The sequence below is a fragment of the Rhinoraja longicauda genome, chromosome 26 (assembly GCF_053455715.1).
Source record: "Rhinoraja longicauda isolate Sanriku21f chromosome 26, sRhiLon1.1, whole genome shotgun sequence".
Lineage (NCBI taxonomy): Eukaryota > Metazoa > Chordata > Chondrichthyes > Rajiformes > Arhynchobatidae > Rhinoraja > Rhinoraja longicauda.
The window spans coordinates 26,638,777-26,709,799 of record NC_135978.1 but is presented as its reverse complement, the minus strand read 5'-3'; the positions used below and the strand labels follow the sequence as shown (position 1 = coordinate 26,709,799).

The following is a 71,023-nucleotide window of genomic DNA, read 5'->3' as shown; positions in this document are numbered from 1 at the left end:
ACACTGGTTCTATCCTACACACTAGGGACAATTTACAGACGCCAATTGACCAACAAACCTGTACGTCTTCAGAGTGTGGGAGGAAACCGGAGCACCTGGAGAAAACCACCCAGTCACAGTGAGAACGTGCAAATACCATATAGACAGTACCACATAGTCAGGATCGAACCCAGGTCCCTGACTGTAAGGCAGGAGCTCTGCCACTGCGCCATCGTATTGCCCAAACTTGGCAAACTCCTGACCAAACAAGGCCAGCAGGGACTTTTGGAGTCACCAACTCCCCTAAAGAGGCGGCACGATGGCGCAGCGGTAGAGTTACTGCCTTACAGCGCTTACAACGTCAGATCTTGCCCGGGTTCGATCCTGACCACGGGTGCTGTCTGTACGGAGTTTGTACATACTCTCCATGACCTGCGTGGGATTTCTCCGAGAATTTCAGTTTCCTCCCACACTCCAAAGGCGGGGATTTATGCAGGGATTCTGCCCCTCTACCTCAGGGACCAGGGTTGGAGGGTATTGCACCGAGGAATCCCATGCAAGCTGTTCCTATCCCGGGTCACAGACTCGCCAGCCGCCTGCCACTGTTGCGGGCTGGACGAGTCTGTGTTCCACGTGTACATGGAGTGTGTGAGTCTGTGTACCACGTGTACATGGAGTGTGTGAGTCTGTGTACCACGTGTACATGGAGTGTGTGAGTCTGTGTACCACGTGTACATGGAGTGTGTGCGTCAGTGTACCACGTGTACATGGAGTGTGTGTCTGTGTACCACGTGTACATGGAGTGTGTGGGTCTGTGTACCACATGTACATGGAGTGTGTGAGTCTGTGTACCACGTGTACATGGAGTGTGTGAGTCTGTGTACCACGTGTACATGGAGTGTGTGAGTCAGTGTACCACGTGTACATGGAGTGTGTGAGGTTGCAGCCCCTGTTCCAATACCTGAAGGAGCTGCTCCTTGCCTTCTGGCTGCCCCTCACACCCACCATCCCCATCTTGGGACACCCTTTGCGTTGGGGAGAGGGCAGGGCCGAGGATGTCCTGGTTGGGTTGGGTTGCTCCTGGGCCTGGCCAAGCTGGCCATCCGCGAGTCACGGCGCCAGGCGGAAGAGGGCTCTGCCCGTGCCGGCTGGCTGCCCCTTTTCTGGGGTTACATCCGTGCTCGGGTGGTCTTAGAGAGGGACCACGTGCTGCTGACGGGTGCCCTGGGGAATTTCCGGGACCGCTGGGGGGTGGAAAGCATCCTTAATATCGATTGTGACATAGTTGCTTAATAGTATATTTGATATTGAAGTATATTTGATGTACTTGTTTTATGGCGGTGGGTTTTGTTTTGAATTATTCCATGTTGTATATAGTATTGTAAATACTAGAATTAATTTATTTTTGGTTTAAAACAAAATGGTGGTGGCTTGAGCCGACGTAGGCCCTGCAAGAGCCTGGAGCTCGGGTGGACCAGGCCCCGCTCCAGGAGGCCGAGCGCTGGAAATACTCAGCAGGTCAATGGCGAAGAGAGCAGACAGCATCATTGTCTTCATCGGTCGGGGCATTGAGTGTCAAGAGTCAGAAAGTCATGTTGTAGTGTTATGGGACTTCGGTTAGGTTGCATTTGGAGTACCACGTACAGCTCTGGTCACCCCATTACTGGAAGGATGTCGAAGCATTGCAGAGGTTTATCAGAATGCTGCCTAGATTTGGAGGCATTAACTGCTGGAAGAGAGACACAAAATGGTGGAGTAAGTCAACAGGTCATGCAGCATCCCTGGAGAAAAAGGATGGGTGATGTTTCAGGTCAGGACCCTTCTTCAGAATGAATAATCATACCAAATCATCAGCCAAAACATTATGACCTGATGAGCCAAAACATTACAACCACCTGCCTAATATGCTGTTGGTCCTCCGTGTGCAGCCCCATACACAGCAGGGTGCGATGCACTGTGTATTGTGACACTTTCCTCCCGTGACCACCATTAAAATTTTCTGTGACTTGTGCCACAGTAGACCTTCTGTCAGTTCGGACCAGACGGGATAGCCTTCGTTGCCCTCGCGCATCGATGAGCCTTGGGCGCCCAACACCCTGTCGCCGGTTTGTGGTTTGTCCCTCCTCGGACCACAGTCGGTCGGTACTCACCACTGCTGACCGGGAGCACCCCACAAGCCTTGCCGTTTCAGAGATGCTCTGACCCAGTCGTCTGGCCATAACAATTTGGCCCTTGTCAAAACCGCTCAGGTCTTTACTTCTGCCCATTTCTCCTGCATCCAACACATCAACTTCAAGAACTGACTGTTCACTTGCTGCCTAATATATCCCACCCCTTGACAGGTGCCATTGTAACAAGATAATCAATGTTATTCACTTCACCTGTCAGTGGTCATGATGTTTTGGCTGATCGGTGTGTGCAGAGGGGGCTGGTTGTGGATGGCAGATTTCTTACTCTGAAGAACATTAGACCTTCAGGCAACTGATTCATTCTATCAATAACTCCTGAGCTACTATCTACCTAATTGAAGACCCTCGGAATATCTTTTCTCCAGAGATGCTGCCTGACCCGCTGAGTTATTCCAGCACTTTGTGTCTACCTTCGGTAGATGCCAGCCTCTGCAGTTCCTTTCTACAAATACTGAAAGAAGAGGTTTGATAAACTTGGGATTGTGTTCTCTGAAACGAGAGATGGTTGAAGGGAATATGGATTATGTACAGGCAGAGATGAGTTTGTCTTAGCATCATGTTCTGCACGGGGTTTGGGAACAGCTCCACCCAAGACCGCAAGAAACTGCAGAGAATTGTGGACACAGCCCAGACCATCACACAAACCAACCTCCCTTCCATTGACTCCATTTGTAGCTCACGCTGCCTCGGCAAGGCCAGCAGCATAATCAAGGACGAGTCGCACCGTGACCACTCCCTCTTCTCCCCTCTCCCATCAGGCAAAAGATACAGAAGTGTGAAGGCGCACACCTCCAGATTCAGGGACAGTTTCTTCCCAGCTCTTATCAGGCAACTGAACCAATCCTATCACCTACTAGAACTACTGAACTACTATCTACCACATTGGAGACCCTTGGACTATCTTTGATCAGATTTTAATAGACTTGCACCAAACCTTATTCACGATACCCACTTTAGACAATAGACAATAGGTGCAGGAGTAGGCCATTCGGCCCTTCGATCCAGCACCACCATTCAATGTGATCATGGCTGATCATTTTCAATCAGTACCCCGTTCCTGCCTTCTCCTCATACCCCCTGACTCCGCTATCCTTAAGAGCTCTATCTAGCTCTCTCTTGAATGCATTCAGAGAATTGGCCTCCACTGCCTTCTAAGGCAGAGAATTCCACAGATTTACAACTCTGACTGAAAAAGTTTTTCCTTAGCAAGAATATCCTTCTTCAAATTTGGAGACCAAAACCGCACACAGTACTCCAGGTGCGGTCTCACTAGGGCCCTGTACAACTGCAGAAGGACCTCTTTGCTCCTATACTCAACTCATCTTGTTATGAAGGCCAACATTCCATTGGCTTTCTTCACTGCCTGCTGTACCTGCATGCTTCCTTTCAGTGACTGATGCAGTAGGACACCCAGATCTCGTTGTACGTCCCCTTTGCCTAGCTTGACACCATTCAGATAATAATCTGCCTTCCTATTCTTACCACCAAAGTGGATAACCTCACACTTATCCACATTAAACTGCATCTGCCATGCATCCGCCTACTCACACAACCTGTCCAAGTCACCCTGCAACTCACAGCATCTTCCTCACAGTTCACACTACCACCCAGCTTTGTATCATCTGCAAATTTGCTAATGGTACTTTTAATCCCTTCATCCAAGTCATTAATGTATATTGTAAATAGCTGCGGTCCCAGCACCGAGCCTTGCGGTACCCCACTAGTCACTGCCTGCCATTCTGAAAGGGACCCATTTATCCCCACTCTTTGCTTTCTGTCTGCCAACCAATTTTCTATCCATGTCAGTACCCTACCCCCAATACCATGTGCTCTAATTTTGCCCACTAATCTCCTATGTGGGACCTTGTCGAAGGCTTTCTGAAAGTCAAGGTACACCACATCCACCTGTCATTTTTCCTGGTTACATCCTCAAAAAATTCCAGAAGATTAGTCAAGCATGATTTCCCCTTCGTAAATCCATGCTGACTCGGAATGATCCCGTTACTGCTATCCAAATGCTCAGCAATTTCGTCTTTTATAATTGACTCCAGCATCTTCCCCACCACTGATGTCAGACTAACTGGTCTATAATTACCCGTTTTCTCTCTCCCTCCTTTCTTAAAAAGTGGGATAACATTAGCTACCCTCCAATCCACAGGAACTGATCCTGAATCTATAGAACATTGGAAAATGATCACCAATGTGTCCACAATTTTTAGCGCCACCTCCTTGTACCCTGGGATGCAGACCATCAGGCCCTGGGGATTTATCAGTTTTCAGTCCCATCAGTCTACCCAACACCATTTCCTGCTAAATGTGGATTTCCTCCAGTTCCTCTGTCACCCTAGGATCTCTGGCCACTAGAACATCTGAGAGATTGTTTGTATCCTCCTTAGTGAAGACAGATCCAAAGTACCGGTTCAATTATCATATCATATCATATATATACAGCCGGAAACAGTCCTTTTCGGCCCTCCAAGTCCGTGCCGCCCAGTGATCCCCGTACATTAACACTATCCTACACCCACTAGGGACAATTTTTACATTTACATTTACCCAGCCAATTAACCTACATACCATCTGCCATTTCCTTATTCCCCATAATAAATTCCCCTGCTTCTGTCTGCAAGGGACCCACATTTGCCTTGACTATTTTTTTCCTCTTCACATACCTAAAAAAGCTTTTACTATCTTCCTTTATATTATTGGCTAGCTTACCCTTGTACCTCATCTTTTCTCCCCGTATTGCCTTTTTAGTTATCTTCTGTTGCTCTTTAAAAGAGTCCCAATCCTCTGTCTTCCCACTCTTCTTTGCTATGTTATACTTCTTCTCTTTTATTTTTATGTTGTCCTTGACTTCCCTTGTCAGCCACGGGTGCCTCTTACTCCCCTTAGAATCTTTCCTCCTCTTTGGGATAAATTGATCCTGCAACTTCTGCATTATTCCCAGGAATACCTGCCATTGCTGTTCCACCATCTTCCCTGCTAGGGCCTCCTTCCAGTCAAATCTGGCCAGCTCCTGCCTCATGCCTCTGTAATCCCCTTTGCTATACTGTAATACTGACACTTCCGATTTTTCCTTCTCCCTCTCAATTTGTAGAGTAAAACATCATATTATGATCACTGCATCCTAATGGCTCTTTTACCTCTAGTCCCCTTATCAGATCAAGTTAATTACACACTAAATCCAGAATTACCTTCTTCCTGGTAGGCTCCAGTACAAGCTGTTCTAAGAATCCATCTCGGAGGCACTCCACAAACTCTCTTTCCTGGGGTCCATTACCAACCTGATTTTCCCAGTCTATCTGCACGTTGAAATCTCCCATAACCACCGTAGCATTACATTTGCGACATGCCAATTTTAGCTCTTGATTCAACTTGCGCCCTATGTCGAGGCTACTGTTTGGGGGCCTGTAGATGACTCCCATTAGGGTCTTTTTACCCTTACAATTCCTTATTTCTATCCATACTGATTCTACATCTCCTGATTCTATGTCACCCCTTGCAAGGGAGTGAATATCATTCCTCACCAACAGAGCAACCCCACCCCCTCTGCCCACCTGTCTGTCTTTTCTGTACATTGTGTACCCCTGAATATTCAGTTCCCAGCCCTGGTCCTCTTGTTGCCATGTCTCAGTGATTCCCACAACATCATACTTGCCAATGTCTAACTGAGCCTCAAGCTCATCCACTTTATTTTTTATACTTCGTGCATTTAAATACAACACTTTAACTTCGGTATTTACCTCCCCTCTCACACCGGTCACCATTGGCCCTGACCTTACTTTCTTATCCCATCTAGAACTTTCCTTCCCATTTATTCGAGAGTCCTTTGCAATTTCTCCTGTATTCGCTTCCCCTTTAACTCCATCTTCATATTCCCAGTTTGTCAACCCCCCCCCACTACTTAGTTGAAACCCACACGTGTAGCACAGAATGTTGGTCCCCCTGCTGTTAAGGTGTAACCCGTCCCTTTTGTACAAGTCACCCCTACCCCAGAAGAGATCCCAGTGGTCTAGAAATCTAAATCCCTGTTCCCTGCACCAGCCCCTCAGCCATACATTCATATCCCCGATCTCTCTGTTCCTGCCCTCACCAGCACGAGGTACAGGCAGCAGTCCAGAGATAACCACCCTCGACGTCCTACTTCTCAGTCTTCTTCCTAACTCTCTAAACTCACGTTGCAGTACCTCCTTCCTCTTCCTCCCGACGTCGTTCGTGCCCACGTGAACAACTACTTCCGGTTGATCGCCTTCCCTCGCTAGGATGTTCTGAAGCCGGTCCGTGATGTCTTGAACCCTGGCACCAGGGAGGCAACAGACCATCCTCGAGTCCCGCCTGCCGCCACAGAATCTACTGTCCGTACCTCGGACAATGGAGTCACCCACTACTATGGCTCTTCCTGACTTCGGTCTCCCCGGTCGAGTCTCCTTGCCTGGATTAGAGCCTGTCCGCCGTTGGGACTGGAAGCGTCTTCTGCCCCGACAGTTCCCAAGAGGGTGTACCTGTTTGTAATAGGCACAGCCACCGGGGTCTCCTGTAGTCCACGTTCGCTCCCCCCTGAAACGGTCTCCAACCTTCGCTCGACCTGGACCCTTGGCGTGACAGCCTCACAGTAGGTCCTGTCCAGGAAACTCTCGCATTCCCGGATGGCCCTGAGGTCATCCAGCTGCTTTTCCAACTCCGCCACACGTCCATTCAGGAGCTGCACCTGGACACAGTTCTTGCAGGTGTAGCTCCGAGAAACTCCAGCGGTGTCCCTACCTTCCCACATCTTGCAGGAAACACACTGCACCAACTTGTCCGCCATTACTTTAGAAATCAGGCTCAAAAACAAGCGTATCCTCCTCACCTCAGCCTCTTCGCCGAAGACTCGCAGCCAAAGACTCGCACTTTTATCATGTATCTGTACACTGTGAACGGCTCAATTGTAATCATGTATTGTCTTAGGGGCCACAGTTTAAGAATAAGGGGTAGGCCATTTAGAACTGAGATGAGGAAAAACTTTTTCAGTCAGAGAGTTGTGAATCTGTGGAATTCTCTGCCTCAGAAGGCAGTGGAGGCCAATTCTCTGAATGCATTCAAGAGAGAGCTAGATAGAGCTCTTAAGGATAGCGTAGTCAGGGGTTATGGGGAGAAGGCAGGAACGGGGTACTGATTGAGAATGATCAGCCATGATCACATTGAATGGCGGTGCTGGCTCGAAGGGCCGAATGGCCTCCTCCTGCACCTATTGTCTTTCCGCTGACTGGTTAGCACGCAACAAAAGCTTTTCACTGTACCTCGGTACACGTGACAAGAAACTAGCCAAAAGCCGAAATAAAAACATCCAAAACGGGGCAGAAAATAAGAATAGTGAATAGTTTGTAATTTCTTTTAAACGGCTGGCAATCTTCCTTCCGTTCACACACTGTACACAGGATATTAGATACATTCTGTGGGCAGACAGAATGTCTGGAAGCAGATTAACTGGTGGCATTTAGCCAACTGCACGGATGATTACAGATGAACAAGTCATTACATTGTGGATACTGAAAACCCAAATTAAAAAATAAAATACAATTAATAATCAGCAGGTCAGACTGCTCATGTGAGACCGGAAAACGCGATTCGAAATTTCTTCACCCAGTGAGCAGTGATTTTTTTTGGAATTAGAGACATTCGGCAGGGAATCCGCCCCTTTGGCCCAACTCTTCCACGTCAACCTCATCTAAGCAGGTTCCATTTCAGATCAGTTCAGTTTATTGTCACGTGTACCGAGGTACAGTGAAAAGCTTTTTTTTGTTGGGGGGGTGATAAGGGAATAACATTTTAGTGCAAGGTAAAGCAAGCAAAGTCCGAGCAAGGATAGTCTGAGGGTCATCAAAGTGGTAGACAGTAGTTGAGCACTGTTCCCTGGTGAGCCCATTTAGGGTCGACATCCCACTGAACCTTTCCTATTCATGGATCTTATAGAAACTTACAAAATTCTTAAGGGGTTGGACAGGCCAGATGCAGGAAGATTGTTCCCGATGTTGGGGAAGTCCAGAACAAGGGGTCACAGTTTAAGGATAAGGGGGAAGTCCTTTAGGACCGAGATGAGAAAGTTTTTTTTCACACAGGGAGTGGTGAATCTGTAGAATTCTCTGCCACAGAAGGTAGTTGAGGCCAGAGAATCCAGAGCTTTATTTGTCATTCGGTACCGAGGTACCGAACGAAATTACATTTCCAGCAGTCACACAAAAAAAAAAGAACACAAGACACATGACCCCAACACAAACATCCATCACAGTGACTCCAAACACCCCCTCACTGTGATGGAGGCAACAAAACTTCCACTCTCTTCCCCACGCCCATGGACAGACAGCTCGTCCCAGTTCATTGGCTATATTTAAGAGGGAGTTAGATGTGGCCCTTGTGGCTAAAGGGATCAGGGGGTATGGAGAGAAGGCAGGTACGGGATACTGAGTTGGATGATCAGCCATGATCATATTGAATGGCGGTGCAGGCTCGAAGGGCCGAATGGCCTACTCCTGCACCTATTTTCTATGTTTCTATGTACCTGCCCAAATGTGTTCTGAATGTTATTATTGCACTTGCTTGAACTACCTCTTCTGGCAGCTCGTTCCATATAGCCACCACCCGCAGGTTCCCATTAAATCTGTCCTCTCTCTCACCTTAAACCTGTGCCTAGCCCTATGCTGGAGAAAACTCTGATATTCAGTTACACTCATTATTTTAAGCAACTCTATAAGATCACCCCTCAAGGAATAAAGTCCTCGCCTACCCAACCTCTCCCCATAGCTCAGACTCATGAGGCCTGGCAACACGCTCGTAAATTTTCTCTGGATTCTTTCTCGCTTAAGGGCATCTTTCCGATAAGAAAAAGGAACTGCAGGTGCTGACTTGAACCAAAGATAGACACAAGATGCTGGAGTATCACAGCAGATCGGGAGCATCTATGGAGCAACTGGATATTTAATGTACATTGTTTCACTTATGAACACAGTGACTTAGCCTCCATAACTGCCTTGGATGCCCTTCGGTTAAGCACAAGGACCTCAACAGTGAATGGCAGGGCCCTGGGGAACATTGTGGAGCTGATGGATCCAGGAGTGCAAGGGCAAAGTTCCATGAAGTGGTGTCACGGATACATAGGGTGGTGAGGAAGAGTTTCGGCACACTGGCCTTCATCAGACAAAAAATTAAGCATTGAAGTTGGGACATTATATGACAGTTGTACAAGACAATTGTGAGGCTGCACTTGGGAGTACCTGTGTTCAGTTTCGTAAGAAAATAACTGCAGATGCTGGTACAGATCGAAGGTATTTATTCACAAAATGCTGGAGTAACTCAGCAGGTCAGGCAGCATCTCAGGAGAGAAGGAATGGGCGACGTTTCGGGTCGAGACCCTTCTTCAGACTGAAGAAGGGTCTCGACCCGAAACGTCGCCCATTCCTTCTCTCTTGAGATGCTGCCTGACATGCGGAGTTACTCCAGTATTTTGTGAATAAATGTGTTTAGTTTCAGTCACCCTGCAATAGGAAAGATGCCAAAAGACACAAAACTGCTGGAGTAACTCAGCAGGTCAGGCAGACAGCATCTCTGGAGAAAATGTTTTGGTGATGTTTTGGCTCAGAAATTCTTTAGACTGAATATATGGGGTCAGTAAGGAGTAGGGGGGATGGCTGGAAACAAGGAAAGGCAATTGCATAACTTTAAGGTGATAGCGGGGACAGGGGGTATGGGGAGAAGGCAGGAACGGGGTACTGATTGTGGATGATCAGTCATGATCACACTGAATGGCAGGGCTGGCACAAAGGGCCGAATGGCCTAGTCCAGAAGAGATTGGTTTAACTTGCCCTCGTGTTCGGCATGGACGTTGTGGGCTGAAAGGCCTGTTCCTGTGCTGTACTGTTCCCTACCATCAGCCATGATCTGACCGAATGGCAGAGAGGACACGAGGGGCTGAATGGCCTACTCCTGCTTCTGTAGACAGAAAAAACTGCAGATGCTGGAATCTTGCATAGAACGCAAAATGCTGGAGTAATTCAACAGGTCAATGCAGCATCCCTGGTGAACATGGCACTTTGTGTTCTACTCTTGCTTCTGTTACGTCATAAGAAGTTTGTCTGAAGGAGACTTATAAAAGAAGTGTTAGCCCTTCCGACAACTCAAAGTTTGATTAGTGCGGGTGTCAGAGGTGATGGGGAGAAGGCAGGAGAATGGGGTTGAGAGGGAGAGACAGATCAGCCGTGACTGAACGGCGGAGTAGACTTGATGGGCCGAGTGGCCTAATTCCGCTTCGAAAACTTAAGTGAGAGAGGTGGTAAGAATCAGAGAAGGAAAGGAATTTCTGAGCCTCGTCGGGCGGAGTGGATGACTGTTAGTGTGGATGGGGTGGAGAGCAAGAGATTGTAACTGGAAACTGCACCCCCCCCCCCTCTCCCCCGAACATCCTAACCCACTGACATTTGGTACGACAGCTAACTACAAAGTGCTGGTGGAACTCAGTGGGTCAGGCCGCATCCTTGCGGATGGAAATGGGCAGGTGACCTTTTGAGTTGGGGCTCTTCTTCAGTCGGTTCCAATCAATGTCAAACAACACCCTTAAAATGGCAGCTGCTTACAGCTCTTTTCTTTTTTTTTGCAAAATAACAACTTACAATAAAAGGTGCCAGTGAATTAACTTTACGATTTTATTTGCATATTAAATCATATTTCAAGAAACACAAGTGGCTACAGATGCTGGAATCTGGAGCCAAAGCAAAACAAGCCGCAGGAGGAACCTGGCGACTCGGGCCGCATCCGTGGAGGCAGGGAAATGGTTTTGTTGTAGTTTAGTTTAGAGATACAGCGCGGAAACAGGCCAAACGGGTCCGCACCGACCAGCAATCCCCGCACACTAACACTGTCCCACACACCAGGTGCAGTTTTACATCTGCACCAAGCCAATTATACCAAGGCAATTAACCTACAAACCTGCACGTCTTTGGAGTGTGGGAGGAAACCGGAGCTTCCCGGAGAAGATCCACACGGGTCACGGGGAGAACGTACAAACTCCGTACAGACGGCACCCGGGTCTCTGGCGCTGTGAGGCAACGACTCTACCGCTGCGCCACTTTTTAAACATTTATCTGTCAGGTTGTCATACAAGATTGGGAACTTCATCATCGGAATGGTGCTCTGTCCTTCTGCCTCCACTGATGATTTCTGCAGTGTGTTTCAAGAAGGTGGCTGTAGGCCCTGAGCCTGTGTGCCAAGGACACTTACAGTCAGATTCCACCCCTTGAATGTCCGCCGACACGCAGGGGCTAGCCTGGCGGGTTGCTTCAGTGCTCCGGGAGGCCGCCAGTCTGCCCTGTGCGTGTGGCTCCGCTCACTGTGGCTGGCTCTGGGGACCCTGGCTGAAGATCAGCCTCCTTCCTCTCCTCCACTCCTCCCTCCTGCATATCCTTCAGCATGTCCTGCAGCTTGAAGTCCAACACCGGGCTCCGCGCCACCGCCTCCTGGTGGGAATCGCTCGGCAAAACCTGAATGTTCACAAGAGGGTGCGGAGTCATAGGTTACCACAGCCTGGAAACAGGCCCTTCAGCCCAGCTAACCCGCACCAGTCAGTCAGACGGAGATAATCAGAACCTTCTTCCTAGGTTGGAAAAGTTAAAGACGATAGGACGCGGCTTCAAGGTGAGAGGGGTACACCTCTAGTCTCCCTCTCCGCTGACTCTCAGTCTGAAGAAGGGTCTCGACCCGAAACGTCACCTATTCCTTTTCTCCAGATATCCCACCTGACCCGCTGCGCTACTCCTGCGTTTTGAGTCTATCTAAAAGTTTAAAGGAAACGGACAGGGCAAATTATTTTTACACGAAGGGTGGTGGGTGTCTGGTACGTACGCGCTGCCAGAAGTGGTGGTGCAGGCAGATACGACTGTGGCATTCAAGAGACTTAAGAGGATAGGCACGTGGATATGGAGGGAATGAGGGATATGGATTATATGGAGGGAATGAGGGATATGGATTACATGCAGGGATGGTCTTGGCATCATGTTTGCCACGGACATTGTGGGCTGAAGGGCCTGTGCTTGCACTGTACTATGTTCTATGTTCTCATTAAACTCCAGGGCCTGTAGGAGACTGCAGAGATGTGGAGGTTCAAGGCCACAGAGAGATGTGACTAGAGGAATGAAAAACCTATTTACTATTTTGATACCGCAGCAAACTGGTTTACTTTTTAGACTTTAGAGATAGTGCAGAAACAGGTCCTTCGGCCCGCCGAGTCTACGCCGACCAGCGATCACCCCGTACACAGGCACTATCCTACACACTCGGGACAATTTGCAATTTTACCAAAGCCAATTAACCTACAAACCTGCACGTCTTTGGAGTGTGGGAGGAATCCGGAGCACCCGGAGAAAACCCACACGGTCACGGGGAGAAAGTACAAACGCGGTACAGAAAGCACCCGTGGTCTGGATCGAACCTGGCTCTCTGGCACTGTAAGACAACAACTCTACTGCTGCGCCACCGTGCTTTAGCAAGAAGGTCTGCTGGAGGAACTCCGTGGGTGGAAAGGAATGGCCAACATTTCAGGTTGGGACCCTGCACCTGCTGTTGCTCCACCAGCAGCACGTTTACTGCTCCAGATTCCAGCGCCAGCGGTCTCCCCCGTGTCTGCTGGTTAACAGCATGCCACACACAACGTGAATAAATAGACAGACATTTCACAAAAAGCTAGCAGCTGTTTACTATTGAGGGCACTGGAGCCCATTCCAAAGGCAGTTATCGGCACCTAACTCAGCAGAGAAAGACACAAAGTGCTGGGCCAAATCAGCAGGCCAGACAGCATCTCTGGAGAACGGGGATAGGCGACGTTTCGGGTCAGGACCTTTCTTCAGAGACTTGGTTCCACCTCATCCGTGTCTGTCAGTACCACACTCAACCCACAGAGGGAGCAAAGATGGGAATTCAGCAACAAAATGAGGCAGTGGCAACAGCTAATTTAAACTATGCTTACATCAAGCATTTAACCTTTGCAGTGTCTTGATGGAAAAGAAGGAAAGAACACCTAGAAAATCTACTGGCTGCTAATTGCATCATTGATGAGGAGGCTGCAGCAGAATATTTGGAAAATCAAGTTACAATAAACAAGACAGACACAAATTGCTGGAGTAACTAAGAGGCTCAGGCAGCATCTCTGGACAGAAGGAACAGGAGACCTTTCAGGTCGAGACCCTTCATCAGACAATACGAGTCAATATGATTTTATGAAAGGGAAATACTATTTGACAAATATCTATATTCAAAGGCACAGAAACATGTTTTGTGTAAGATGTTACCCCTCAGGTCCCTATTAGATTTTTTTCCCCTCTTACCTTAAAGTATGTCCTCGATTTCTCGATTTCCCCTACTCTGGGCAAGAGACTCTGTGCATCTACCCGATCTATTCTGCTGGCATATTTGTACACCTCTATTAGATCACTCCTCATCCTCTTCTCTCAGTGCCACGTGAATTTTTGAAATTCTCTACTGCGGTGTCATTGAAGGCATTCCAAGGTTCAAATCCCCAGACTGCAAAGGATTCAAGTGTTAAGAGAATGGAATAGAATACTCTTATCGTCACATGTGAAATTCTTTGCTTGCATACCTTATAGTTTAGTCGCTCACAAAGGGCGCTTAGAAAGTTAGATTCCCCCTTTGTTCTTCCCCCCCCCCACACCAGGTCTGCATTGTCCATTGATCGGTCCCCTCACGGGGAAGAGGATCGAAAATTGAGGCCAAAACTGGACCAGCTCTGATCTTATGAAATGTGGGAACGAGCCAGAGACAGACAGACAAACTCTTGCTCCAATATTTGCTAAATCCTTCTATTATCTTCGTGGCCAATTATGTTACTGACATGACAATCTCCTCCACCACTGCACTCCCTCGTGATCTCTGCTCTCCTCTGATCCTCACCGTTTGCTCATCACCAGTGACGGTGGCTGCTGCCTCAGCGACTGGCAAGGCCCCATTTCCCAGGCTTCTCTGCCACTTTCTCCTCTTCTGAGCTGACCCTTAAACCCCGGTTCCTGGACCTAACGGTTCTGATGTGGCCCCAAGGGTCAGACTGTGTTTGGTAATTGGTCTGTGAAGCACCTTTTGCGAAGGTTGCCATGGTAACGGTGGCCTGTGGAAGTAGGCTGCTGTCACACAAGGCAAGACAAGGCCATGACAGAATTGTCAGCGAGTTTACAACTCAATTACCTGTCATCTCTCTTCACTACAGACAAACAAAACTTGCCAAGTCAAACAAACAGAGAGAACGAGGAACCGATGCAATTAAGCATTGATCGATAACTTATACTTGGACGGTGAGCTTGAACGCTAATCAATCCCAAAGACCTGATGTGTAAGAAGGACCTGCAGATGCTGGTTTAACCCAAAGATAGGCACAAAAAGCTGGAGTAACTCAGCGGAACAGGCAGCATCTCTGGAGAGAAGAAATGGGTGATGTTTTGAGTCGAGAAGTTTCTTCAGACTTTAGGGATAAGGGAAACGAGAGATTTAGAAGGTGATGTGGAGAGATAAACAATGAATGAAAGAAATGCAAAAAAGTGACAATGATAAAGGAAACAGGCCATTGTAAGCTGTTTGTAGGGTGAAAATGAGAAGCTAGGAGAGGGAGGGAGGGAGGGAGGGAGGGAGGGAGGGAGGGAGGGAGGGAGGGAGGGAGGGAGGGAGGGAGGGAGGGAGGGAGGGAGGGAGGGAGGGAGGGAGGGAGGGAGGGAGGGAGGGAGGGAGGGAGGGAGGGAGGGAGGGAGGGAGGGAGGGAGGGAGGGAGGGAGGGAGGGAGGGAGGGAGGGAGGGAGGGAGGGAGGGAGGGAGGGAGGGAGGGAGGGAGGGAGGGAGGGAGGGAGGGAGGGAGGGAGGGAGGGAGGGAGGGAGGGAGGGAGGGAGGGAGGGAGGGAGGGAGGGAGGGAGGGAGGGAGGGAGGGAGGGAGGGAGGGAGGGAGGGAGGGAGGGAGGGAGGGAGGGAGGGAGGGAGGGAGGGAGGGAGGGAGGGAGGGAGGGAGGGAGGGAGGGAGGGAGGGAGGGAGGGAGGGAGGGAGGGAGGGAGGGAGGGAGGGAGGGAGGGAGGGAGGGAGGGAGGGAGGGAGGGAGGGAGGGAGGGAGGGAGGGAGGGAGGGAGGGAGGGAGGGAGGGAGGGAGGGAGGGAGGGAGGGAGGGAGGGAGGGAGGGAGGGAGGGAGGGAGGGAGGGAGGGAGGGAGGGAGGGAGGGAGGGAGGGAGGGAGGGAGGGAGGGAGGGAGGGAGGGAGGGAGGGAGGGAGGGAGGGAGGGAGGGAGGGAGGGAGGGAGGGAGGGAGGGAGGGAGAATGCCGGGGCTACCTGAAGTGAGACACATCAATATTCATACCACTAGGCTGTAAGCTCCCCAAGCGAAATATGAGATGCTGTTCCTCCAATTTGCGTTTAGCCTCACTCTGACAATGGAGGAAACCAAGGACAGAAAGGTCTGTGTGGGAATGGGAAGGAGACTTAAAGTGTCCAGCAACCGGGAGATCAGGTTAGTTCACGCAGGCTGAGCGAAGGTGTTCCACTAAATGATAGCCCAATCTGCGTTTGGTCTCGCCGATGTAAAAGAGTCCACATCATGAACAACGGATACAGTAGATGAGGTTGGGGGAGATGCAAGTAAACCTCTGCCTAATCTGAAAGGACTGGACAGAGTCGAGGGAGGAGGTATAGCGACAGGTGTTGCATCATCTGCGGTTGCTGGGGAAGGTACCTGGGGAGAGGGTGGCTTGGGTGGGAAGGGATGAATTAACCAGGGAGTTGCGGAGGGAACGGTCTCTGCGGAAGGCGGAAAGGGGTGGAGAAGGTAAAATGTGGCTAGTGGTGGGATCCCGTTGGAGGTGGTGGAAATTTCGGAGGATTATGTGTTGTATGTGACGGCTGATGGGGTGGAAGGTAAGGACTAGGGGGACTCAGTCTCTGTTGCGACTAGGGGGAGGGGGAGCAAGGGCGGAGCTGCGGGGTACCGAGGAGACACGAGTGAGGGCCTCGTCTATGAAGGGAGAGGGGAACCCCCGTTCCCTAAAGAATGAGGACATCTTGGATGTTCTAGTCTGGAACACCTCACCTTGGGCGCAGATACGGCTTAGACGGAGGAATTGGGAGTAGGGGGATAGTGTCTTCGCAGGAAGCAGGATGGGAAGAAGCGTAGTCGAGATAGTTGTGGGAGTCAGTGGGTTTGTAATAGACATCAGTCAATAGTTTATTTCTTGTGATGGAGACTGAGATCAAGAAAGGGGAGGGAGGTATTAGAGGTGATCCAAATAACACTGCAGGAGGAATGGGTGGAGATGGAACAATATCTGATGATTTACTTCCTAGGGTTTAGAAAGAGGCGGCTTATCATGTATCTGTACACTGTAAATGTCTCGATTGTAATCATGTATTCTCTTTCTGCTGACTGGATAGCACGCAAAAGCTTTTCACTGTACCTGGGCAAACATGATAATAAACTAAACTGTAACTGTAAAGATGCTAGGTAGACACAAAATGCTTGAGTAACTCAGCAGGATAAGCAGCATCTCTGGAGAAGGAATGGATGACGTTTCAGGTCGAGACCCTTCTTCATACTGATGTCAGGGGAGTGGGCGGGACAGAGAATGTAGTCGTAGACAGTAAGACTGGTGGGAGAATTGAGAAGGGGAGGGGATGGAGAGAGAGGGAAAGCAAGGGCTACTTGAAGTTAGTGAAGTCAATGTTCATACCGCTGGAGTGTGAGCTACCCAAGCAAAATATGAGGTGGTGTTCCTCCAATTTGCTCTGGGCATCACTCTGACAATGGAGGAGGCCCAGAACAGAAAGATCAGAGTGGGAATGGCAGGGGGAGTTAAAGTGCTGAGCAACCGGGAGATCAGGTAGGTTTTGGCGGACTGAGCGGAGGCGTTCAGCGAAACGATCGCCGATATGCTGCCTGACCTGCTGAGTTCCTCGAGCAAGTTACTGAAGCACCTCGTCTCAGTAAACCGGCACTGACAGAGAGAGCTGCTGCGGCCAAACTGTGCCGTACGTACCCTGGCTCCGGCCCTCCTCCGTAAAATGATCCCATCTGCCAGGAGGGCCTTGCTGGTCGCATCGAAGAGCTCCCCGTCGTCGACTTCACCTTGCTCCTGCAAACCCCGGTACTTCTCCACAAATCTAGAAACAACAGTTCGGACAACGTGTGAGCCCCAGTGCCAAACCAGCAACCCAAACAGCCCACCGCGGGAGAAGACGGCAGGGGAAGAGAAAAGACATTCTGGCCTTCCATCACAGTGAGGAGGTGACTGGAGGAGACTCACTGTGATGGATGGTTCTTTTTGTTTGGTGTTGGTTTATGATTGTGTGTGTTATTGCTTATTTTTATTGCTCTTATCGTTGGACTGTGGGTAATCTTTCATTTCACTGCACATTTATGTGTATGTGACAAATAAACTTGACTATTGACTACTGCCAAAGCTTCCTGCCAATCCTGGCTGGAACCTGAAGGCATCAAAACTGAAGCTCCACTTGTGGGAGAACATCACTTTCACCTTATCAGACGTTTTCTCATGTGATGGAGGAACACTTTAATACAACTTTGTCTAGACACCAATGATGCAATCAGGGTTCATTAACGGGCGGCACGGTGCCGCAGCGGTAGAGTTGCTGCCTTACAGCGCCAGAGACCCGGGTCCGATCCTGACTGCAGGTGCTGTTAATACGGGGGAGTTTGTGCGTTCTTCCCTGTGATCGAGTGTACAGGATGATCGCTGGGCGGCGCCGACTGCGTGGGCCGGATGCCTACTTCTGCACCGTATCTCTAAATGGTAAAGAATGGAGAGACAGGGAACTGCAGATGCTGGAATCATGAACAAAACACAACGTTCTGGAGGAACTCAGCAGGTTAGGCAGCATCTGTGGAGGGAATGGACAGGCAATGTTTCGGTCAGGACCCTTCTTTAAACTGGCTCCTCAGAGTTAATTAATACCCACCACTGAAGCACAGAATGGGGTTACAGTGCAGGGGGCAACTGTTTGGCCCATTGAATCTGGACCAGTTCGGTGGGTTAAAGGGCGTTCGCACATTGTATCTCTAGACTAAACTAATCTTCGGTAAATCTCTTTGGCATTCTCTCCAAATCCTTCACACCTTTCCTTAAACACGATGCCCAGAACTGAGCACAGTGGTTTATCGGTGGCCAAATCAGCATTTTATAAATGGTCATCACAATGTCTTTGCTCTTGTATGCAACACCACGCATTATTAATCATACATGCTTTTTTCTAACCATTTAACCTACCCTGCCACTTTCAACAAATTGCACACGTAGCCCCAGATCTGTTTGTTTTTCTGTCTCTTTTAGAACAGTGTTCTCTAGTTCACACGGACACAATCTGCAGATACCAGAATCTTGAGCAAAAACACACTCAGGGGGAACTGGGGATGAAGGGTAATCTGACAGAGGTGTATAAGATCATGAGTGGAATAGATCAGGTAGATGCACAGAGTCTCTTGCCCAGAGTAGGTGAATCGAGAACCAGAGGGCATAGGTTTAAGGTGACGGGAAAAAGATTTAATAGGAATCTGAGGGGGTAACTTTTTCACACAAAGGGTATGGAACAAGCTGCCGGAGGAGGTAGTTGAGGGAGGGGCTATGCCAACATTTAAGAAGTTAGACAGATACATGGATAGGACAAGTTTGGAGGGATATGAACCAAGCGCAGGCAGGTGGGATTAGTGTAGCTGGGACATTGTTGGCCGGTGTGGGCAAGTTAAGCAAAAGGGCCTGTTTCCACACTGTGTCACTCTATGACTCTATAATCAATGTCATATCCGTGATACAGGTCCTTTATTCCATCGCCTACAGTCTTGATAAATGTCTTTTGGAGGCCCATACATATTATCATAGATTAAGCTCCTCGTGTACAGGTTAGTGTTCAGCAACCTGTTCCCTTATCTCTGCCAGCTGTAATGCGCTCCCACCACCACTCACCCCAGTCTCCCCTTCTCACCCCAGTCTACTTCCCTCAGGGACCACTCTCTCCCTGTCCATCCTTCTCCGTCTCTAAGCACTCTTCCCTCACCTCCCCCTCACCTCCACCCAAGCGAGGCAAAGATTCACCTGCACCTCCTCACACCTGTACTATTGTATTCAATGGTCCCAATGAGGCCTCTTCTGCATCATCGAGTCAATGCAGATTGGGCAACCACACTGCCCTGGGCCTGTGCTCCGATCCAACTTGAGCTCCCAGCTGGAAGCTATTTCCACTCCCCTCCTCACTCCCACACTGGCCTGTGTGTTCTGGGCCTCCTCCACTAGCCTAGCCAAGGTGAGGCTAAATGCAAACGAGAGGAACAGCACCCCTTTGGATTGGTTTAGTTCAGTTTAGTGGTACAGCACGGAAACAGGCCCTTCGGCCCACTGAGACCGCGCTGACCAGCGATCACCCCATACACTAGCATTATGCTACACACAAGGGACAATTTACAATTTTTACCGAAGCCAATTAACCTACAAACCTGTACTTCTTTGGAGCGTGGAAGGAAACCGGAGCACCCGGGGAAAACCCACATGGTCATGGGGAGAACGTACAAACTCCGTGCAGGCGGCACCCATAGTCAGGATGGAACCCGGGTCTCTGGCGCTGTGAGGCAGCAACTCTACCACTGCGCCACCAAGCCGCTCTTATGAACATTGAATTCTCCAATTGTAGTTAACACGCCCCATTTCTTCCCCTTCCCCCCCTCTCTTTCCTGTGCAGTTCTGTTTGTCCCGTTACACAATGGACCTGGAGACCTTGTGTGTAGGAAGGAACTGCAGATGCTAGTTCAAACCAAAGATAGACACAAAAAGCTGGAGTAACTCACCGGGACAGGCAGCATCTCTGGAGAGAAGGAAGGGTCGAGACCCTTCTTCAGAAGAGTTTGGACAGGGTGCAAATGGTTTACCAGAATGCTGCCTGGATTAGAGGGTATTAGCGATAAGGAGAGGCTGGGCAGACTTGGATTGTTTTATTTGGAAAGTTACAGGCTGTGGGAAGACTGAATTGAAGTGTATAAAACTATGAGTCACAGATAGGATGGTCAGAATCTATTCCCAAGGAAAAAAATTCAAAGACTAGGGGACATAGCTTCAAGATGCTAGGGGTAAAGTTTAAAGGAGATGTTCGGGGCAATTTTGTTTGTGTTTTTTTTACACAGAGTGGTGGGGTGCCTGGACAAATTGCCAGGGGGTGGTGGTGGAGCCAGAAACACTAGTGTTGTTTAAGAGGATTCTAGATAGGCACATGGAGATGCAGAGAATGGAGAGATATGCATCAAGTGCAGGTGAAGGAGATTCGTTTAGTTTAGAGATAGAGCAGGGAAACAGGCCCTTCGGCCCACTGAGTCCGCACTGACCAGCAATCTCCGCACACTAACACTATCCTACGCACACTAGGGACAATTTACGATTTTACCAAGCCAATTAACCTACAAACTCCTGTACGTCTTTGGAGTGTGGGATGAAATCGGAGATCCCGTAGGAAACCCACGCAGGTCACGGGGAGAACGTACAAACTCCGTACAGACGGCACCCGTAGTCAGGATGGAACCCGGGTCCTCTGACGCTGCAAGGCAGCAACAATACCGCTGTGCACCGTGCCGCCCACAACTTCATCTTGTGTCATGTTCTGCGTTGGGGGATATTGTTTTTTTTCTATATTCTCTGTACCCACTGAGCCATACTACATGAATCTGTATCTTACCTTTGTATGCCTTGTCCACATTTTACCCTGCCCACGACTAAGGACCCAAGTGTGACACAATGAAGCTGTCTACTTCAGATCTGATCATTGGGTTTTTCATTGGACACTTCAAGTGATAATGGCAAAGCAATTATACTGGTTTGGGAAGGGGGGGCGGTATAGGGCGAGGTGGGAAAGTAATCAAAAGATTTTGTACCTCTGGCATGTGGAGATGAAATTTGATCGTGCAAGGTCAAATGCTCTGGCCCGTTTCCATACACCTCGTAGAACTTCCTGCAGTTAAGAGAACCTGAGAATGAGATAAGATTGAACCACAACGCAGTAGGTTTGCTCTAACCATCTCCCAGGGATCACCGTGTACTGTGAGGCAATATCGTACCTTTTTCCCTTTTTCCCCAGATCACGCTGTGGTCCTGTTGGAAGCGAGTGTCCAATGGTGCTTTATAACAGGTATAACAGGTATAACAGAGCTTTATTTTGTCGTTCGGTACCGAAGTACCGAACGAAACTACATTTGTGTGAAGTGCAAATGCACAGTGAAAGTCTTTTTTTTTGCAAACAGTCCAGTAGAGTATTTGCCATACTATCCCCGATTAGCAAATGTACATAAATAGTCTACTGAGCCCCGCATGCAAGAGGAGCCATGTTTTGATGCTATTTTCCAAGCCCAGTCCATGCTCCAGTTGTCAGAGGCGAAGCCCCAGGCCGTTGCAAGCCTCCAGCCATCGCCTTCCTTGGTGAGGTCAGTGTCCTGGAAAAGGGTGGCAGAGGAACTTCTTATCTGAGAGGCGGAGTACAGATCTTAACCCATTTTCCACGCGCATCACAAAGATAGGTAGAAGGCTATGGGCCAAGAGCAGATAGATGAGATTAGCCCAGAATGCCAATTTGGCCGACATGCACAAGGTGGGGCCGAAGGGCCTTTTTCCTTGCTGTGTAACTCTATGACTCATTGACCTTAGACTTCCGGTAGTGCAATGGAGAGAGACTTTTACAGGCCCATGCCTGAGGTGGAGGGGATTTTAATTTAGTAACTGATTACAGAGGAATGATCTCATCTCACCCGCCGTTGAACCATATCGCAAAACTGGCTCTGCACTCAACTATTCCACTGATAACCTGGCTGTCCTCATCCTGGCAACCTCAAATTCATGGGCATTAACTTCTCAATCCTATAAACCTGTACGTCTTTGAAGCGTGGGAGGAAACCGGAGCTCCCGGAGAAAACCCTTGCGGGTCACAGGGAAAGCGTACAAAATGCGCACAGACAGCAACCATAGTCAGGATCGAACCCAGGTCTCTGGCGCTGTGAGGCAGCAACTCTACCGCTTCAACACTGTACCGCCCCTGGGCCGAATGATCTCCTGTTCCTAATTCACACACAAGCACAGAGAGTGGGGGAGGAGAGATTGGGGGGAGTGGGGGCAGGAGAGAGATTGGGGGGACGGGGGAGGAGAGAGATTGGGGGAGGAGAGAGAATGGGGGAGGAGAGAGATTGGGGGAGGAGAGAGATTGGGGGAGGAGAGAGATTGGGGGAGGAGAGAGATTGGGGGAGGAGAGAGATTGGGGGAGTGGGGGAGGAGAGAGATTGGGGGGAGTGGGGGAGAAGAGAGATTGGGGACGGGGAGAAGAGATTGGGGGAGTGGGGGAGGAGAGAGATTGGGGGAGGAGAGAGATTGGGGGGAATGGGGGCAGGAGAGAGATTGGGGGAGTGGGGGAGGAGAGAGATTGGGGGAGTGAGGGGGAGTAGAGAGATTGGGGGACGGGGGAGGAGAGAGATTGGGGGGAGTGGGGGGAGGAGAGAGATTGGGGGGAGTGGGGGGAGGAGAGAGATTGGGAGAGTGGGGGAGGAGAGAGATTGGGGGAGGAGAGAGATTGGGAGAGTGGGGGAGGAGAGAGATTGGGGGAGTGGGGGAGAAGAGAGATTGGGGGGGACTGGGAGAAGAGATTGGGGGAGTGGTGGAGGAGAGAGATTGGGGGGAGTGGGGGAGGAGAGAGATTGGGGACAGGGGGAGAAGAGAGATTGGGGGAAGTGGGGGAGAAGAGAGATTGGGGGACGGGGGAGAAGAGATTGGGGGAGTGGGGGGAGGAGATTGGGGGAGTGGGGGAGGAGAGAGATTGGGGGAGTGGGGGAGGAGAGAGATTGGGGGAGTGGGGGAGGAGAGAGATTGGGGGAGTGGAGGAGGAGAGAGATTGGGGACGGGGAGATGAGAGTCTGGGGGTAAACTTGATTTACAGGACCCCGCTGGGGGGAAGAAAGGGGACATGAATACATTAATGGCTTTGAAAACGCAGATTGAAACTTTAATGCTGAGACTTTGCTTGGCTGGGGAGCTTATCCGTATTCACAGGACTGGGTCATCCTTTGGCTCACCAACTCTGCACTGACCATCAACAGCCCATTCACCTTAATCTGCCCGGCTGGCTGGTTTTCTTGTATTTACTCTTGGTTGTAAAAAGTGCAAAGCAGAACTTACGCTCGAATCATGTCTTCCTGATAGAAGATCTCCTGAACCGGGTCAAGGGACCTTGCAAACCTTTCCTTGGTTTCTGGTAGAAAGGTTCACGTGTCGGTGGGAATGCAGCATATACATCATACCAGCAGGGCTTCTGAGATTCATTCAGCACACCAGAACGCAGCAAGTCCCGGATCCTACATTGTAAGCAATGTTAGTATTATCCCCTCACCCCAATCTCTCCTCCCCTCTCACCCCAATCTCTCCCCTGTAAGTCCCACAATCTCTCCACCCCCCGTCCACCAATCTCTACCCCCAGCTCTCCAACCTCTCCTCCCCCAGTTCCCCAATCTCCCCCCGTCCCAGCCTCTCCTCGCCATATTCTTCCCTTACCCCATTCTCTCCTCTCCCCAATCTCTACCCCAGCGCCACCTAATCTCTTCTCCCCACCCGTTCCCCCAATCTCCCCCTGTCCCGCGGTCTCTACCCCCCCACCTACCCACACCTAAACCTTCCCACTCCCCAAACTCCCCACTCTCTCCTCCCCCGGCCTTACCCACCAATGTCCCCCTCTCCCCAGTCTGTCTCTCCTCTCCCCCCACAACCGCCCAACCGATCCCTCTACCTTCCCACTCCCCCCCCCTCCCTCCACTCTCCCCCTCCACTCCTCCACTCTCCCCCCCCACTCCTCCACTCTCCCCCCCCCACTCCTCCACTCTCCCCCTCCTCCACTCCCCCCCTCCACTCCCTCCCGCTCCTCCACTCCCTCCCCCTCCACTCCTCCACTCCCCCCCCCCTCCTCCCACTCCCCCCCTCCACTCCTCCACTCCCCCCTCCTCTCCACTCCTCCTCTCCACTCCTCCCCCCCTCCCCTCCTCCCCCTCCCCCTCCACTCCCCTCCTCCACTCCCCTCCCCTCCCCCCCCTCCTCCACACCCCTCCCCCTCCTCCACTCCCCCCCTCCTCCACCACTCCCCCCCCTCCTCCACTCCCCCCCTCCCTCCCCCTCCTCCACTCCCCCCCCTTCCTCCACTCCTCCCCCTCCCCCTCCACTCCCCCTCCTCCACTCCCCCCTCCTCCACTCCCCCCCCCTCCTCCACTCCCCCCCCCTTCCTCCACTCCTCCCCCCCTCCCCCCCTCCCCCCCCCACCGATCTCTCCCCCCCCCCACCCCCCGGACCTGGTGAAGACGCTGCCCACTTTCTCCAGCCGGCTGCCCGCCATCTTGTCGCCGGGGCCGGGGCCGGGGCCGGGCCGCTCCTCCAGGGCGCGCAGTCGCTGCCCCGCCAGGCGCGGTGCGTCGATCACCGGCACATGGATGTGCAGCGCCTGCAGTGGCTGGCCGTCTGTCTGTCTACCCACTCACTGCCCCCCCCCATCTGTCTACCCACTCACTGCCCCCCCCCCCATCTGTCTACACACTCACTGCCCCCCCCGTCTCTCTGTCTACCCACTCACTGCCCCCCCCCATCTGTCTACACACTCACTGCCCCCCCCCCCCCATCTGTCTACCCACTCACTGCCCCCCCCCCCCATCTGTCTACACACTCACTGCCCCCCCCGTCTCTCTGTCTACCCACTCACTGCCCCCCCCATCTGTCTACCCACTCACTGCCCCCCCCCCCATCTGTCCTACACACTCACTGCCCCCCATCTGTCTACCCACTCACTGCCCCCCCATCTGTCTACACACTCACTGCCCCCCCATCTGTCTACCCACTCACTGCCCCCCCCCCATCTGTCTACCCACTCACTGCCCCCCATCTGTCTGTATACACTCACTGCCCCCCATCTGTCTGTATACACTCACTGCCCCCCCATCTGTCTGTATACACTCACTGCCCCCCATCTGTCTGTATACACTCACTGCCCCCCCATCTGTCTGTATACACTCACTGCCCCCCCGTCTGTCTGTCTACACACTCACTGCCCCCCCCCCATCTGTCTACACACTCACTGCCCCCCATCTGTCTGTATACACTCACTGCCCCCCCCCATCTGTCTGTCCTACACACTCACTGCCCCCCCCCCCATCTGTCTACACACTCACTGCCCCCCATCTGTCTGTATACACTCACTGCCCCCCCCCATCTGTCTACACACTCACTGCCCCCCCCCCCCATCTGTCTACAGCCCCCCCATCTGTCTACACACTCACTGCCCCCCATCTGTCTGTCTGTCTACACACTCACTGCCTCCCCCCGTCTGTCTGTCTACACACTCACTGCCCCCCCCCGTCTGTCTGTCTACACACTCACCACCGTCTGTGTCTACACTACCCCCGTCTGTCTGACTACAATACTTCGGTCTGTCTACACACTACCCCTCCTGTCTATCTCCCTGACTACATACTCCACACTACCTTTCTTGTGTCTATCTATCTACACACTCCCTCTTCTGTCTGTCTACACACACACACACTCCCCCTCCTGCCCTAGTGCCCCACTCTTTAACAGCAGCCACACTCATAGGCACATCTGCCCTGTAAAAAAATGCTTCAAGAAGCTAGAGTAAAACAGAACAAAAACTCGTCTACCATAAAAAGAGAAAATGCTGGAAACACTCAGCAGGTCAGGCAGCATCTGTGGGGAGTCACGGGGTCATACAGCAGGGAAACAAGCCCTTCGGCCCATCTCATCCATGCTCATCAAGTTGGCCCGTCTAAGCTGATGGGTAAAGCTACATCTAATATCAATTTGGCCCATATCCTTCCAAATCTTTCCCATCCATGTATCTGTCCAAGAGTCTTTTAAATGCTGTTATGGTACCCAATTCAAGCTAACATTGACAAATTGAAATATCATTACTTGTGAAGGAGACACAAGAGAATGCAGATGCCAGAAACAAACTCAGTGCCGGAGGAACACAGTGGTCAGGCAGCATCTGTGGAGGTAATGGACTTACTGCATTTCGGGGTGAGATGCTGGACTGCATGGTCTCAAAGCACGGTCCCTGCTCCTCACGAGGTTGCGAACCTCCTGTCACTATTCTCTCGCTCTTCGCCCCCACACTGTGTGTGTATGTATATATATATATATATAGAGAGAGAGATAGTATATATACTATATATATATACATATTGGGCGGCACAGTGGCGCAGCGGTAGAGTTGCTGCCTTGCAGCGAATGCAGCGGCCGGAGATTCAGGTTCGATCCTGACTACGGGCGCCGTCTGTACGGAGTTTGTACGTTCTCCCCGTGGGTTTTCTCCGAGATCTTCGGTTTCCTCCCACACTCCAAAGACGTACAGGTATGTAGGTTAATTGGCCGGGTAAAATGTAAAAATTGTCCCTTGTGTGTGTAGGATAGTGGGGATCGCTGGGCGGCGCGGACTCGGTGGGCCGAAGGGCCTGTTTCCACACTGTATCTCTAAATCTAAAAAAATCTATACCTCTATATCTCTCTCTCCCTCTCTATCTTTCTCTTTCCATATTTTTTCATACATCTCTCTCTCTCTCTTTGGCAACCAAACTGATGGTGTACCTCAACTATTCCACGCGGGAGGAAATATGCGTCCCACCTGCTCAAGCCTGAGCTGCCGCGGACTCGGCCCCAATCCGTTATGGGGTTCAACTCAGTTTTCCCGTATAGCAAAGCTAAAGGTTACAGGCGTGCGAGTGAGGTTAAAGAAAGAGGAAAAGAGCCGAGTGCTTGCGCAAGGTGTACAGCGGGGGTCAAAAAATGGGAACATTTACACACAAAATTACTAGTTTCAAGCCTCTTTTATAGTGCATTTCAAAGTAAAAGCGGACATTACAAAATAATGTGAATATTTCACTGTATACCAATAACATTTAAGTAAATTCGCAGATTAATTGACAATCAGCCCAAAAAGGTGGCAATTGGCTTTTCTGCTGTGTTTTATATTTTAACCCCGTCTTAATTAATTTAGTTATATAATCCTGCACTTAAATTTAATATTTACTCATTACAGTCCCACCACTGATTTTCTGGCACTCCTGGTTCCAGAGCTCTGGGCTTTGCTGGTTTATTGAGCCGGCCAAGATAGCCGGCTATGGGGATAGAACCCTAGTGTTCATTACAAGTCCATACATCGTTTCCTTTTCCTTTTTTTTTTTTTCCGATCCGATTTCTCTGTTGGTAAACGTGATTTTGGCAAAGTGAAAAACGCGGAAATCATGCAAAAAGCTCGGAAAACGGATTAAAAAAACACGGAAATCCGCGGAAAATTCACACGCCTGAGGTTAGCCATCTCGGCGGAACCTCCAAGAAACATGTCGTTGCCGATGCACCGGACTCTGACTACTTGCACTTGTTTTCCAGACACACTTTAGTTACTTGCGCACATAGACAGCTGCAGTCCCAGTTACCGCACTGCTCTGAACTTCCACTCAGAAATGCCCAATGCAATTGACGTTGTACACTATCAGCCAATGAAACTACCAATCAGGATATATCATAAGGTCATAAGTGATAGGAATTGAATTAGGCCATTCGGCCCATCATGTCTACTCTGTCATTCAATCATGGCTGATCTATCTCTCCCTCCTAACCCCATTCTCCCGCCTTCTCCCCAGAACCCCCGACACCTGTACTAACCAATAATCTATCTATCTCTGCCTTAAGTGTTAATAACCAATTAAAATTACATTCGAATAACTGATGTTAATATATTCTTATAAGTATTAGTAAACCAAGCTGCATGCTACTTTATTGTTTATTTAGTCTAGTCGGAGGAGAGGAAGCTGCACTTTAATCTTAGAGCAGAGAGATTGTCAAGGTTGTTCTGTGGGATGGTACAGAGGGAGGAGACCCCCAAGTTTGTATTCCCGAGTGGAAAGGGGGGCTGTCAAGGCCGCTGGTTGTGAAACCTGGTGCAGTGAGACTCCCAGGGTTTGTGTATTCAGTGAAGCTTCAACTAGCTCCACACTATCCTAACCTTTGCTCGGCCACAACCTCCACAAGTCAATTGCACCAGTCCCCACTGCCACATCAATTTACAAAATACTTGGTCAGAATGCCTGGCATTAAGTGGAGCCAAATTCAAAGTCACTTTACAGCCAAATCAGGACAATCGTGGAGACAGCTGGAGGAACTCAGACCAGGCAGCATCTGTGGAGACTTAATGGACATAAGGTATTTCACACCACATATTTCTAGCCAATAATCAGCCTATCGGGGAACCTCCCTGCCCGAGGACATCTGTTGCCGGCCTGGATTTGTCCTGGTCTTTTCTTGCTTCCAGTTTTTCCCCCCACCCACCTAACATCAGTCTGAGGAACGTTCCCAATCCAAAACATTGCCAATCCACGTTCTCCACAGATGCTGCCTAACCCGCTGAGTTACTCCAGCACTTTGTGGCCGTTTGGATTAAGGGGTGTCAGCTACAAGGAAACGTTGGGCAAACATGGATTGTTTTCTCCGGTACTCCGGAAGTCAAGGGGAGACCTGAGAGATGTATGTAAAATGACGAGAGGCATGGTTAGGGTAGACAGGTTGAACTTTTTATCCCCAGGATGGAAATATCAAAAACGTGAGGGTCTAGCTTTAAGGTGAGAGAGAAGTTTTATTTACATAGATGGTGGTGGAGGCAGAAATGATAGTGATGTTTACCATTTTTAGATAGATCCTGGCATATCCATGCATCTATCCTGTGCGGGCAGATGAGATTAGTTTATTTTGCCATCACACTGGGCAGAAAAATTGCCAGTGAAAGGGCCTCCTCATGTGTTGTACTGTTCTATGCTCTTAAAATTTCCACCCAGAATCACCAGTTGCAATTCTGTCGGTCTGATTGCTTCCCAGTGTCTTGCCATAATGACATTCAGAGTTGTGCACAAAATGGTGGAGTAACTCAGCAGGTCAGGCAGCATCTCAGGAGAGAAGGAATGGGTGATGTTTCGGATCGAGACCCTTCTTCAGTCTGATGTCAGGGGGGCGGGACAAAGGAAGGAAAAAAGGTGGAGACAGGAAGATAGAGGGAGATCTGGGAAGGAGATGGGGAAGAGAGCGACAGAGGAACTATCTAAAGTTGGAGAAGTCAATGTTCATGCCACTGGGCTGCAAGCTGCCCAGGCGAAATATGAGGCGCTGTTCCTCCAATTTCCGGTGGGCCTCACTATGGCACTGGAGGAGCCCCATGACAGAAAGGTCAGACTGGGAATGGGAGGGGGAGTTGAAGTGCTCGGCCACCGGGAGACCAGTTTGGCCAACGCGGACCGAGCGCAGGTGTTGAGCGAAGGAATCACCGAGCCTGCGCTTGGTTTCACCGATGTAAATAAGTTGACATCTGGAGCAGCGGATGCAATAGATGAGGTTGGAGGAGGTGCAGGTGAACCTCAGCAATCTGATTACCTGCATGTGGAGACATTGCTGAGAGTTCAAGCCTTCACCCGAGTAGCTCTGGTGACCCAGACCTCAATGCTGCCTGTAGGAACTGCACCCCTTTCTCCACGAACTGTCTGTCCGTGGGCGTGGGGAAGAGAGTGGAAGTTTTGTTGCCTCCATCACAGTGAGGGGGTGTTTGGAGTCACTGTGATGGATGTTTGTGTTGGGGTCATGTGTCATGTGTTCTTTGTTTTGTTGTGTATGACTGCAATGTAATTTTGTTCGGTACCTCGGTACCGAATGACAAATAAAGCTTTGTATTGTATTGTATGAGACCACCAGGGTCTGTCCCCTGCAGGTGCTCAGGTACAACCAAATATGTAAACATAGTAAACATCGGGGTGGCACAGCGGTAGAGTTGCTGCCTTCCAGCGCCAGAGGCATGGGTTCAATGCTGACTACGGGTGCTGCCTGTGCGGAGTTTGTACGTTTTCCCTGTTGCAGCATTGGTTTTATTTGGGTGCTCCGATTTTTCTTTCCACACTCCAAAGACGTACAAGTTTGTAGGTTAATTGGCTTCTGTAAATTGAAGCCGGAAGGCTAAATCTGACCCCCCTGAATCCATCCAATCTCCATCAGGTATGGAGGGCAATTTGACCAGCCAGTAAATGTCCAGACTTTATTCCTCTTTCTTCCAAAATTCAAAGACTCAGCTCTGCATTCAAGAGCAAAGCATCCGCACAGTGCGGACTGCAGCGAGTCCCGAACGTGTGCTCCTCACTGCATTCATGGTAACGTGCACAATGACTCGCTCATCCGCATTTACCGTCCCCTCGATCACCCCCAGCGGGACCCTCCGTTACATCCAAACTGCCCCTTCCTCTGCCTCCCTCCCGACAGATTCCCATTCGCAACGGCTGCAATAAACGACAAAGGCAAGACACTTGGTGGGAAGTGATAACTTTGGTTTACGTCATATCATATCATATCATATATATACCACGCGGAAACAGGCCTTTTCGGCCCACCAAGTCCGCGCCGCCCAGCGATCCCCGCACATTAACACTATCCTACACCCACTAGGGACAATTTTTACATTTACCCAGTTACACAACCTACATACCTGCACGTCTTTGGAGTGTGGGAGGAAACCGAAGATCTCGGAGAAAACCCACGCAGGTCACGGGGAGAACGTACAAACTCCTTACAGTACAGCACCCGTAGTCAGGATCGAACCTGAGTCTCCGGCGCTGCATTCACTGTAAAGCAGCAACTCTACCGCTGCGCTACGTGAAGTGCACAGAAAAGGGGCTGGATGTAAAGTTGGACTCATTCGCTCTACAATCTCCGGGCAAAAACCCAAAGAACAGGACCCTAAAGAGCCCCCCCAATGGCCACCACTGACAATTATCCAGAGCAACGAATTAAGGCAATAGTTCCGACAGTAACAAAAAGCAGAAACAACCATGTTAACATTGCCACCAACACCAACTGTAAATGGCCTATATTGCGAGGCAGGGCAGTCGGAGGTAGGGGCAAGTAAATCTGCTTCCAAGAACGTCGTTGATGTTGGAAGTCAGAGAAAAGAGTCCCGCGATAAAAATAACACTGGACGATTGGCGGGCCACTCCAGCCTCCATCACCCGGATGTCTTTTGCATATTATTCTGCACGAACCATTGGGTGCTGTTGTCTGCTGCCATGGCCTGTTGGCAAGAGTAAAGCAAGGGTCACCGAGTGCGAGAGTTGGGACGTTACAAAACATCAGTTAGACCACACCTGGAGTGCTGTGTGCGGCTCCGAACACCACCACACTGAAGGAAGGACATGACTGCACTGGAGAGAGCTGGAACCGTACAAAACACCAGTTAGACCACACTTGGCGTGCCCCGTGTGCAGTTCTGGTCACCTCTAGGGTGCCACGGCGTCGCAGTGGTAGAGTTGCTGCCTTACAGCGCCAGAGACCCAGATTCAATCCTGACTACAAGCGCTGTCTGTACGGATGTTGTACGTTCTCCTTGTGACTGCGTGGGTTTTCTCCGGGTGCTCCGGTTTCCTCCCACACTCCAAAGACCGACAGGTTTGTTGATTAATTGGCTTGGTATAATTGTAAATTGCCCCGAGTATGTGTCTGATAGTGTTAGTGTGTGGGGATCGCTGGTCAGTGCGGACTCGGTGGGCCGAAGGGCCTGTTTCCGCACTGTATCTCTAAGCGAAACCAAACTGAAGAACAGACATGACTGCACTGCAGAGAGTTGGGATGTTACAAAACACTAGTTAGACCACACTTCGGAGTGCTGTGTGCGGGTCTGGTCACCACACAAGTCAGGACGGGACTGCACTGGACAGAGTGCAGAGGAGATTCAACAGGATGTTGGATTGGAGGACTTGGGGAGAAATTAAGACAGGCCAGGCTTGTTTCCCTGGAGCGAAGGAGGCCGAGGGATGACCTGAAAATTATGCAGGGTACAGATTGGGTCAATAATGTGGCTTTCAGCACAGTTGGTTCATTTTGCTGTTGACCAATTTTTCTCTTCCCAAGTAGTTTCCATATTGTTTAACCTCGAGATGTCTGAAACAGGACTAGCAAGCTCACGTGCAAGTTATAAAAACCAAAACCACCCTGTGATAGGAATTTTACAGGATGTAAATATATTTTATTTTTGTTCAGTTTAGTTTGGAGATACAGCGCAGAAAGAGTCCCTTCGGCCCACCGAGTCCGTGCCATCCAGCAATCCCCGCACACTTACACTACCCTACACACATGGTGGCACGGTGGTAGAGTTGCTGCCTTACAGCGCTTGCAGCACCGGAGACACGGGTTCGATCCCGACTATAGGTGTTGTCCATATGGAGTTTTGTACGTTCTCCCAGTGACCACGTGGGTTTTCTCCGAGATCTTCGGTTTCCTCCCAACTCCAAAGACGTACGGGTTTGTAGGTTAATTGGTTTGGTATAGGTGTAAATTGACCCAAGTGTGTGAAGGATAGTGTCAATGTGCTGGGATCGCTGGTCGGCACGGACTCGGTGGGCCGAAGGGCCTGTTTCCGCGCTGTACTAAATTAAACTAAACACACTAGGGACAATTTACAACTATACCAAAGCCAATTAGCGCACAAACCTGTACGTCCTTGAAGTGTGGGAGGTATTCAGAGATCCTGGAGAAAACCCACACAGGTCACGGGGAGATAATCCAAACTCCGTACAGACAGCACCCAGAGTCAGGATCAAACCCGGGTCTCTGGCGCTGTAAGGCAGCAACTCTACCGCTGTGCCACCGTGCTGTAAATCTTGATATTTCACTAAAGTTTGTTGCTGGAGAAAAACTTTGTGCAATAGCACAAGGCCATACGGAATAGGGGTACAATCAGGCCATTTGGCCCTCCACGTCTACTCCACCATTCAATCATGGCTGATCTATCTCTCCCTCCTAACCCCATTCTCCTATCTTTTCCCCGTAACCTCCGACATCTGCTGTGTGGATTGTGACAGCATCTACAGTTAGTGCAAACAACCTGATCTCCCGGTGGCTGAGCACTTCAACTCCCCCTCCCACTCCCAGTCTGACCTTTCTGTCATGGGCCTCCTCCAGTGCCATAGTGAGGCCCACCGGAAATTGGAGGAACAGCACCTCATATTTCGCCTGGGCAGCTTGCAGCCCAGCGGTATGAACATTGACTTCTCCAACTTTAGATAGATCCTCTGTCCCTCTCTTCCCAGATCTCCCTCTATCTTCCTGTCTCCACCTATATCCTTCCTTTGTCCCGCCCCCTTGACATCAGTCTGAAGAAGGGTCTCGACCCGAAACGTCACCCATTCCTTCTCTCCTGAGATGCTGCCTGACCTGCTGAGTTACTCCAGCATTTTGTGAATAAATGACAGTATCTAGTCATTTTCGTCTCCAAGTGCACCTGAAGAGGTTTGCTGTGGAAACTGACAAGGCAGTCTCTCAATCCTGCCTTGGACCAGCAGCTGTAGTGCTTATTATTACCAGTTGAGGGAAAGCATCCCGTTGGAATGCATCTCCCCTTATAACATGGGATTCAATGGGAAATAGGGTTTTTCGATATGGAAAATCGCGATGGGCAGTATTGATTTAGATACAGCATGGCAACCAGGCTTTCAGCCCACCAACTCCACGCCAAACACCGATCACCCACGCAATTTCCAGAAGTCAATTAACCTATAAACCTGTGCATCTTTCGAATGTAGGAGGGAACCGGAGCACCCTGAGAAAACCCATAGGGTCACAGGGAGAACGTGCAAACTCCACACAGACAGTACCCGAAATAAAGAGAACTAGACCAAGTGGACCCGTTGGGCCCAAACCTCTCCTGCATTGGTGCAGTACCCTGTCCTCCCCCCCCCTCCCTCCTCAACCCCCCCCCTCCCCTCTCCCTTCTCCCCCACTTCCCCCCTCCCTCCCCCCTTTTAAACTTTAAAATGTGAATAACTTTAAAAATATAACACCGATTTCAATAAAACTACTTGCAATATCACTAAAGTGACAATGGTGAGTAAGGTGGGCCTAAAATTGTCGCGCTATCGTGTACCGTTTTGGCTGAAGTTCAGTCACAAACAAGATAACAGACGAGAGTTTTAGTATATAGATGGTGCATTTCAACTGGAGTTGCACGTGGCATGTGCAGATCTAATGTTAACAAGTACAAATCCAAATTCACCAGGAAATGGTGTATCATTTAACATTGTAGCCTGACCTAACAAGGCCCACACAGACAGCACTCAAGGTCAGGATCGAGCACGGGTTTCCGGCGCTGCGAGGCAGCGGCTCCATTAGCTGCGCCGCCGTGCCGCCTCCAATGAATGATGGTAGGAAGGTGAAGAAAGTCTGTCTGTCGTAGTGTTTTGCTGCCCCTCAGGACCGAGTTTGCACCGTGAGGCGAGGCGAGGCGCGAGGTGATACTCACTTCATCCAGTAGTTTGACGGCATTAGGATCCACAGCGGAGAGCAAACGGAAACCGGCATCGCCCACTAAGCAGATCTCATGGCCGTCCTTGTGGGGGAAGGAACAACACAGCAAGCTCCATTACACAGGCAGCATCTGAACAGTATGTGAACCTCAGCCAAACCACCAGCATAACAAACAGTGCCCAAGCTCAGCCACAAACATCCACAGGAATCATACAGTGCTGGTGGAACTCAGCGGCTCAGGCAGCACGTGTGGAGCGAATGGACAGACGACCTTTTTAATGACTATCTAGAAATCGCTATCATTTTGGCCTTCGCTACAAAGACGAAAATTATATTTCTGATTTATTTAAGTAACTATTTCACTTCAACTATCTGCCAATACGATACGATAAAATTTTATTCATCCCCGGAGAGAAATTGGTCTGCCGAAAGTCACAACACACAAGGTACGCAAAAACCTGAAGTTAAAAGTGAAAACAAAAAGAAAAAGACAAGCGACTGTTGGCTGGCTGGCTGCCGTGTGCACAGCGCCTTCACCGGAACAAACAAACACAGACTTATCCCCTGGGCAGAGGATTCTAAACTAGTGCCCCCCCAACACCGGGTCCCCCTTTGTTCTCCCACCGTCCCTCACAGCGGCCCCCCCACACCGGGTTCCCATTGTCTTCCCCTCCCCCATCACGCTTATCGACCATGACGCCCCACCGCCACCGATACTCCTATTGGCGCCGAGGCCAACGCTGGCGCTGCCGAGGCTCCTTTGGCCCAGACAGGCCTCGCCGCCCGGCTTCACTGCAGTCCCCTGGGAGGCCTGTGGGTCGAGTCGAGCCTGCCGGAGTAGGGGGGAGGCACTAGTTTAGAATCGTCTGCCCAGGGGATAAGTCTGTGTTTGTTTGTTCGTTTGTTCCGGTGAAGGCGCTGTGCACACGGCAGCCAGCCAGCCAACAGTCGCTTGTCTTTTTCTTTTTGTTTTCACTTTTAACTTCATGTTTTTGCATACCTTGTGTGTTGTGACTTTCGGCAGACCAATTTCTCTCCGGGGATGAATAACATTTTATCGTATCGTATTGGCAGATGGTTGGAGTAAGTGAAATAGTTACTTAAATAAATCCGAAATATAATTTACGGTCTTCGGTCGTTCCGCTCCCCGGGACACTCCCACCACACACGAGCCTGCCCGGGACTAAACCCAATGAACTTTTGCAACTTTGTCGGTGCCAAAACATGGCGACAATTGTGTACTGCCTCTCTGTATGATTTTACTGGGTTGTATGCAATACAAAGCATTTCACCGTACCTAGGTACATGCGAGCAGTTTGGGCCCCATATCTGAGAAAGGATATGCTGCCATTGGAGAGGGTCTAGCGGAGGTTTACAAACACGACCCCAAGGATGATTGGGTTAACATATGATGAGCGTTTGAAGCCACTGGGCCTTTACTCGCCGGAGTTCCGAAGATTGAGGGGGGACCTCATTGAGACCTACTGAATAGTGAAAGGCTAGGACATAGAGTGGATGTGGAAGAGGATGTTTCCACTAGTGGGGGAGTGTAGGACCAGAGGGCACAGCCTCAGAATAAAAGGACAAACCTTTAGAAAGGAGATGAAAAGGAATTTATTTAACAAGAGGGTGGTGAATCTGGAATTCGTTGCCACAGAAGGCTTTGGAGGCCGTCAATGGATATTTGTAAGTCATAGATAGATAGATTCTTGATTAGTATGGGTGTCAGGGAGTATGGGGAGAAGGCAGGAGAATGGGGTTGAGGGATAGCTAGATCTGCCATGATTGAATGGCAGAGTAGACTTTAGTTTCTTCAGTTTAGAGATACAGCGTGGAAACAGGCCCTCCTTCCCCTACCCCCCCCACCCACGCTAAGGACAATTTACATTTATACCAAGCCAATTAACCTACAAACCTGTATGTTTTTGGAGTGTGGGAGGAAACCAAAGAACTCGGAGAAAACCCACGCTGTCTCTGCTGCTGTAAGCACTGTAAGGCAGCAACTCTACTGCTGCGCCACCGTGCTGCCCTCGATGGGCCGAATGGCCTAATTCTGCTCCTAGAACTCATGACAATAAAGTATCGTTGAATCATTGCTCAAGATTCCAACATCTGCAGTTCTGTGCCGCCAGCAAACGTCCACAAGCCGCTAGTCACAAAGTCGCGGTGCTCACCGGATCTGCCAATATCACAACTTCCACTGTCGCCTTCCCTGGTGTGTCCAGCCTCACCAATGCCGTCAGTATCTTTTGCTTCTCTTTCCTCAGCTTCATCTCGATACCTGGCAACTTAACAAAACATCAGCGTTACGGTCAATCCAAAATCGTTGAACACAGGACAGATTCAGAAAAGATTCCCCGGGACATTACCTGGACTTGCGGTACAGGGCGAGGATGGATAAGCTGAGACATGTTTCGTTGGAGTGTATGAGGCCTTGGGGGGGGGGGGGGGGGGGGGTGTGACCTTAGAGAAGCAAACAAAATCATGTGGGGTGTAGGAAGGAACTACAGATTCTGGTTTAAACCAAAGATAAGACACATAAAGCTGGAGTAACTTAGCGGGTCAGGCAGGAAAGTAATAGGTGATGTTTAGGGTCAAGACCCTTCTTTAGTCTGCATCTGCAGTGAACTGCCAGAGGAAGCTACAGAAGCTGCTATAATTATGACTTTTAAAAGACATTTGGACCTTGGTCTGCAGGGACGAGCTGGGCTGAACGGCCCATTTCTGTACAGTATGATTCTATGACCTTCCTAAAATGGGTCAAGAATCCTACTCTTCAAACTACATCCCCCACAACTTTCACTGTACCTCCTCATGCCTCTAGATTCCCTCTCCCTTGACTCTCCGTCTGAAGGGTCTTGACACAAAACATCACATATTCCTTTTTTGCAGAGATGCTACCCGACCCGCTGAGTTACTCCAGCATTTTGTTTCTACCATCAAAATCCCAACAGGACAGATCCTGCTGCTCCAGGGAACTTACAGTAAATCGCACCTTTCATTTGCAATAATGAATGGGCATTCACCCCTCTACTCAACCCCATCATTACCTCCTTCTTCGGACAAGAGAACGCAATTCTTCCAAATGCAGAGGCATGATCGATGGGTTCTCCGATATCCTGGAGCTCCAACTTGCACTGAAACGTAAGCAAGACAACACATCACAGCCCGAAACACAGAGTGCTGCAGGAACTCAGCTGGTCAGGCAGCTTCTGCGGAGAGAAATGGAGAGGTGCCGTTCGGGTCGGGCTCCACCAACCCGATGTCATAGCCCAATTGAGTTTGCTTTTCCGTTCTATAAAGGACCCTAGCCGGTCTTAAACATCAATCGACACTGGCCATGGCTCCGTTGGACGCAAGACACAAAATGCTGGAGTAACTCAGCGGGATTGGCAGCATCCCTGGAGAGGAGGAATGGGTGACTTTTCGGGTAGAGACCCTTCTTCAGATCGAGAGTCAGGGGGGAGGGAGTCTAGAGATATGGATGGGCAAGGTGTGAAAACAACAGATCAAAGCAGACATTGATCAAGGAAATGTAGAATGGTTCATTGTTGGAGAAATCAATATTCATACCGGTGGATTGGAACCAAACCCATTTCTAAGTCAGGAGGTTGTGGATTTGATTCCCGAACCCAAGACTCTGCCACAAAGATCTGAGTAGATAGGCTTAAGGGGTCCTGCATTGCTGGGAGGTGTTATCTTCTGGGCTCCATGTTGTAGGAAAGATGTTGTCAAGCTGGAAAGGGTACAGAGAAGATTTACGAGGATGTTGCCACAACTAGAGGGTGTGAACTCCAGGGAGGTTGAGCACGCCTGGGTAGACACAAAATGCTGGAGTCACTCAGCGGGTCAGGCATCATCTCTGGAGAGAAGGAATGGGTAATGTTTCGGGTGGAGACCCTTCTTCAGACTGATGTCAGGGGAGTGGGCGGGACAGAGATAGAATGTAGTTGGAGACAGTAAGACTGGTGGGAGAATTGGGAAAGGGGAGGGGATAGAGAGAGAGAGGGAAAGCAAGGGTTGGTTACTTGAAGTTAGAGAAGTCAATGTTCAGACCGCTGGGGTGTGAGCTACCCAAGCAAAATATGAGGTGCTGTTCCTCCAATTTGCGCTGGGCCTCACTCTGATAATGGAGGAGGCCCAGGACTGAAAGGTCAGATTGGGAATGTGAGGGGGAGTTAAAGTCCTGAGCAACAGGGAGATCAGGTAGGTTAAGGCGGACTGAGCGGAGGTGTTCAGCGAAACGATCGCCGAGGCTGCGCTTGGTCTCGCCGATGTACAGAAGTTGACACCTGGAACAGCGGATACAGTAGATGAGGTTGGAGGAGGTGCAGGTGAACCTCTGCCTCACCTGAAAAGACCGTCAGGGTCCTTGGATGGAGTCGAGGGGGGAGATAAAGGGTCAGGTGTTGCATCTCCTGTGGTTGCAGGGGAAAGTACCTGGGGAGTGAGCTGGGACTCTATTCCCTGGAGCGCAGGAGGATGAGGGGTGATCTTGTAGAGCTGTATTAAATCGTGAGAGGAATACATTGTGTAGATGCAGAGTCTCTCAGAGTAGGGGAAGAGTAGCGAAGACCAGAGGACATTAGGACATAGGTCCTATGGTGCTCCTGAATCGAGGACCAGAGGACATAGGCTTAAGGTGAATGGGAAAAGATTTATTAGGAATCTGAAGGGTAACGTTTTCACACAAATAGTGGCGGGTGCATGGAACAAGCATACCTGCCAGAGGAGAAGGTTGAGGCTGGGACTCTCCCAACGTTTAAGAAATATTTAGACAGGTACATGGATAGGATAGGAAAAAAAAAACTGCAGATGCTGGTTGAAATCAAAGGTAGACACAAAATGCTGGAGTAACTCAGCGGGTCAGGCAGCATCTCGGAGAGAAGGAATGGGTGACGTTTCGGGTCCAGACCCTTCTCGACCTGAAACGTCACCCATTCCTTCTCTCCCAAGATACTGCCTGACCTGCTGAGTTACTCCAGCATTTTGTGTCTACATGGATAGGACAGGCTTGGAGGGTTATGGACCAAACGCAGGCAGGTGGGACTGGTGTAGCTGGGACATGTTGGCCAGTGTGGGACCAAGGGCCTGTTTACACGCTGTATCACTCTGTGTGAGATGCTAAAGCAAGATTCTGTCTTTCCCTGTCACATGGACATGAAAGATCACCAGTTGAGGTTTTGAAGGCCTCCAGTGGCCAACCCAGTAACTGAACCTCCACTTCACCAATCCTTTCCACAGTGAGTCAGTGGAACTGCCCCTTCACAGCTCCAGCACCCTGACTTCAGTCAGTGCCATCTGCATGGACTGTGTATATTCTCCCTGCGATCACGCCGTTTTGTCCATGCACGGGCTGATATTGAATGGTCATTGAACATTTTTGCCAGTGTTTGTCTCTCAAGCAGTAGAATCTGTGGGGAGACTTGATGGAAATGCGGGGAGAATAGATGGCAGGGAAAAATGAGTGGGAGAATGGGATTGCTTTGTTCGATGGCACACACTTGATGGGGGAAAGTAGGTTCCTTCTATGTTGTGAGGAGCTGCGGAAGTATTAATTTCACTTCTTCCTCCTTTTCCCGTTCTCAGCTCAAACCCACGGTCAGAGCAACTTCATTTAATAGACAATAGGTGCAGGAGTAGGCCATTCGGCCCTTCGAGCCAGCACCGCCATTCAATGTGATCATGGCTGACCATCCTCAATCAGTACCCCGTTCCTGCCTTCTCCCCATACCCGCCTGACTCCGCTATCCTTAAGAGCTCTATCTAGCTCTCTCTTGAATGCATTCAGAGAATTGGCCTCCACTGCCTTCTGAGGCAGAGAATTCCACAGATTCACAACTCTGACTGAAAAAGTTTTTCCTCATCTCCATTCTAAATGGCCTACCCCTTATTCTTAAACTGTGGCCCCTTGTTCTGGACTCCCCCAACATTGGGAACATGTTTCCTGCCTCTAACGTGTCCAACCCCTTAATAATCTTATACGTTTCGATAAGATCCCCTCTCATCCTTCTAAATTCCAGTGTATACAAGCCTAGTCGCTCCAGTCTTTCAACATATGACAGTCCCGCCATTCCGGGAATTAACCTAGTAAACCTACGCTGCACGCCCTCAATAGCAAGAATATCCTTCCTCAAATTTGGAGACCAAAAGTGCACACAGTACTCCAGGTGCGGTCTCACTAGGGCCCTGTACAACTGCAGAAGGACCTCTTTGCTCCTATACTCAACTCCTCTTGTTATGAAGGCCAACATCCAAGTCACCCTGCAACCTCATAGCATCTTCCTCACAGTTCACACTACCACCCAGCTTTGTATCATCTGCAAATTTGCTACTGTTACTTTTAATCCCTTCATCCAAGTCATTAATGTATATTGTAAATAGCTGCGGTCCCAGCACCGAGCCTTGCGGTACCCCACTAGTTACTGCCTGCCATTCTGAAAGGGACCCATTTATCCCACTCTTTGCTTTCTGTCTGTCAACCAATTTTCTATCCATGTCAGTACCCTACCCCCAATACCACGTGCTCTCATTTTGCCCACTAATCTGCTATGTGGAACCTTGTCGAAGGCTTTCTGAAAGTCGAGGTACACCACATCCACCGGCTCTCCCCTGTCAACTTTCCTAGTTACATCCTCAAAGAATTCCAGAAGATTAGTCAAGCATGATTTCTCCTTCATAAATCCATGCTGACTCGGAACGATCCTGTTACTGCTATCCAAATGCTCCGCAATTTCGTCTTTTATAATTGACTCCAGCATCTTCCCCACCACTGATGTCAGACTAACTGGTCTATAATTTCCCGTTTTCTCTCTCCCTCCTTTCTTAAACAGTGGGATAACATTAGCTACCCTCCAATCCACAGGAACTGACCCTGAATCTATAGAACATTGGAAAATGATGGTCTGTAAGTGCCAGCCACTCACCACCCGTTGTGTAAAAAAATTACCAGGCACATCTCCTTTAAGCTTTGCCCCTTTCACCTGATAGCGATGCCCTCTAGTATTTGATATTCTCATCCAGGGAGAAAGGCTCTGACTGTCGACCCTACCTATGCCTTTCATAAATCAAAGCCTGTTCCAAAGATAGACTCAACATGCTGGAGTAACTCAGCGGGTCAGGCAGCATCTCTGGACATTTGTCCAACCTCCTCTTCCTGTAGCTAATACCCACTAATCCAGACATTATTCTGGTAAACTTTCTCGCTACCCTTTCCAAAGATTCCACATGCTTCCTGTAATGGGGGGGGGGGGGGGGGAGGGGGGCAATCAAAACTGCACGCAATATTCCAAAGCAAGTCCCATAATTTGTCGTCTGTCAATGCAATTTGGTCATGGCTCACCTGATCATCCCCAAAACCCAGCAGCACCTTCTTCTTGCTGTTATCTTTTTTGTAGATTTTCATCCCAAGCAGTTTGGACCAGTAATGAATCGCACGCTCGAGGTTTGACACCGCCAGGGTTACCATCTGCACCGGATCTGCGGAAGCAACATGGGATCTGAGCATCACTTGACATTGAACACAAACTTTCCAGACCCAATGGCCATTTGCTCAAACCTCCCACATCAGGCCCCAGTACTCCGCCTTTCCCAGGAAATGCAGGGGGGTACTCAAGATGCTTAGACTAAGCAACTTACTGCCATACTCACATCCTGCAGTCCAATTATAGAGCATATTCACAAAATGCAGGTCAGGCAGCATCACTGGAGAAAAGGAATAGATTACATTTCGGGTCGAGACCCTTCTTCAGACTGACAATCGGGGGAGAGGGAAATTAGAGGTATGAAAAGGTACAGAAGAAATCAGAGCCGGCACCGATGACTCAAGAAAGGTGGAGCCCACAATGGTCCATCGTTGGCTGTGAAAGAGGTGATAATGAAGTCAAGTCAAGTCAAGTCAAATTTATTTGTCACATACACATACTCGATGTGCAGTGAAATGAAAGTGGCAATGCCTGCGGGTTGTGCACAAAAAGAATTACAGTTACAGCATATAAATAAAGTTAATAAGTTGCTAAACATAGCACAAAAAGCATCGACAAAAATTTAGTCTCTGGGGTTATCAAAGTTGACAGTCCTGATGGCCTGTGGGAAGAAGCTCTGTCTCATCCTCTCCGTTTTCACAGCGTGACAGCGGAGGCGTTTGCCTGACCGTAGCATCTGGAACAGTCCGTTACTGGGGTGGCAGGGGTCCCTCATGATCTTGCTTGCTCTGGATCTGCACCTCCTGATGTATAGGTCCTGCAGGGGGACGAGTGTAGTTCCCATGGTGCGTTCTGCCGAACGCACTACTCTCTGCAGGGCCATCCTGTCCTGGGCAGAGCTGTTCCCAAACCAGACTGTAATGTTGCCGGACAGGATGCTCTCTAACATAACATAACATAACATAACAACACTTTATTGTCACTCGGCACAACACCGAGCGAAATTTCAGCAGTCACACAAAATACAGCAAAAAGAAAAGAACACAGGACACCCGACCCCAACACAAACATCCATCACAGTGACTCCAAACACCCCCTCACTGTGATGGAGGCAACAAAACTTCCCCTCTCTTCCCCCCGCACCCACGGACAGGCAGCTCGACCCCATCCGAGGCAAACGACACGCACAGCCCCCGCAAGGGGATGGAAGGCCCCCCGGCCGAGCCGCCCCGCGGCCACACCGGGCGATGTTAAGTCCAACGGCCGAGCCGCACCGGGCACTGAAACGTCCCGCGGCCGAACAGCGCTGACGATGTTAAGTCCAGCGGCCAAGCCGCACCGGGCACTGAAACGTCCCGCGGCCACACCGGGCGATGTTAAGTCCAGCGGCCAAGCCGCACCGGGCATTGAAACGTCCCGCGGCCGAGCCGCACCGGGCACTGAAACGTCCCGCGGCCACACCGGGCACTGAAACGTCCCGCGGCCACACCGGGCGATGTTAAGTCCAGCGGCCGAGCCGCACCGGGCACTGAAACGTCCCGCGGCCGAGCTGCGCCGGCAATGTTAAGGCCCGCAGCCGAGCCGCACCGGGCACTGAAACGTCCCGCAGCCGAGCTGCGCCGGCAATGTTAAGGCCCGCAGCCGAGCCGCACCGGGCACTGAAACGTCCCGCAGCCGAGCTGCGCCGGCAATGTTAAGGCCCGCAGCCGAGCCGCGCCCCAGAGTAGAAGCAATGAAGGATCCTCAGCGACACTCTGAATTTCCTCAGTTGTCTAAGGTGGTAAAGGCGCTGCTTAGCCTTACCCACCAGTGCGGCAATGTGCGTTGCCCACGTCAGATCCTCTGCGATGCGGACTCCCAAGTATTTGAAACTGCTCACCCTAGAGATACAAACAGTGAAACTAATCCCTTTTCCAATTATAGAATTTGTGTTATAGACCAAGAGCGGACCTGGTGACCGGCGCAGAGCCGTGCAAGCACAGACCTGCTGGCCGCCATTGACAACTGGCGGCTGGCTGAGAACGAACACGATGGCCGCCGAGAGCATTTATTTCAAGAGGGCTAGAATACAAAAACAGGGATGTAATGCTGAGGCTCTGCAAGGTGCTGGTAAAGGCCGCATTTACAGTATTGTGAGCATTTTTGTGGCCCCATACCCGAGGAAGGATGTGCTGGCTCTGGAGAGGGTCCAGAGGAGGTTTACAATAATGATCCCAGGAATGAGTGGGTTAACGTATGAATGAGCGTTTGTCGGCACTGGGCCTGTGCTCGCTGGAGTTTAGAAGAATGAGGGGGGGACCTCATTGAAACCTACAGAATAGTGAAAGGCCTGGATAGAGTGGATGTGGAGAGGATGTCTCCACTCATGGGTGAGTCTAGGACTAGAGGTCATAGCCTCAGAATAAAAGGATGTTCTTTTAGGAAGATGAGGATGAATTTCTTTAGTCACAGGGTGGTAAATCTGTGGAATTCTTTGCCACAGAAGGCAGTGAAGGCCAAGTCAGTGGATATTTTAAAGTCAGAGATAGATAGACTTTTGATTAGTACAGACATCACCCATTCCTTTTCACCAGAGATGCTGCCTATCCCGCTTAGTTAGGCAATAGGTGCAGGAGCAGGCCATTCGGCCCTTCGAGCCAGCACTGCCATTCAATGTGATCATGGCTGATCATTCTCAATCAGTACCCCGTTCCTGCCTTTTCCCCATATCCCCTGACTCAGCTATCATTAAGAGCTCTATCTAACTCTCTGTTGAAAGCATCCAGTGAATTGGCCTCCACAGCCTTCTGAGGCAGAGGGTTCCACAGCTTCACAACTCTCTGAGTGAAAAAGATTTTCCTCGTCTCCGTTCTAAATGGCCTACCCCTTATTCTTAAACTGGGGCCCCTGGTTCGGGGCTCCCCCAACGTCGGGAACATGTTTCCTGCCTCTAGTGTGTCCAATCCCTTAATAATCTTGTATGTTTCAATAAGATCCCCTCACATCCTTCTAAATTCCAGAGTAGACAAGCCTAGCCGCTCCAGTCTTTCAACATACGACAGTCCCGCCATTCCGGGAATTAGCCTTACTCCAGCATTTTGTGTTTTGTTTCGAACTGAGCCATGGGCTCCTACAAGGTAGGCTGCAGGGGGCACTCCCTGGGACACAGAGGCGGTTGGCCAAAGATAGGGATGTCAGACCACAGGCCTACAGTAACCTGGGGCTTACCCGGACCGGGGGCGCTCCACTACTTCCAACCCGTGGAGCAGATTTGGACTTTTTCTTTGTAAGCGGCGTCAATATATGGTGACGGGGCATTTATGGGTCGTGTAAAAGAATCTCACTGTGCTCTGCACATCTAACAATAGAGAACCATTGGACGCGTCCTGCTACATTGATTAAATAAATCTTTGAACGTGTCCTGCGTTCAGGGTGTGTTAACAAGCCTTAAGCTTTTGATTCCTCTTCAAAGAATTAATCTTTGACTGGGCGCCATATATAAAGAATGTCTAAGAAATGGAGGGGTATAAAAATCGTTCCCAGAGTCAGAGTTATACAGCATGGATTAAGGCCCTTCAGCCTGACCCGTCCATGCTGGCCAAGGTGCCCCATCTACGCTAGTCCCACCTGCCCACGTTTCGTATCTTGTACCTGTATTTAGTGGTGGTAGGACAGCAGTAAGAGGTTGGGATGACACTGAGAGGTGGGTCTGAAGCACCAGGGAATGTGGACAGAGCATGGATCAGAGGGACAATAGACGATAGGTGCAGGAGTAGGCCATTTGGCCCTTCGAGCCAGCACCGCCATTCAATGTGATCATGGCTGATCATTCTTAATCAGTACCCCGTTCCTGCCTTCTCCCCATACCCACTGATTCCGCTATCCTTAAGTGCTCTATCTAGCTCTCTCTTGAATGCATTCAGAGAATTGGCCTCCACTGCCTTCTGAGGCAGAGAATTCCACAGACTCACAACTCTCTGACTGAAAAAGGTTTTTCCTCATCTCAGTTCTAAATGGCCTACCCCTTATTCTTAAACTGTGGCCCCTTGTTCTGGACTCCCCCAACATTGGGAACATGTTTCCTGCCTCTAACGTGTCCAACCTCTTAATAATCTTATACGTTTCGATAAGATCCCCTCTCATACTTCTAAATTCCAGTGTATACAAGCCTAGTCGCTCCAGTCTTTCAACATATGACAGTCCCGCCATTCCGGGAATTAACCTAGTAAACCTACGCTGCACACCCTCAATAGCAAGAATATCCTTCCTCAAATTTGGAGACCAAAACTGCACGCAGTACTCCAGGTGCAGTCTCACTAGGGCCCTGTACAACCGCAGAAGGACCTCTTTGCTCCTAACCAGGGGATCACACAGAAGGGTCCCGAGTGAATTAGATCCCGACCGGAAATGTCAACCAACCATTCCCTCCACAGATGCTGCCTGACTCAATGACTTTAGTTGAGTTTAGTTTTAGTGTAGAGATGCAGCTTGGAAATAGGCCATTCGGCCCACTGACCCCACGACAACCAGCAATCAGTCATACACTGGTTGTATCCTACACACTAGGGACAATTCTATAGAAGCCAATTAACCCACTAATCTGCATAAACCCCAGGTCTCTGGCGTTGAGGTAGAAGCTCTATCGTAACGCCGCTGTGCTGCCCTACTCCAGCACTTTGTGTTTTACTCAATATTCCAGCATCTGCAGATCCTTGTGTATCCCACCACACACTAACATAACCCAACTACCGCTCAAATACATGGGAGAATAACTGCTGCGAGAATATCATCATCTTTCTTCTTCTGCAGTCCATCAGGATCAAGGATGACTTAGACATAAAATGCTGGAGTAACTCAGTGGGACAGGCAGCATCTCTGGATAGAAGGAATGGATGACGTTTCGGGTCGAGATGTTCAGTCCGCCTGAACCTACCTGATCTACCTAACTCAGCGGGTCGGGCATCATCTGTAGAGAAAGTGGATAGGTGACGATTTGGGTTGGGACCTTTCGTCAGGCTAATGGTTATGTTGGTCCCAATCCCAGGGCACTGTGAAGTGTAGACTGTATTGTGTGATTAACTGGACTACACCTACAACCCTTTGCAATTTCTTGGGCGGAACAGTGGGCAAACCAAGCTGCGATGCCTTTTGTGGTGACTCTATGGAAATTGGTTGAACTTCCTTCTTTTCCGAACACCAGGTCAAATCCTGCGTCAATGAGTGTCAAACGTTTAACAACAATAATAGATTAATAGCACTTCAATCTGCGTCCCAACCTGTCTTAGGCTGCGCCTTATTCACCAAATAGAATTTGTATCCTCCAGGGGACTCGATTACAAAATCCCCGGTCGGTGTTTCGCTCAATGGCCACCCTATCTTCTTGACGTTATCTACTATTTCTTTCGACTGAAGGGTGATCCCCTAGGGAAAGAGAGATAATGAAAGACTGGTTTTAAGAATGTGTTTTTTCCACAATTCAATTTATCAGTCTTTGACCATGCTTACCAAACAAAAATTATATCCCAAGCCGGTAGAAAAATGGATGGTTAAAAGAGACACTTACCAGGAGGTCATTCCCCAAGCGATATCCAGCCACTCCATAGTTATACGTTAACTCAGTCACAAAGTGATTGTCCTCAGGACCATAGCCAACCATGGTCTTACTCCATTTGCCATCGTAAGGCCTAGAACACAGTGCAGAAAGTTCAGGATACTTCGTTTCTGCAGCTCACATTCTTGCACTGTCAGCATTCAACAAAGAATTTTTAAATGCACGATTTGCTGTGGCAGAAATGAGGCCATTCAAAGCAGGGATGTTCAAGACATACTATCTCTTCCCTGCACCCAAAGGTGAAGAGCAGCTACAGTAATTATAGAAGATCCCAAACTCAGCTGTGGAATTGACTCGATCGAAAAATACAGCATGGATATCGGCCGCACTGCCCAGCTAGTGGATGCCAACCATCAATCACTCGTTCACACTCCTTCTGCAATATCCCACTTTCACGCCCACTGCCGACACACTAGGGGCAATTTACAGTGGACAATTAACCTACAAACCTGCACCTCTTTGGGATGAGGGAGGAAACCGGAGCCTACCCTGAGGGCATCTGCATGGTCACAGGGAGGACATGCAAACTCCACACAGGCAACACCCGAGGTCAGGATCGAACCCGGATGTTTGGCGCCGTGAGGCAACAGCTCAACCAGTTGCACCACCTCAAGTTAGTTTGGCTTTGTTCACAGGGAACCCCTGGTTTGGACACTGAAGATACTTTGACACCTGTATGAATAGCGCACCGTTGTCAGCAGCCACAGGCTGCCCATTGGCACGGCAGCACTCCCTCCATGCATTACAGAAATAGCACCACATACTACATGCTCAAGTCCCAACAAGGTCCCAGAGGACTGGAGAGTAGCCTATGTTGTTCCTTGATTAAGAAGGGAAGTAAAGCTAACCCAAGTATTGAAGGTTGGTGAGCCTTACGTCGGTAGTTGGGGAGCTATGGACGAGGGTTCTTCGGGATAGGATTCACACTCACTTGAAAGCGAGTGGGGTAATTAGGGACAGCCACCATGGTTTTGCCCATGGCAGGTCTTGTCGTACGAATTTGATTTGAGTATTTTTGAGGCGGCGACAAAGGTGATCGATGAGGGTAGGGCAATGGATGTTGCCTACATGGGTTTTAGTAAGGCATTTGATAAAGAACTCCACGGGAGGCTGATTCAGAAGATCCTTAGTGAAGACAGAACCAAAATACTTGTTTAACTGGCCTGCCATTTCCTTTTTTTCCCCATTATAAATCCACCTGTTTCTAACTGTAAGGGACCTACGTTTGTCTTCCCTTATCTTTTCTTCTTCACATATCTATAGAAGCTTTTACAGTCACTTTTTATATTCCCCACAAGCTTTCTTTCGTGCTCCATTTTCCCCCCCTCTTAATTAACCCCTTTGTCCTCCTCTGTTGAGTTCTAAATTTCTCATAGTCCTCCAGTTTGCTGCTTCTGGCCAATTTATATGCCTCTTCCTTGGATTTAACACTATCCCTAATTTCCCTCGTTAGCCACATTAGCTACCCTGATTTATTTTTACGCCAGACAGCGATGAACAATTGTTGTAATTCATCCATGCGACCTTTAAATCTTTGCCATTGCATCTCCACCGTCAATCCTTTAAGTATCATTTGCCAGTCTATCCCAGCCAATTCCAATCTTATACCATCAAAGTTACCTTTCTTTAAGTTCAGGACCCTAGTCTCTGAATTAACCGTGTCACTCTCCATCTTAATGCAGAATTCCACCATATTATGGTCACTGTTGCCCAAGAGGCTTTGCACAACAAGATTGCTAACTAATCCTTCCTCATTACACAATACCCAGTCTACAATGGCCTGACCTCTAGTTGGTCCCTTTACATATTGGCTTAGAAAACCATCCCGTGTACACATCAGGGAATCTTCCTCCTCACTGTTGTTACCAATTTGGTTAGCCCATGATAACTGCTGTACCTTTGTTACACGCATCCCTAATTTCCTGTTTGATGCTATCCCCAACCTCAGTACTGCTGTTTGGTGGTCTGTGCACAACTCCAACAAGCGTTTTCTGCCCTTAGCTATTTCGCAGTTCTACCCATACAGATTCTACAGCATCCAAGCTAATGTCTCTCCTTCCTATTGCATTAATCTCCTCTTTAACCAGCAATGCCACACAACCTCCTCTTCATTTCTGTCTATCCTTCCTGAATATTGAATACCCCTGCATGTTTAGCTCCCAGCCTTGGTCACCCTGGAGCCATGTCTCGGTAATCCCAACTATATCATATCCGTTAACAACTAACTGCGCATTCAATTCACCCACCTTATTACGAATGCTCCTCGCATTAAGGCACAAAGCTTTCAGGTTTGTTTTAACATTCTTCGCCCTTATAGTGCTGTGCTGGGGCCTCTGTTATCTATGATACACAACTTGGACACACATTTTTGCGATGTGATCATCATCACAGTAGTTGCTGGCCATCTCTAATTGCCTTTGAGAAGATGCATTACAATGCTGGGAATTATATTCTGCATTATCTACTCCTTTGCTTCGTCTATTGTACCGGAGATTGTCTTGATTATATTTATGAATAGTATTACCTGATCTAATTGGATACCATGCAAAACAAAGCTTTGCACTGTATCTCGTTACACGTGACAGGAATAAACCTAAGTCCTTTGCATTCACTCCATAGATGCTGCCTGCCCACCGAGTTACTCCAGCACTGTGTTGCACTCAATAACTTTCAATCATCCTTCACTTCCACAAGCAACGCAAGCCTTTACTCACCCATTGCAATGAGCTGTGCAGCCTTCAAGAAACTCTTCATGTCGCAGAACCTACACAAACATCCAACATCAGGTTAGTAATGTGTAGGAAGGAACTGCAGATGCTGGTTTAAACCAAAGATTGACACAAAAAGCTGGAGTAACTCAGTGGGACAGGCAGCAATGCTGGAGAGAAGGAATGGGAGACGTTTCGGATTGAGACCCTTCTTCAGACTGAAAGGCACAAGAAAGGGAAACGAGAGATATAGACGATGATGTAGAGATATAGAACAATGAATAAAAGATAAGCAAAAAAGTCACGATGATAAAGGACACAGGCCATAGTTAGCTGTTTGTTGGGTGAAAACGAGAAACTGGTGCAACTTGGGTGGAGATGGTGCCTGCCCTGCTGAGTTACACTAGCTTTTTGTGTCTATATTAGGTTAGTCTTCTTGGGGCAGAGATCAGGAAGACATCTGATGGGATATACTTAAAATTATAAAGGGACTAGACGAGAAAAACCTTTCTGCGTTGGAGCAAAGGGTAAGAGCCAGAAACTGGTGAGTGGACATTCTGAAGCATGGTGCAGCCACCACAAAGAAACCACAGGGTAAAGCTCTGTTCATGTTCCAAGCAGAATTAGACCATCCGGTTCATCAAGTCTACTCCACCATTCAATCATGGCTGATCTATCTTTCCCTCTCAACCCCATTCTCCTGCCTCCTCCCCATAACCCCTGACACCCGTACTAATCAAGAATCTGCCAATCTCTGCCTTAACAACGTCATAGAAGACATGCTGTTGGGATGCATCACAGCTTGGTTTGGCAACAGCTCTACCCAAAACATGGACAAGGTAGGCCTAAGGGCTTGTTGCTCTTGTACATACTCTATGACTTGGGAATGAGAGGAGATGGGATGCAGGAGGGGAGAGAAACAGGTGGGTTCAGTACCTGGCAGGGGGTCTAGCTTCCAGCATCAAGATGGAAACTGCAGCAGCAGAAGGTTGAATACACAAATTTCAGTCTTGATAACTCACATTTGTACAGCCTAATTTGTTATCTTTTTTGGTGTATAAATGTCCTGCTGTGCCGACTTAGCTTTGCAGTTGTGATCACAGCCTTTGACTGAGACGCTTCTCCCTTTGTGCAAGTAAAACCCACTGCTGATGGTTAATCCTATAGTTCCTTGAGTCTTATTAAAGGGTCGATTTTGTCAAATCTAGCCTGTGAGCTACACTCAATGGGGAAGATCACATGGATGGATCCAGGTGAGACAGAGGTTCACCTGCACCTCCTCCAACCTCATCTATCGCATCCGCTGCTCCAGATGTCAACTTATTTAAATCGGCAAAACCAAACGCAGGCTCGGCGATCGCTTCGCTCAACACCTGCGCTCAGTCCGCATTAACCAACCTGATCTCCCGGTGGCTGAGCACTTCAACTCCCCCTCCCATTCCCAGTCTGACCTTTCTGTCATGGGCCTCCTCCAGTGCCACAGCGAGTCCTACCGGAAATTGGAGGAACAGCACCTCATATTTCGCCTGGGCACCTTGCAGCCCAGTGGTATGAACATTGACCTCTCCAACTTTAGATAGTTCCTCTGTCCCTCCCTTCCCAGATCTCCCTCTATCTTCCTGTCTCCACCTATATCCTTCCTTTGTCTCGCCCCCCTGACATCAGTCTGAAGGGTCTCGACCCGAAACGTCGCCCATTCCTTCTCTCCTGAGATGCTGCCTGACCTGCTGAGTTACTCCAGCATTTTGTGAATAAATACCATCGATTTGTACCAGCATCTGCAGTTATATTCTTACATAGATGAGTGGGATTAGCAGGTGGCATAGTGGCGCAGCAGTGGAGTTGCTGCTTGACAGATCCAGTCTACGGGTGCTGTCTGCACGGAGTTTGTACATTCTCCCTGTCACCGCGTGGGTTTTCCCCAGTTTCCTCCGACAGCCCAAAGACACGTGGGTTTGTAGGTTAATTGGCTTCTAATGCTGAAGGTTAATTGGGTGATGCTGGTCGGTGCAGACTCAGTGGGTCGAAGGGCCTGTTTCCATGCTGTATCTCTAAACTAAACTAAACAAATCACAAGAACCTAGAGCCCATTCATTGGGAGCACATAGCTCGACCCAAAACATGATGGATCCAGTAGTGTGGTTGCCCATGCGCACTGTCCAAATCTGGCAGAATGCCCAATTGCCACACCCTACCATCAAGCACAAAGAATTTGGTTGTCTTGCAGTGACAAGTGCCTAGCAGGTTTGTCCATCAGATCTTTCCTTGACTGTCAGAACCTTATTACTTGCAAAACAAATGTAGGAAGCCAGTCTGAAGACGGGTCCCGACTCAAAACTTCACCCATTCCTTCTCTCCCGACACACACTTGACCCTGCTGAGTTACTCCAGCATTTTATGTCTATCTTAGGAATTGGCAGTCATTGACTGATCAGGGAAAAGAAGGAAAATATCTAGATAAATGTGTCATAACCTGTGTTATTACAGGGCTGAGGCTAGGAATGCAGAGGTCCTAGGAACTGGCTGAGAACAGGAGTTAGACACAAAGTACCGGAGCAACTCAGCAGGACAGGCACATCGCTGGAGAGAAGGAACAGGTGACGTTTCAGGTCGAGACCCTTCTTCAGACATAATCAGGGGAGGGAGACTAGAGATATGGAAGGGTAAGGTGTGGAAAAACAACAGATCATAGCAGACAGTGATCAAGGAAATGTAGAATGGTTCATGGTTGATTGAGGGGAAGGTGACAACAAGGCGTAAAATCAGTCAAATTAATCAGGAGGACAGTGAAACTAGTCAGAGAACTAGTGTGGGGGAGGGATGGAGAGATAGGGTAAGCAAGAGTTACATGAAGTTAGAGAAATCAATGTTCAAACAGCTGGGTGAGTGGATGCCAAGCATCCTCCTAGGCAAGGGAGGGATTATGGGGAGAAGTGTCGGAAGGAACTGCAGATGCTGGTTTACACCGGGTCAGGCAGCATCTCTGGAGAAAAGGAATGGGTGACGTCGCGGGTATGAAGAAGGACCCGAAACTTCACCCATCCATGTTCTCCAGAGATGGTGCCTGTCCCGCTGAGTTACTCCAGCATTTTGTGCCTATGGTGTAAACCAGCATCTGCGGTTCCTTCCTACACACTTTGACCTCCCAGACATGCGACAGACAGCGTCCCACTATCTGTGTGTCTGCCTGCAGCTCCTTCCTACATATTGTGAGTTGTCCCCAGTGTGCCGGATAGTGGTGGTGTGCGGGGCGATCGCTGGCCTGCTACATGGCGCGGAGCCGAGTCGCCGCCAGTGAGGGGGGGGGGGGGGAAAGAGGGGAGAGGAGAGGGAGGAGGAGGGGAGGAGAGGGGATGGGGGGGAAGAGGGGAGAGGGGAAGAGGGGGAGGGGGGGGGAGAGAGGGGTTAGGGGGAGAGAGGGGTTAGTGGGAGAGGGGTAGGGGGAGAGGGGTAGGGGGAGAGGGGTGGGGGTGGAGGGGTGGGGGAGAGGGGTGGGGGGAGAGGGGGGAGGGGTGGGGGGAGAGGGGTAGGGGAGAGGGGTGGGGGAGAGGGGTGGGGGAGAGGGGTGGGGGAGAGGGGTAAGGGGGGAGAGGGGTAAGGGGGGAGAGGGGTAAGGGGGGAGAGGGGTAAGGGGGGAGAGGGGTGAGAGGGGTGGGGGGGGAGAGGGGTGGGGGAGAGGGGTAAGGGGGGAGAGGGGTAAGGGGGGAGAGGGGTAGTGGGGGAGAGGGGTAGTGGGGGAGAGGGGTGGGGGGAGAGGGGTGGGGGGAGAGGGGTGGGGGGGGAGAGGGGTGGGGGGGGAGAGGGGTGGGGGGGGGAGAGGGGTGGGGGGGGGAGAGGGGTGGGGGGGGAGAGGGGTAAGGGGGGAGGGGACACGTCCAACTCACCTTCATGATCAGGACCTCCCTGAAAAACTTCATGTTGGCTTCTCGGTCGCCCACCTTAAGGACGAAGTGCAGCGCCCTGCCGCGCAACATGGCGAACGGCGAGCGCCTGCGTGACCATGTGATCCCCATGTGACCCCCCGCCCCGCCTCACCTGGCGCACCACAGCGATCCGCCCTCACGTGCTCCCGGCATCACGTCATCAATCCATCACGTGATCCGGTCTCGCGTCATTCCGCCCCACATGACCTTGCATCGCGTCACCCCGCACTCACGTGATCCCGACTCCGCCTTATCCCGCACTCACGTGACCCCGGCACCGCGTCATTCCACCCCACGTGACCCCGGAATCGCGTCATCCTATCCACACGTGACCCCGGCACCGCGTCATCCCACCCTCACGTGCTAAGATTGAGAGGGGCAAGATGAACCACTCCGTCTGAAGCGTAGTACGCAAAGGAGCCATTTTAGTAAGCAAAACCAGCCGTTCGCTATGCCTCTCGCAGTGTAATCAGTGTTGTGGGGGAACAGTATGTGTGATGATACCATTACAATGCAGAAAATATCTCATCTATCAACTCACATTTTTTTGTTATTTTTATTAAAAAATGTTTTCCCCCTGCTTAATTTCTCTGATTTTATTATTTCTTTCTGTGTCTGCCCATTTCCCTCCCATCATTCCTCCCCAGCCCCCAAATGCCGGAGTAACTCGGTGGGACAGGCAGCATCCCTGGATGGAAAATGGGTGATGCTGCGGGTCGAGACCCTTCTTAGAAACTTTTTTAGAGAAGGGTCTTAATCCAAAATGTCACCCACTCCTTCTCTCCAGAGATGCTGCCTGTCCCGTTGTGTCTATTCTCAGTGTAAACCAGCATCTGCAGATCCTTCTTACGCAAGTGATAGGTGGATACTGGTGGGGGAGGGAGTTAAATACTCGAGGTGAAAGGAGACAAATGGGGAATCAAATGCGGAAAGTAGAAGGGAATTGAAATGTAAAGCCAGAAAGTGGAATACGGGTGGAAGGGACATGGAAAGGGGGGGGAAAAAAGCAAAGTGGGACATTGATGGGAAGCGAGCTTGTGGAGGGGGAAGGAGCAGGGTCACTGGGGGATGGGAGAAATGGGATAGTGGGAGAAATGTGTGGGGAGGCAGGAAAAAGAGCGGGGGTAGGGAACAGTATTAACAGAAATTTAAGAATTCAGTGTTTATACCATTAGTTTGTAAGCTACCCAAATGGAAGAAGAAAGTTCAAAGGTATTTTATTATCACGTGTGAGATGCAAGTGTGAGTGCTCACAATCACGATGCTCGAGACAATCTAGAGAAACAAGTATAGTTTATTTGCAAGTCTGCAGAGTTGGGTGCCTCCCCTGTCGAGACACACCGAGGTCGGGAAAATCCCTTTTTATTCACTTCATTTTACAATTGTTACACCTTTAATTCCTCCCCTTCGGGCTCCTTCCAATCGGAGCACTGAGGTGCACAATCTACCGTCACCGCCCCTGTTGCCTTCCACATCATACAGTAATATTCATTTATTTCATTAGGCAAGCGCAGTACAGAGTAGTTCATGCCCTCCCTCTCCCCTAGTTCTCTGATTATTTTGGCCTTCCTCCCAGTTCTCTGATTATCTTCTAACACTTGTCCTTGGACTGTCACCATTTGTTCTTGCGAGTTTTTTTTTCTCTAGCCGAGCACGGTCTGGTCAGTTATTTCTCAGGGTCCCTTTTTTTAGTCGAGCATGGTCGAGTCAGCTATTTCTCAGGATCCTTAGTCTAAATCAATTATCCCTTTTTACCCCTCTCTCACACACGTGTATCAATTAAGGCACAGTGAAACTCGATTTACCATAGTCATGCTATAAAAAGCAACAAGACACCCAACTACATAAAAGTTAACATAAACATCCACCACAGCGGATTCCACTTTCCTCACTGTGATGGAAGGCAATAAAGTCTAAACTTCTTCATTCTTTATTCTCCCACTGTCGGGTTAATCGAACCACCCGCAGTCAGGGCGATCGTAGCTCCTGCAGCCGTCAATGGAAGCTCCCACGACCGGGGCTGTTGAAGCTCCTGCGGCCTGGAGATTCTGAAGTCGGTCCCTAACCAAGCTCCACAATGTTAAAGTCCGCAGGTTCCCGCGGCTGGAGCACCAAAGTCGATTCCCGGCAAGAGGCTCCTCGATGTTCCCGGCCAGCTCCTCGATGTTAGGCCGCAGTGCGGATGGAGATACGATGCAGAAAACCCCCCCATCTCCGTCGAGGTAAGAGATTTTAAAAAGTTTCACCCAACCACCCCCCAGCCCCAACATAAAACAAAGCTTTCTAAAACATACTAGAAGTATTCTAGTACACATACTAGAAGTGCTGTAACCTCAGTTCAGGAGCTGGTTTACGCTGAAGATTAAAATGCTGGAGTAGCTCGGTGGACAGGCCACATCTCTGGCAGCATCTCTGGAGTGAAGGAATGGGTGACTTTCTTCAAACTCAAAAAAAGGGTCTCGACCCGAAACGTCACCCATTCCTTCTCTCCAGAGATGCTGCCTGTCCCGCTGAGCTACTTCAGCTATGACAATACAACACTCTCTTTTCAAGCCTCTCTCTCTCTCTCTTGACTGAAGATCAAAAGGAGGGATGCTGAGTTGTCAATCAGATCTCCAGTGTCAATCAAGTGTCCCACTTTGCTCCCCCCCCTTCCTCCCTTTCCACCCTTCCTCCCTTTCCACCCGTAATCCACTTTCTGGCTTTACATTTCAATTCCCTTCTACTTTCCGCATCTGATTCCCCATTTGTCTCCTTTCACCTCTGGTATTTAACTCCCTCCCCCACCAGTATCCACCTATCACTTGTGTAAGAAGGATCTGCAGATGCCGGCCGGTGACGTCGGGCCCGGCCGGCCTGGTGCGCACGCGCGACGCTGCGGACCAAGATGGCGGCGCTCAGGGTGCTCGTGTTTGGCGGCGCCGTCGCCCGTCTCCCCCTCCCGGCCGCTCCTCTCCCATTCCCGGCCGCTGCGGGGAGGCGCTACGTGAGAGCGCTGAGGAGGAGGCCCATCGAGGTGCTGGACACTCGGCGGCAGGGAGCTGCTGGGGCCGGGGAGGCTCCTCCCGGACGGGAGAGGCCGGGGCTCGGTGGTCCCGCCCGGCAGAAGGATGTTCCTCAGCTTGGTGGTCGGGCCGAGCAGCAGCCCCTCGGTCGGGAGAGGACTGGACTTCGTAGTCGGGCCTTGCAGGAGGGGCCTGGGCTCCGTGATCGGGCCGGGCAGGAGGGGCCTGGACCCGGTGGTGGTCGGGCCGAGCAGCAGCCCCTCGGTCGGGAGAGGACTGGACTTCGTAGTCGGGCCGGGCAGGAGGGGCCTGAGCTCCGTGATCGGGCCGGGCAGGAGGGGCCTGGACCCGTTGGTGGTCGGGCCGGGCAGCTGCCCCTCGGCCCCGCCGTGCTGCCCGGCCTGTCGTTCGAGAGGGCGCTCCCCGGAGACAAGCGGCTGGCGTAAGGATGATGACGATACTTTATATTGTCACTTGTACCTAGCTCGGTGCTGTGACATTCTTTGTTTTTGCATGCAAAATACACAAAAGGTGCTGACAAAGTTACAAAAAGTACTCATCACTTCTTTGTCCCCCATGCCGGGTCCCGTGGTAGATTTATTGATCAAACATCCCGGCAGGGCTCACCCTCAGCAGGGGAGGGTTGGGGCAAGTGTGGTTACCGCTCCTCTACCGGCTCCATCTGCCCACCTCCTCAACAGGCTCCACCCATCGCTTGTCAGACCCTATCTCCCCTCTACGTCTTCAGTCTTAATGTAAGGTCTCGACTAATCCTCTGTCTCCGCAGATGCTACCTGAGTCGCTGAGTTCAATGGTCCTTTCTTGTCACGTGTACCATTTAAGGTACAGTGAAATTTGATTTACCATTCAGTCATACCAGAAAAAAGCAACAAGACATAAAAATTGGGCCGAAGTATCTCTAAACTAGATAGTGTTAATGTACGGGGATCGCTGGGCGGCACGGACTTGGTGGGCCGAAAAGGCCTGTTTCCGGCTGTATGTATATATATGATATGATATAATATGAAACTAAACTAAACCTCTTTTGGCAAACCTGCCATTCCTAAACCTCATTATGGCAGGTTTGCCATAAGAGGTTTAGTTTAGAGATACAGTGTGGAGACAGGCCCTTCGGCCCACAGAGTCCACACTGACCAGCGATTCCCGCACATTAACCTACCCCATACGCACACACTAGGGACAATTTACATTTGTAGCAAGCCAAGTCTAGTAAATCTTTACTGAACTTCCTCTAACACATTCACTTTTCCTTGGGGGAAGGTGACTGTACCCTACAATATAGCAAAGTCCCACAAGGTCTTGTAAAATTACAATAAAGCTTCCTTCTCTCATGAAATCGTCTTGTAACAAAGGCTGGCCTACCACATGCTTTCGGGACTACATGCTACATCATAACTAAGGCCTTCGGCGACCTGTGTATGAGCACACCTCTGTCCCTTTCAACATCATTATCCACTATCACTCGCCATTTAACAATACCCTGCTTGTCAGTTATATCCTTCAAAATCCAGAAATTAGAAATCCTAATACACCACATCCTTCAGTCTGGAGTCACCTCTCAGTATTAAGACGGGTATTGACCAGTAACGTCACCTATTCCTTTACTCCAGAGATGCTGTCTGACCCGCTGAGTTACTCCAGCTTTTTGTGTCTATCTTCACACCACATCCTCAGTTTTCTTTCTTCTCTATTTTGCTACTTGCATCCTCAAACACTTGCATCCTTTGTCAACATCATTTTTGCTTTATCGGTTGACTGGGGTCACTTTTGCTGCAAGATGAAGTCTGGTTTATAGACAGAACCGATTCCCATTAGTGAGTCATTCTGGGGACTCATTCAAAGTTTGGGCAAAAGGTGAATGTCAGGGAAAAAACATTCTGCTCAGAATGATCTGCAATTCAGAGCAAAAAGAAAAAAAATAAACAGCCGGATAAACTCAGTGAGACAAGCAGCATCTATGGAGACAAAGGCATAGTGGACGTTTTGTGCAGAGACCCTGCATCAGGGCAGAGGGGAGACAACCAGTTTAAAGTATGGAGAGGGAGAGTTAGGGGCTGGCAGGCAGTAGGTGGAACCAAGTAAGGGGAGAGATGTCAGGCACATAGAGTGGAGTGGTAGAGGCAGGAAACAGTGGTTGGGGAGTAATAGGTGGAGACAGATAATGAAAGAGAAATTAAAAAAGCCAAATAGAGCCAGGTGGGGGAAGAGGAGTGTGGAGGCAGTGACAGAATCCGCGAGGTGATGTCGAAATGAGACTGCAGATGCCGGAATCTAAGTCTTAGTCATACAGTGTGGAAACAGACCCTTCAGCCCAACTTGCCCACACTGATCAACATTCCCATCTACACTGGTCCAATTTGCATGTGTTTGGCCCTTATCCCTCTAAACCTGTCCTATACATGCACATGTCTAGTTGCTTATTAAATGTCGTGATAGTTCCAGCCTCAACTACCTCGTTCCGGCAGCTCGTTCCATACCCCCACCAGACTTTGTGTGAAAAAGGTACCCCTCAGATTCCCATAAAATCTTTCTCCCTTCACCTTAAACCTATGCCCTCTGGTTACCGATTCCCACACTCTGGGCAAGAGACTCTGTGCGTCCACCGGATCAATTCCGCTCATTATTTTATACAACTTTATAACATCCGGTAAGAAAGGTGATAAGTGAAGTCTTACTCATGCTGTCTTGAGTCGCTGAGCTCCTCCAGCAGTTTTTTTGCTCCAGTTTCCAGCATCTGCAATCTTGTGCCTTCTTGATCTGGAATTGACTAGCTGCAGAATGGTGGCAGCGGAGTTGGATAGATTTATGAGAGGGAATAATTTGCAGAACCTGGGAAAGAACATGTGGAATGGCACTGAAGGGATTGCTCGACTATCATCCGATTAGGCTTAATGGGCCATGTGGCCTACTTCAGTGCTGCAACAGTTAGAGTCAAACATCATGGAATCAGGCCCATCGACCCAACTTGCCCACCGTCCAACAGGTCCCATCTACACTAGTCCAATCTGCCTACATTTGGCCCATATCCCTCTAAACCTATCCTAACCATGGGCTTCTCTAAATATTTTTTAAGTGTTGCGATAGTCCCAGTCTCAACTGCCTTCTCCGGCAGCTCATTCTGTACACCCACCACCCATTGCGTGAAAAGGTTACCCCTCAGATTCTGATTAAATCTTTCCCCCCTCGCCTCAAACCTATGCCCTCCGGTTCTCAATTCCCCAACTCTGGTCAACAGACGCTCTTATTTCCACTTCCTCCTCCTCGCCCCTCAGATGCAGCATGCTTAAGAAACCTCAATCAGTGTTAGCAATACAAATCTGGGGTGAGCATTAAGGAAGCTCAGAGACGGGAACGCTCGCAACATGTAAACTAAATATTATCTGCAATATTGATGGAATTAACAATAGAGAGACTGGAAAATCAATAGGAAGGGTACTCTTTACATTCCCTGACACAGTTCTGTATGTAAGAACAGTTCTATGATCCTTTTGTGATGTGAACCTCTTGGTCGATTTTATGTCCTGGAATTTAGTTTTTTTTTAAAATGTAATTAAAAAATAAAATCTGCTTTGCAGAGTCACGGTGGCTGAGAGTTGCTGCCTTACAGTGCCAGAGACCCAGGTTCGATCCTGACCTCAGGTGCTGTCTGTATGTGGTTTGTACATTCTCCCAATGACCTGTGTTGAGTTTGCTCTGGGAACTCCGGTTCCTTCCCACAGGTTTATAGGTTAATTGGCTTCTTGTAATTGTAAATTGTCCCCAGTGCGTGTGTGATAATGTTAGCATGCAGGGATCGCTGGACACCGGTCTCGGTGGGCCGAAGGGCCTGATTCCGCGCTGTATCTCTAAACTGAACTAAATGGTGAACCTGTGTAGGAAGGAACTGCAGATGCTGATTTGCACCGAAGATAGACACAAAGTGCTGGAGTAACTCAGCGGCACAGGCAGCATCTGAACCTCTTGGTCCATTTTTGACCTATAATTCTGGCTTCTCTTTCCTCTTGTTATTGATAGAAAGGTTATGACCATTGTGAAGTCCAAGAAATTCCGTGACCAGCATGGGAAAGTCCTGCTGGAGGGTTGGCGGCTGATCGCGGACGCCTTGGAAGCCGGAGCGTTGCTGGAGACCCTCTTCTTCAGTAACATGGACAGTGTGAAGGAATTGCCTCTGGAGAAACTGAAGCACGTTAAATTGATCAAAGTGAAGTTTGACGAGATAAAGATATGGTCTGAGCTTGTAACGCCCCAGGGAGCACTCGGTAAGTACCAAATATCACCGATAAAACGGCAGAATCAGAGTCGGAGAGAACAGCATCTCATTCCGATTGCGCCTATCTCAATACGGGCCATACCCAGGTAATGAATGGGTTCCATTTTTACAGACATCTGTAAGTCAATGTTTGTCCAGAAGTCCAGTTTGGGGGCACAATGACGCAGCTGTAGAGTTGCTGCCTTCCAGTGCCCAGAGACGCGAGTTTGATCCTGACTACGGGTGCTGTCTGTACGTTCTCCCTGTGATTGTGTGGCTTTTCTCCGGGTGCTCAGGTTTCCGCCCACTCCCCAAAGACGTAAGGGTTTGTAGGTTAATTGGCTTCTGTAAAATTGTCCCTGGTGCGTGGGATAGTTCTTGTGTACCGACCAGGTGATCGCTTGTGGGCCGAAGGGCCTGTTTCCGCGCTGTATCTCTAAAGCTGGACAATGCACAAAAATCACGTTATGCTAACAATATCTCCACAGTATCATCATGAATGGCAACAAAAAAGCAAGGCTGGTAAGAGAAAAGAATAAGATAGGAATACAGCACAGCATGTTTGTACCGAACATGATACCAAATTAAACTAATCCCTTCTGCCTGCACATGATCCATATCCTTCCATTCCCAGCCTATCCATGTGCCTATCTAAAAGTCTCTTCAACACCACTATTGTATCTGATCACCACCACCTTTGGCAGCACATTCCAGTCACCCACCACCCTCTGTACACCACATGCTTCCACAGACAGCAGGATAACAAGGACCAGATACTACTTCTGACAATACAGTTCCTCTTCGCCTGATGAGACGGACCTTGAGGGAGTCACTCTTGAACTAGTGGGGACAACATATCAATGCACAGACCTAAAAGAAAAGCCGCACTGCTAATATTAAAGCAAGTGCCAGCTAATACTTGAGTAGTACTTCTCTATCACTTTGCATTGGTGCATGTCAAAGTGTTTTTATACCAAGCTGCTTTGAGGCAAACAATGTTGATGAATTAACTTTCTCGACTCCAATTTTAGGTCATCTCTAACAACCTCTCCCTCCCCCCCCCCCCCCCCCCCACACACCCCTTTTTCTTGCCCCCTCCCATGTGCCCCACCTGGACTTGCCCCTATTTCTCGCCTTCCCCCCTCACCTCTGTTCCATCACAATTCACAGCTCTTCCATCCTTTTCTCTCACCCCTTTGTCCAACCATCTGCCTATCAAACCCCCCACTTGCCTATGTTCGCCTATTACCTGCCATTCTTTGTCCTGCTCCTACTAGAGATTTCTTAACCCCCCCCCATCAGTCTGAACAAAGGTCATGACCCGAAACCTCACCCATCCATGTTCTCCAGAAATGCTGCCTTCCCCCCCCCCCCCCCCCCCCACTTCATTACTCCAGCACTTTGTGTCTATTTGTTGTTGTACATTGCACCTGCAGTTCCTTGTTTCTACATTTGGGTGATAGTTTTTCATGGCAAGGTGAATGTGATGAAGCACTGAGTGGAGGCCAGGCTTCCGTTTAAGATCTTGAACTGAACAACAGTGGTAATTGTGCGCAACTTTTGTCTGGCCTGGAATCTACTTGTGAAAAAAGTCAGACGGCAAGTAACGAGGATTTAAAATAGTAAATGTCCTGTCTGTTCTTGTTGCTTCTTTACAGGAATTTTTGTCAAGCCAGAATATTCAAAGATGAAGTATCCAATTCACCAAGAGCACAGCGTACCCCTCTTCCTCATCTGTGACAACATCCGAGATCCCGGCAACCTGGGCACAATATTGCGATCTGCAGCGGCAGCTGGCTGCAGGAAGATATTATTGACCAAAGGTCAGTATCTGTAACCCTCTGCACCCTCACTCAGCTGGTTTGTTTTCTCTCCAGGGTCTCCCAACGGGGCAGCAGCTTGCAGTGCTTCAACTGGTTTAAACGCCACCTCTACCCCTACTAACTGGCAGCAAAGACAGCCAAGGTTGCCCAGGCCACAGCACTGAAGCAGGCCATTTGGCCCATTGACTCCATGCCATCATGCACCTGTTTGCGCTAATCGGAACAAAAATCCCGATTTATTGACTGCAGATGTTTCTACTTTGGGGAAGAGTTTATTGCTGTCCACTTTATCTATACCCCATGTAGTTTTATATACCTCAATTATAGGTGGCACACTCACGTAACTGGTAGAGCTGCTACCTCACAGCGTTTTTAAACCTGGCTTCTGGTGCAATCTGTGTGGAGTTTGCACGCTCCACCCGTGCCGATATGGATTTCCTCCGGGTGCTCCGGTTTCCTCCCACGTCTCAAAGGTGTGCTGGGCTGTAGAGTTATTGACCCTCTGTAAAATTACTCCGAGTGTGTCGGGAGTGGAAGCGAAAGTGTGACAACAGAGACCTCGTGATAGATGGTCGAACGGCCTGTTTCCATGCTGTACCTCTAAGCTAACGCTAAAACTAAAAGAAGCCTCTGCAGGAACAACATCTTTCATCAAGGCATGTTGCAGCCCTTGCACTCAACATTGAATTTAATCATTTTGGACAATTATTTTTTAATTGACAAGATACAGCATGTAACCAAGCCCTTTGGCCCATTGATATCTTCAAACACTGACCTGCACTCCGAGCTCACGCATTAATTACTGTGTTGTGTTGATAAAAGCCAATACAGGGAATTAATGAAATTTGATATCCCTCTCCTTGCACTCCCCCCCCCCCCCCCCCCCCCTCTCTCTCTTTCCCCCGCAGGTTGTGTGGATGTGTGGGAGCCCAAAGTGCTCCGGGCTGGAATGGGCGCTCACTTCCGCATGGCCGTGATATCGGGCCTGGAGTGGGAGGTGGTTCCCAACTACATCTCCACCAGCACCTGTGTCCACGTGGCAGACCATTCCTGCCCGGTTGTCGGCAGCCCCCCGGGCCCCCTGCCTGCGGGCGAGCAGAGCTGCACGTCCTCGCGCACAGCGGGCGAGTACGAGGAGAGCGACAGTGAGGACGAGGAGCAAGAGTTCCTGCTCTCGCTGCCCAAGGTGGACACTCAGAGTTGCTACCGGCCGTGGGCGAAGGAACAGACCGCCATTGTGGTCGGCGGGGAGACGCACGGCCTCAGCCTCGAGGCTCTCTCGTTGGTGGAGAAGACGAGAGGACGGAGACTGTGCATTCCCATGACTCCGGGCGTGGAGAGCCTCAATTCGGCCATGGCCGCGTGCATTTTACTCTTCGAGGGCCGGCGGCAGCTCTTGTTTGAGGCAGCAAATGCCAACAGGACTGACTACAAGGAGCCTGAAGTAACATCGCTGTTCTACGATCAAAAACAAGCACAAAAATAAAACAAATGCATCCTTTACAATCTCTAATCCAGCTGTCTTCAACTGTTCACTACTTTTAGTTTAGTTATAAGATAGACACAAAATACTGGAGCAACTCAGCGGGTCAGGCAGCATCTCTGGAGACATAGGATGGGTGACGTTTCGGGACAGGACCTTTCTTTAGTTTTGTACTTTAGAGGTGCTGCATGTTAACTAGCCCTTTGGCCCATCAAGTCCACGCCGACCGTCGATCGCCCATTCACACTAGTTCCACGTTATCCCGCATTCGCATCCACTCCCTACACACGTGGACAGTTTACAGAGGCCAAATAACCTATAGTCTCGCACGTCTTCGGGATGAGGGAGGAAACCGGAGCACCCGGAAACCCGCGCGGTCACGGGGAGAAGGTTGCAAACTCCACACAGACAGCAGCCGAGGTCAGAATCGATCCAGTGGATGGGGGTCGAACCCGGGTCCGTGGCGCTGCAAGGCAGCAGTTCTACCAGCTGTGCCACTGTGATGCCTCACACCAATAAAGTCAGCCGTGCCAGTCAAACAGGTAGCGTGATAACACTGGTATCCTGCGTTCTTGCAGGGTCGTAGGCAATATATCAGTGTTTGTAAATGTCAGCACATTAACCCGCTGATTAACCAGGCAACAAACAGTTGGTCTGGCAACACAAAGCCTCTGCGTGATTTGGCTCAGCGTGGTTTTAAATGACGTGCTCTAATGTACATTGACTACAGTGTTAGTGTTTGTACAACTGTATAAACAATATATTATGCACCTCAATGCAAAACTATTAAATGTCAAGCAATTACAACAACCTGCATACTTTGCAAAGTATTGTTTTGCTTGATTAAATGTATCCTTCATGGATGACCTATGGGCGGCACGGTAGCGCAGCATGGGCGGCACGGTGGCGCAGCGGTAGAGTTGCTGCTTTACAGCGAATGCAGCGCCGGAGACTCAGGTTCGATCCTGACTACGGGTGCTGCACTGTAAGGAGTTTGTACGTTCTCCCCGTGACCTGCGTGGGTTTTCTCCGAGATCTTCGGTTTCCTCCCACACTCCAAAGACGTACAGGTATGTAGGTTAATTGGCTGGGTAAATGTAAAAATTGTCCCTAGTGGGTGTAGGATAATGTTAATGTGCGGGGATCGCTGGGCGGCACGGACTTGGAGGGTCGAAAAGGCCTGTTTCCGGCTGTATATATATGATATGATATGATGATATGAAAGGGCTGCCATCTGTGGTGAGAGCGCTCCTAACCTTTAGTGGGGCTGCTGGAGGGGGCCAGGGCTAACAGGTTCCATTGCATTATTTTAACCTTGGATATTACTCTTATATTTTGGTAACGTCCATCTCTGTTCTTTTTCTTCCCCCCCTCCCCACACACACACTTTCCTGATCCCAGTGTACATCCATTTTCTCACTGTCCCACTCCCCTCCCCTTCTGTAAGGCATATGAGCAGAATTAGGCCATTCGGCCCATCGAGTCTGCTCCACCATTTAATCATTGCTGATCTATCTCTACCCCATTCTCCTGCTTTCTCCCCGTAACCTTTGGCATCCTTACTAATCAAGAACCTATCAATCTCTGCTTTTAAAAATACCCAATGACTTTGACTCCACTGCTATCTACGGTAATGATTTCCAGATTCACCACCCTCTGGCTAAAGAAATTCCTCCTCATCTCCATTCTAAAGATATGTCTCTTTATTCTGAGGCTGCACTGTATGGTTGTAGACTCTCCCACTACTGGAAACATTCACTCTAGGCCTGTAATTATCCAGCAGTTTTCAGTGAGATCATCCTTCTAATCTCCAGAGTACAGGCTCAGAGCCATCAAATGCTGCTCATGCGTTAACCCAATCATCCCCGGATCATTCTTGTCAATGAGATCCCACCTCCTATCTACAACTCTGTCGTTCAAACCTACCTCCTCTCTCCGTTAAGGTGACTGGCAAAAGGACCATGGTGCAGTGGGTAGAGATGCTTTCTCACAGCGCCAGAGAGCCAAGTTCGACCCTGAGCTCGGGTGCTATCTGTGGGTGGAGTTTGCACGTCCTCCCGGTGACCAGGTGGGCTTCCCCCGGGTGCTCCGGTTTCCTCCCACGTTCCTAAAGACATATGGGTTTGTAGGTTAATTGGCCCCTATAAATTCCTCCTAGTGGATGAGAAAGTGGGATGACATAAACTAGTGTGAAGGGTTGATCGATGGTCAGCGTGGACCTAGTGAGCTGAAGGGCCAGGTTGTATCTGAACTAAATTAAACTGAACTAAGCTAAATTTGGAGGTTGAAGCTTGAGAGTGGGTGAAGAACACAACTTTCAGAGGGAATTAATTAAATACCTGCAGGGAAAACGATTGTAGGATTGTTGAGAAAGAGAACGCTGTGGGATTAATTGGAGAGCACTTTGAGAGAACGGATTAGGGGCACTGAAGCAAATTGACCAGGTGCAGTATAAAATGTGTAGGAAAGAACTGCAGATTCTGCTTTACACGGAAGGTAGACCACAAAATGCTGGAGGAACTCATCGGGACAGGCAGCAACTCTGGAGAGAAGGAATGGGCGAAGTTTCGGGTCTGAGGAAGGGTCTCGACCCGAAACGTCGCCCATTCCTTCTCTCCAGAGTTGCTGCCTGTCCCGATGAGTTACTCCAGCTAGTCTAGTGTAAGAAAATAACTGCAGATGCTGGTACAAATCGAAGGTATTCATTCACAAAATGCTGGAGTAACTCAGCAGGTCTGGCGGGACTGTCATATATTGTAAGACTGGAGCGACTAGGCTTGTATACACTGGAATTTAGAAGGATGAGAGGGGATCTTATCGAAACGTATAAGATTATTAAGGGTATAAGAAAATAACTGCAGATGCTGGTACAAATCGATTTATTCACAAAATGCTGGAGTAACTCAGCAGGTCAGGCAGCATCTCGGGAGAGAAGGAATGGGTGACGTTTCGGGTCGAGACCCTTCTTCAGTTGGACACGTTAGAGGCAGGAAACATGTTCCCAATGTTGGGGGAGTCCAGAACCAGGGGCCACAGTTTAAGAATAAGGGGTAGGCCATTTAGAACAGAGATGAGGAAAACGTTTTCAGTCAGAGAGTTGTGAATCTGTGGAATTCTCTGCCTCAGAGGGCAGTGGGGGCCAATTCTCTGAATACATTCAAGAGAGAGCTAGATAGAGCTCTTAAGGATAGCGGAGTCAGGGGGTATGGGGAAAAGGCAGGAACGGGGTACTGATTGAGAATGATCAGCCATGATCACATTGAATGGTGGTGCTGGCTCGAAGGGCCGAATGGCCTACTCCTGCACCTATTGTCAGGCAGAATCTCAGGAGAGAAGGAATGGGTGACGTTTCAAGTCGAGACCCTACTCCAGCCAGTCGCTCGTTGCAGTTCAGCAGCTTGCCACTAGCCGGTGCTGCACCCAGTCAGTGAGGCGAGACATGCCACACTGCTGCAACCCTGATTCCAGCCACATGGTGGTGCGTGGATCCGTACACCAGATGCAGCCACTTTAATGGGTCAGCTGCTGAACAGAGTAACACACATGTGTTCTTTATGGTTCAGGGGTGAGCTCAGCGAAAACATGCCCAATTCTAAGCAGGGCAGCTGTTTCACTTTGCTGGAGAGTCGACAACCAGGGAGCACATTTTCAGGATAACAAGTCAACCGTTTAGGACTGTTGTGGATTGTGAATCTTTAGAATCTGCCGCATAGAGGGGCTCTGAAGGCTGGAATTTATGGTCCTCTTAAGAGAGATGGGATTTGGATCAATCTGTGGGGACCTTATCGAACAGCAGAGCAGACATTTGCACACTGCCTTTTACCCAGAGTAGGGGAATCAAGAACCAGAGGGCTGGGTTTAAGGTGAGAGGAGAGAAATTTAATAGGAACACGAGGGGGCACGTTTTCACACACTGGGTGGTGGGTGTAAGGAATGAGCTGCCAGAGGAGGTCATTGAGGCAGGTACTATAAACAACATTTAAAAGACAGGTTTAGAGGGATATGGGGCAAGAGTCATGTGTTTTATCGCCATATGCCATATTTTAAAGGCGGTGATTGACAGATTCTTCATTAGTACGGGTGCCAGGGGTTATGGGGAGAAGGCAGGAAAATGGGGTTGAGAGGGAAAGATAGATCAGCCATGATTGAATGGCGGAGTAGACTTGATAGGCCCAATGGCCTAATTCTGCTCTTATAACTTATGTACTTATGACGATCCTATTTCAAGGAAAGGCAGGGGAATACTCTGGTATCTGGGTCACCATTCTTCAACCTGCATTATTAAAATAGACTATAGCCTTTATCACACTGTCTATGAGAGAGAGGGGCTCCCTCCTCATGAAGTGCCTGCATTTATCAATGGTTCAGTGGTTTCTTCATTATCACGTGTGCCAAGGTACAGTGAAATACTTTTTCTTGCATACAGCTCTGCAAGAATATCCCTGTACGTGAGCACAATCCCCAGGTTAATACAGAATGTACAGAACAGCCCACTTGTGTTGCCAACTATCTCACTCCCAAATACAGGACAAGGTGACGTCACCACCCCGCGCCCCACGTGACCTCACCCAGCCAGCGGCCACGTGTTCCCGGTCACACCGTAGTGTAGCGGCACACATTACGGCCATTTACCAACATTATACCAATGGCCGTACTACTGCTTACATACTGTGAGATATTCTCTCGGGAGAGTCCTCTTATTCGCACGGGACTTGGGTGTCACTGGCAAAGTTGGCCTTAAACCGTGACTTTTTTAGATTTAGAGATACAGCGCGGAAACAGGCCCTTTGGCCCACCGAGTCCGCGCCGCCCAGCGATCCCCGCACATTAACACTATCCTACACACACTAGGGACAATTTTTACATTTTACCCAGCCAATTAACTTACATACCTGTACGTCTTTGGAGTGTGGGAGGAAACCGAAGATCTCGGAGAAAACCCACGCAGGTCACGGGGAGAACGTACAAACTCCGTACAGACGGCGCCCGTAGTCAGGATCGAACCCGAGTCTCTGGCGCTGCATTCGCTGTAAGGCAGCAACTCTACCGCTGCGCCACCGCGCCACCGTGACCTACTGCGCCACCCTACAGAACTGTCAAGGTCCAACCACAATGCTGCAATCAATATCGCAGGGAAAGATGGCAGAGTTCATAAGATCACAAGTGATAGGTGCAGAATTAGGCCATTCGGCCCATCAAGTCTACTCCGCCATTCAATCATGGCAGATCTATCTCTCCCTCCTAACCCCTGCCTTCTCCTGCCTAATCCCCGTAACCCCTGACACCCATATTAATCAAGAATCTATCTATCAGCATGGATTTACGAAGGGGAAATCATGCTTGACAAATCTACTGGAATTTTTTGAGGATGTAACTAGGAAAATTGACAGGGGAGAGTCGGTGGATGTGGTGTACCTCGACTTTCAGAAAGCCTTCGACAAGGTCCCACATAGGAGATTAGTGGGCAAAATTAGAGCACATGGTATTGGGGGTAGGGTACTGACATGGATAGAAAATTGGTTGACAGACAGAAAGCAAAGAGTGGGGATAAATGGGTCCCTTTCGGAATGGCAGGCAGTGACCAGTGGGGTACCGCAAGGTTCGGTGCTGGGACCCCAGCTATTTACGATATACATTAATGACTTAGATGAAGGGATTAAAAGTACCATTAGCAAATTTGCAGATGATACTAAGCTGGGGGGTAGTGTGAATTGTGAGGAAGATGCAATAAGGCTGCAGGGTGGCTTGGACAGGTTGTGTGAGTGGGCGGATACATGGCAGATGCAGTTTAATGTAGATAAGTGTGAGGTTATTCACTTTGGAAGTAAGAATAGAAAGGCAGATTATTATCTGAATGGTGTCAAGTTAGGAAGAGGGGATGTTCAACGAGATCTCGGTGTCCTAGTGCATCAGTCACTGAAAGGAAGCATGCAGGTACAGCAGGCAGTGAAGAAAGCCAATGGAATGTTGGCCTTCGTAACAAGAGGAGTTGAGTATAGGAGCAAAGAGGCCCTTCTACAGTTGTACCGGGCCCTGGTGAGACCGCACCTGGAGTACTGTGTGCAGTTTTGGTCTCCAAATTTGAGGAAGGATATTCTTGCTATTGAGGGCGTGCAGCGTAGGTTCACTAGGTTAATTCCCGGAATGGCGGGACTGTCGTATGTTGAAAGGCTGGAGCGACTGGGCTTGTATACACTGGAATTTAGAAGGATGAGGGGGG

The 71,023-nt window shown here is 49.7% G+C and overlaps 3 protein-coding genes across 5 annotated transcripts; 1 reads left to right on the top strand and 2 right to left on the bottom strand.

Annotated features, from left to right (window-relative positions):
- Window positions 1-10,824: 10,824 nt before the first annotated feature.
- Window positions 10,825-24,713, bottom strand: mrps23 (mitochondrial ribosomal protein S23). The gene is given in 7 exon segments (XM_078422088.1): window positions 10,825-11,680; window positions 17,211-17,334; window positions 21,101-21,146; window positions 21,149-21,177; window positions 23,382-23,448; window positions 23,451-23,557; window positions 24,539-24,713. Coding segments are annotated over 7 exon segments (618 nt in total). The 5' UTR covers window positions 24,583-24,713; the 3' UTR covers window positions 10,825-11,479.
- A 2,354-nt stretch (window positions 24,714-27,067) lies between these two features.
- On the bottom strand, window positions 27,068-54,323 carry glod4 (glyoxalase domain containing 4). Of its 2 annotated transcripts, XM_078422607.1 has the most exons (9): window positions 54,184-54,323; window positions 50,306-50,355; window positions 47,544-47,664; window positions 47,257-47,401; window positions 41,920-42,056; window positions 37,628-37,714; window positions 36,752-36,865; window positions 34,573-34,659; window positions 27,068-31,350 (listed from the first exon to the last, which is right to left on the bottom strand). In XM_078422607.1, the coding sequence occupies exons 1-9, from the start codon at window positions 54,310-54,312 to the stop codon at window positions 31,285-31,287; spliced, it is 936 nt and encodes a 311-aa protein (XP_078278733.1). In that variant the 5' UTR covers window positions 54,313-54,323; the 3' UTR covers window positions 27,068-31,284. The 2 variants fall into 2 exon arrangements, with proteins under 2 accessions (XP_078278733.1, XP_078278734.1); XM_078422608.1 differs by lacking the exon at window positions 50,306-50,355 and having other exon boundaries at window positions 54,184-54,294.
- A 2,755-nt stretch (window positions 54,324-57,078) lies between these two features.
- mrm3a (mitochondrial rRNA methyltransferase 3a) lies at window positions 57,079-65,585 on the top strand. 2 transcript variants are annotated; one of them, XM_078422426.1, is made up of 4 exons: window positions 57,079-57,669; window positions 61,263-61,507; window positions 63,156-63,320; window positions 64,229-65,585. In XM_078422426.1, exons 1-4 carry the CDS (start codon window positions 57,110-57,112, stop codon window positions 64,804-64,806), a joined length of 1,548 nt encoding a protein of 515 aa, XP_078278552.1. In that variant the 5' UTR covers window positions 57,079-57,109; the 3' UTR covers window positions 64,807-65,585. The 2 variants fall into 2 exon arrangements, with proteins under 2 accessions (XP_078278552.1, XP_078278554.1); XM_078422428.1 differs by lacking the exon at window positions 57,079-57,669 and adding an exon at window positions 58,020-58,070 and having other exon boundaries at window positions 64,229-65,584.
- Window positions 65,586-71,023: the final 5,438 nt, after the last annotated feature.

Excerpts from the sequence above, each read along its gene's own strand:
- glod4 (XM_078422607.1), bottom strand. The coding sequence starts at position 54,312 with ATGGGGATCACATGGTCACGCAGGCGCTCGCCGTTCGCCATGTTGCGC. Across the intron at positions 47,665-50,305 it reads TGCACAGCTCATTGCAATGG|GCCTTACGATGGCAAATGGA; the intron begins GTGAGTAAAGGC and ends ACTGTGTTCTAG. Across the intron at positions 34,660-36,751 it reads TTGTGATATTGGCAGATCCG|GACGGCCATGAGATCTGCTT; the intron begins GTGAGCACCGCG and ends TTCCCCCACAAG.
- mrm3a (XM_078422426.1), top strand. The coding sequence starts at position 57,110 with ATGGCGGCGCTCAGGGTGCTCGTGTTTGGCGGCGCCGTCGCCCGTCTC. Across the intron at positions 57,670-61,262 it reads CCCGGAGACAAGCGGCTGGC|AAAGGTTATGACCATTGTGA; the intron begins GTAAGGATGATG and ends TGTTATTGATAG. Across the intron at positions 63,321-64,228 it reads GAAGATATTATTGACCAAAG|GTTGTGTGGATGTGTGGGAG; the intron begins GTCAGTATCTGT and ends TTTCCCCCGCAG.